This window comes from Musa acuminata, chromosome BXJ3-9 (assembly GCF_036884655.1).
Source record: "Musa acuminata AAA Group cultivar baxijiao chromosome BXJ3-9, Cavendish_Baxijiao_AAA, whole genome shotgun sequence".
In the NCBI taxonomy this organism is placed as follows: Eukaryota; Viridiplantae; Streptophyta; class Magnoliopsida; order Zingiberales; family Musaceae; genus Musa; species Musa acuminata.
Genome location: NC_088357.1, coordinates 46545852 through 46613266, shown reverse-complemented (window position 1 = coordinate 46613266; position 67415 = coordinate 46545852). Strand labels below are relative to the sequence as shown.

Genomic DNA, 67415 nt, shown 5'->3' with positions numbered 1-67415 from the left:
TACCCTCAAGTTTTATGGCGGTGTAACACGGGTATTGCTTTCTCCCACATTAGGAACCCTTGTGAGCAATGTCACTTTAGACGTGAGTTCCACCACGACTTCATGCATATATTACATAGAGTATTTGGTGTCTTTCGTCAGTTGATTGACTAGGGACTCAACCTTATCGATATGAGCTTTAGCTTCTTTTTATGAGCATTTTATCCTAAGAAGCCTTCGTTAGCCTTAGAAGAGTTACTCCAAATTCGCTTCAAGAACATCAAGGTGGGTTTCCACTGCTATGAGTCTCTCCTTATGGCTTCCTTTTCCAGTTGATGCTCCAAATTGTGTCTCCTCCGCTCGTAGAGAATAGCCAACTTCTCGCTCATCTTGTTTGCTATTGCGCTCCTCCTGAGTGATTCAAATAATATGAGAGTGAGTTTGCACTTGCAGCCCACCTATGGTTGCTTGGGGCAATGGTTCGGCTTGCCCTATTTTGCTTGATTTGTCATGATATGTATCCATGATAAGATTGTAAAACTTCTTTACTGTTTGCTCGAATTACTTGCCCGATCTGATACCACAATATTATAGACTTAGCTAAAATTACCTAAGTCGTAAAGCACCCTTTCGACCAGGTCATGGACTTAGCTGGAGTTGTGAAACACCCTTGCGTCAACTTTTCGGACTTAGTTGGGATTGCTTAAGTCATGAATTGCCCTTATGTTTTACAACCACAAAGGGTCAGCCAATTTGCAACCTTGCTCAGATCTTGGAAAACTTGTAAAAAGAGCAAGTTGATTAGTTCAAAAATGAGCAATAGATAACCCTCGATGTATTGCGAAGATGATAACTTTACAAGAAATTCAAAGACTAAGACTAAGAGAGATTGAGAATAGATCTATAATCTTAATTTTTTATGATTCATCCCTAGGAGCTCATATCCTAAGAAAGTCTATTCTATTAAGGTCATCTCCTAGAAAATTCTACTATAATTGAGTTTTTTTTATTATAATCATAATCAAAATTTAATCATATCTATAATATATTTTACTTAATTAAATAAAATCATATAATCAATTATATAAAATCACATAATCAATTATATGACACTTTGGGACAAATCTAATCTAGGTCACACATTAGAGAATATCATCATCAATAATTTTAAGTTTTACATGTTGTTCTAGTTTACAAGTCACACATAACATAATGGAGAGCATTAAAAATATAAATCAATAGATCATATTTCATTAGGGGCTTTGCATTTTAGATACAATGATAACCATCAATTAATTTTAGTTTGTCAAGATTTTTTCCTTAAGGTTGGATGGAAGTACATGGAGTAGGAGAGATTTAATTGGACTTGTAGGTGATTGAAGTTAGATAAGGTAGTGTAAAGTTTCTTTTTTAAGAATTTAATTATTAAATTAACTAGGTAATAACTATTTTTCTAATAGAAAATTATAAATGGACAGTTGACATCTATTGGACTAACAATTAGGCTTTATCATCATAATAGTTAAGAAAAAATAATCATTTTAACTAGCTATTAGAGATTTAGCACAAAATGAGAGTTCCTAAATTTCTTAAACCAATTCCAAATTAATGTGATAAGCATGTGCATCCAACACTCCAATATCAAATATTAATTAAAGTGATTGGGCAATTGTGTTTCGGAAAAAAATACTAATGTTTTTGGAAAAATAGTAAAAAAAATTATTTTTCATTAAAATTTAGAAAATAAAAAATGATAACTTAAAAGAAAATTTACTAGGTGGCCATAGAACAACAATTTGAAATCCCCTTGATATAAGTCAATTGGATGGGATCAATTTTGACTTACTTTGATCGAAGAAGAGAACCACGTTGAAGTATCATTTTATTTTTGATCCATCCCACCTCACAAAAAAAAAGAAAAAGGAAAAGAACCTAGTAATTTTATTTAAAATATATTTTCTAGTTTTATAGACATAACCGAGGTATTAGATTCATGGTTTTCACTTTTTTCAGGAAGAACCTAATTTAACATTTGCTTTTATATAGAGGAAAAAATCAAAATTTTAATATTACCCATCTTTTATTTTTCCTCTAGTCCAACCAATTATGTCAAACCAAATTTATAATATAAAATAAAATTATAATATAAATATAAATTTAAAAAAATGAGACATATATCAATATTATTAATAATCAGTCAAAGCTAACAAAGTGCTAATGAGGAATAATCCACTTTTGATCTGAGGAATGACCCCAAAACTATGAATTGACTGCTCTAATTGGGCCTTGCAAAGGTGGATCAAAAAAATATATATTATTGTCAATATCAATATCATTTACATTATCATTATTTTATCAATATTAATAATAATATCAATATATATATATCATTATCATTATCGTGATTGATAGAAGAAATATTTTTTGCTAATAGTGATTCAACATGGTTGTGGCAATACAATTAGTAGTGAGGGCCAAAACCTTAGTTAATAACTATGTCATGTGGATAAAGATCCAAAACAACAATTGAGGAGTATTTTGAATCTCCTATTGAATATTTTTCCTTATTAATCCATTATAAGAAACTACCTTAGGCAAGATAATTATTATCAATTATGTTTTTACTAAATTTACTCTATCCTCGTTCAAACTTCAGCGTTGAAGAAATCAAATAAAAAACAGATCATCTCAACCCTCATCATCCCATCAGTCATTTCACATCTTTTACATATGTAAACCCAAACAATATCGAGCATCGATATTTTTTCTATTTCGAGGATGCACTATCCGAGGCATCAGATTGTGGCACTATCGACAGTACCGCCTAAGAAATGCACTGGAGTACCGATGTCCACCATGCACCTGAATATACATACGGTAATGTTCATCTATTATCAAAAACGAGTCATTTATGGATATTAGCGGGAGGTCCGTGCAGATCCACTATAGTGTCTTTTTCGCTCCACAAGGATCAAGATCAAATGAATGTTTATTCTTTTTTTGTCGTAGAAAGATATATCTCTGACCTATCAATGACTAATGGTCGAATAAGACATAAATTGTTGGATACTTCCGGTAAAAAAGATAAGAAAATTATTGACTATTCAATAAGACCTGATCAAACGATGTCTAATGGTCATTTGAATTTCATATATCCTTCTATTATCCAAGGGAATTCTTATTTCTTGGCGAAAAAGTGAAGAAATAGATTCATCATCCCATTACAATACAATCAAGAATGAGAGAAAGAACTAGGAGAAGCTGTAGGTATTATGGATATTAGCGGGAGGTCCGTGCAGATCCGGTATAATGTCTTTTTCGCTCCACAAGGATCAAGATCAAATGAATGTTTATTCTTTTTCTGTCGAAGAAAGATATATCTCTGACCTATCAATGACTAATGGTCGAATAAGACAAATTGTTGGATACTTCTGGTAAAAAAGATAAGAAAATTATTGACTATTCAATAAGACCTGATCAAACAATGTCTAATGGTCATTTGAATTTCATATATCCTTCTATTATCTAAGGGAGTTCTTATTTCTTGGTGAAAAAATGAAGAAATAGATTCATCATCCCATTACAATACAATCAAGAACGAGAGAAAGAACTAATACCCTGTTTTGGTATTTCGATCGAAATACCAAAACAGGGTATTTTACGTAGAAATAGTATTCTTGCTTATTTTGATGATCCACGATACAGAAGAAGCAATTCAGGAATTACTAAATATGGAACCGTAGAGGTCAATTCAATCATAAAAAAAGAGGATTTGATTGAGTATCGAGGACCAAAAGAATTTAGTCTGAAATACCAAACGAAAGTAGATCGGTTTTTTTTCATTCTCGAAGAAGTGCATATCTTACCTGGATCTTCGTTGATAATGGTCCGGAACAATAGTATCATTGGAGTAGATACACAACTCGCTTTAAATACAAGAAGTCGAGTAGGCGGATTAGTTCGAGTGGAGAGAAAAAAAAAATATTGAACTAAAAATATTTTCTGGAGATATTTATTTTCCTGGAGAGGCAGATAAGATATCCAGGCATAGCGGCATTTTGATACCACCGGAAACAGAAAAAAAAATTTCTAAGGAATCAAAAAAATGGAAAAATTGGATCTATGTCCAACGGATCACACCTACCAAGAAAAAGTAGTTTGTTTTGGTTCGACCCATAGTCATATATGAAATAGCTGATGGCATAAATTTAGCAACACTTTTTCCTCAAGATCTCCTGCGGAAAAAGGATAATGTCCAACTTAGAGTTGTCAATTATATCCTTCATGGAAATGGCAAGTCAATTCGAGGAATTTCTCACACAAGTATTCAATTAGTTCGGACTTGCTTAGTATTGAATTGGGATCAAGAGCAAAAAGGTTCTCCGGAAGAGGTTCACGCTTCCTTTATTGAGGTAAGAACAAATGATCTGATTCGAGATTTCATAAGAATTGAGTTAGTCAAGTCTACTATTTCGTATACCGGAAAAAGATATGATAGGGCAAGTTCAGGATTGATTTCCGATAATGGATTAGATCGCACAAATATCAATCCTTTTTTTTACAAGGCCAGGATTCAATCACTTACCCAACATCAAGGTACTACACTTACCCAACATCAAGTGTATATCTAATGTCCTTTTCGGGAGCTAGGGGAAATGCATCTCAGATACACCAATTAGTAGGTATGAGAGGATTAATGTCGAATCCCCAAGGACAAATGATTGATTTACCCATTCAAAGCAATTTACGTGAAGGATTTTCTTTGACAGAATATATAATTTCCTGTTATGGAGCCCGCAAAGGAGTTGTAGATACTGCTATACGAACATCAGATGCTGGATACCTCACACATAGACTTGTTGAAGTAGTTCAACATATTATTGTACGTAGAACAGATTGTGGCACTATCCGAGGTATTTCCGTGAGTCCTCGAAATGACACCATTATCATTGTCAATATCATTAGTATGACTATTATTATTATCATTACTATTACTATTGCTAATACCATTATAATTATTATTACTACTATTACAAAATCATTATCACCACCATTATCACTTTAATTATCAAAGTAACACACCAACTAATAACATTACCATTATCAATATTATTACCATTCATCAATTTTCATTCATGAAGTAAACGCCATCAAACTCAACAAAAAAATATCAAAAAATTAGTTATGCTTGATTGAGCCTCAACTTTATAACTCAGGACTTTGCTGATGTTGAAAATATTTTTAGAAAAAACTTAGAATTTAGAGTAACTATTATCATGAATGGAACATGCTCCTGAGCATTAAAGATAGTGTCCTATACAACCCTAGTGTATTCATATAAAGATCAACACACTTCCTACTCCTTAAATTCCTTCTTTTCATAAGTTTTTATTTTTTTAATTTTGTCTTTCTACTTGGTTCTTTGAAAGAGATTGAGTCAAGTCATTTTCTCATGAGAGATAATATTGACTGAATCTTGGATTTAGTATCTCGATCAATGCAAACTAAATTTCACCTAAACACATCAAATCAATATAACTTTGATCCTCACACGCAATTTATAGATTTACCTTAACACATCAAATCGATATAACTTTCAATATTTTGAAAGTGGTTGCAAAAGTTGACTCCATCAACATTCCTCATTTCTTCCCTTTTGTTTTTTCCTCTTTCGGTCTCTATGACTAAAAATAATTTCTCTACTAGATGTATCTTTATTTTTTTTCACAATTTTTTATTATGTTTATAGTGAGTTAGCTTCATGTTCATCTGGTGTTACATGATAAAATATATTTTTTTTCATAAATATCCTTTAAAATGAATTAAAATTATCTTGTAATCCTCCCGACATAGATCTATGAAAGAAATATTTCATTTATTACTGTTAACAACTAGTTCTGTGATTTTCCCAAATTGTGGATTATCTATTACCTCTTTGAAGCCCTTCAAACCTAGATTTTTTTTTAATTTTATAATATTAATAAAGCCTTCATCTTAATTTCCCGCATCTAATAATCCCTTCCATTAAACCTATAGAAATAAAGAAACACTAAAACATTCAAGAAAATTCATTAATTTCTAGAAATCTTAGTAGTTGTATCACTTTCCTTCATGGATGGTTTATCAGAATCAAATTTACTTTTGGCCAATCTTTTAAGTTAATTGAGAGGGATAGATGACTTCCATAAAAGATCACAAAGATTAATACTAAAAATATATATCAAAAAGATCAATACAAGATTAATATGGTTCGATAACTCTCTATTTATATCTATGGATAAATCTAAATTCTTTATCATATGAGATTATTTACGAGACTATTTGAGTTATCTTCACAATATACAAATCTTCTTGTATATTTTTTTCATATAAATTTTAAAAAATTATTTTTTTCCCTTATTTTTCTTAGAAACCATAGAGGATAACTTCTCTAAATACTTAGGTGATAATCATGAGTATAAGTATTTCTCACATATTGCTCTCTCTTCATCAAAACATAACTCTTTCTTTTCTTTGTTTTTTAAAAAACTTAAATTTTTTTTATCAATTCTAAGAAGATTCCACAGAAAAAACTAATACAAAAGATCTAATATAATATGCACTAATAAATCTAAAATTTTGTTCATCTAGAATGCATAAATTACAAAGTGCTAGATTATATATATAAGGTAACATCTTAATAAAATTTAATAGGTTTTCTAATTATACTAAAACTATAAAATCCAAATTCTCTTAATATCCTCCAATACTTCGCATTATTATCATCAATTCTATTTGCTTCGACTTTGAATCCCATAATTAGTCGATTAATGAGGTGTTAGGATACTCTACCTTATCTCTTAATTGCTTTCGATTCCCCTTTGTCAAGTCATATCAAACTAGTGGTGGGTTGGGTGGCAAGAGCACTTGGATACTTTATTCCTTGTCATGAAAAGCAAACTACAGCTGCAAAGATCAATTGGCAAGTCCATGTAAGAATGAAGACATTTTTGACAAGGAAGTCTTTGGTGCTATAATGATTCATTATTATCACAGAATTTATTCCTCTGAATTATTCAAAGTGCATGCTTATAATTGGTAAAGAGAAGGACTAGCAACCATCAATTTGCTTTAACATGATGGCCTGTTTTTTATGCTGCAAATATTTTTTATCTTTATTCTTCTATACATCATGCAAGTTAATCTTTAGAAGTAGAAATATTATCTGAGATGCGTAATATCTTAGTTTAGTTTAAATATTTTTGATCAATAATTTATATTCATTAAGTTAAATAATCTGATTATGATAAATGACTTGAGGTCCAAGTATTCAAATAGAAAAGAATTATCCATAGAGGTATATCATAATGTTAAATGAGATATCAAACCCTTTGAGAGATGGTAAGATCATAAGTTTAATCCTATATCAAAATAAGAAATAATCAGTATTATTATATTCACCAAGTCCTTTTAAACCTTGCAATAGTATTGTATTTGATGAATGAAGTTTGTGTAGGGAGTCTGTTTTGGATGTTGAAATTATTAGGCAGCTTATGAAGGATTCACTTTCTAATCCATCATTATCTGTTATATCATCATGTTAACAAAATCTTGATTACATTATTAGGATCAACAGTATGAGCTGTAATTGACTTTATTGGTCGAATGACCAAATTATTTGACCAACAATTTGTGTTTTTTTTTTTTGGGTTAATTGAGAGGGTAATTGGGTCCAAATAATTGACATAGTAACTGTGGTTTAATATGCATAATCATTGAGATTTGAACTTATAATTTAATTTTTTATATCTTATTTTTCTTTTAGATACTATTTTTGTTAACATTGTTCCCATCCAATAACTACTATAAATACAAAAAAAAACAGGTTTTTACTCATCACATTGACATTTTAAAATCTATAAGATGGACTATTTTTGTTCACTAAGAGCCAATTAATCGGGCCTAATTCAATTGATTTTTATTATTTCTGATCTAAGTGTAAACCTATAATTATGTTTGCGAATGAGAAAAATAAAAAATGAGAGACTTAAGAAAAGTATGATTGTTCTATATTTTTCTTTGGCTTGGATAAATAGGGAAACACCGTTATAAAAGTTACTTTAATTCTTTGATATCGTAAAATCGATTATAATATTTTTATTTATTTATTTTTATTTTTTAAAAATTATTTAGCTAGTCAATCAGGTTTAAAAATAGAACCCTTAAGGTAATTATTCATGTCAATTATCAAGTTAAAAAAAATCATAATTAAATTCATTATTCTATCCCACTTGCGTTGACTTTACTTAAGCATTACGAACAAATAATTACGAATGTTGCACGTTATCGAGTCTCATGAACATTCGAAATTAAGTTACGAATAAACAATTACTAACGTTGCACGTTATCGAGTCTCATAAACATTCGAAAAGACGAGGACCACTAAGATACTTGTATGAAGTTAGAACCGTTGTATTTTAAGATCTAATAAAATCGACTAACCAATTGATCTTATAGAAGTTAAGAACTAGAGATTTGATTCTTCTAATTGTTTATTTGAGAGCTTGCCATAAAATCAGAGATTTTTTTCCTGAAAGGAAATTGAAAAGCTGCTGTTGATACGCTGAGCGGATATAAACAGTGCTCATAGCATCGGCACTAATGAAAGATGCAAAATTTTCAATATGTCAATGATCAATTTGCCATCTGCCTCAAATATGAACATTCAGAAAACCATATTAGATAGATAGCATCAAACCATGATGACTGCTAACACTACCAAGTCATCTCTACCAAGAAAACTATACCACTAGAATTTGAACCATCACAATAAGCTCTGTCATGGAGTTTTCTTTTCTTTGCCAAGACACCAACTACACTGTTCCACACTGGGAGATTGTAGCTTCAAAACAATTATGATTCCCATCACATCAAACTCCAAGGTGATGGTAACCTCAATTATGAATCCGATCGCATCAAACTCCAAGATGATTGTAACCTCATTCTTTCTGTAAGTTCATGACACTTATATCCATTTAAATATTTCCACAGAAATAAATCTTTGTTTACTAGGCTAGGCTAGAGGACACATCGAGTTATAAATTCTATCTCCGTACAACGTGTTCTTAATGCGGTAAAGTTAATATTTAGTACAAGTACGAAACTAATAAATAAAAACCAAGTAGCTAATGATGGAGTTACCATTATACATTTTCATGTTTGCATTCCTTTAAAAAAAATATCCATTTTATTTAAAAGAAAACATAGAAATCTTGAAAGTGAAATAAAAAAACACAGATTTTAAATATAATTATACTTACTTCAGAAATAAAAAAAACTTTGTCATTCATGTCATCCTAGTTTACTTCTTTATTTTCTTTTTTTCGATAATACTATGTGACTCTTATTTGATCGTTATCGAGTTTTCATCATAAAATTACAGGTTAATTATAGATTATTTTATGCAATTAGTTATCTTTAGTATTTCGATCCTTATACTTTCAAAAGTTATATTAGGATCTCTATATTTATAAAAATAAAATATTTAACTTCATTTCTTCTTAGACTCTATTGACGGATTAAATGTTTCTTCTCACAACATCGACTCTATTGACGAAAATATTATTGAGTTTACCACTGAGTACATACCGAGTTTGTCTCAGTCGACGATACAAAGAAAAATAAGATTAAATATTTTTTTTATAAAAAAATAATATAATTTTTAAAAATATAAAGATTTACATAAGATAATCATATTTTACAGTGTGCTCGAGGACTCCTATCGTAAACTGCACAAACAATAGCAGAAAAGAATGGAATGCAGCGAAGGTTTTGGGAGATGATCGTGACAGGCGAAGCCCAGCGTGAGAATATACAATTTGTCCCCAAGAAACATCATCTACAAAGAGTCAAACACCTTTTTCTTCGCTCGTCTCCAACCACATATGTTTACTGACTTGTCGATTACATAGAAAAAGAAGAAGACGATGAACAATAAGAATCTGAGTTCATTCATAATCTTTAGCTAAGGAAAACATTCAATCATGCCACTAACCAAGCTATGATCGCAAGGATATCCCTCCAACTCTGAGAAATATATATATATATATATATATATATATATATATCACCTCTATTGTTTTGTTGTATTTCACATCCATTAGTTAATAAGACTGATGGGGACAAACAGTATCCTATAGTAGGAATGCTGCAATAAATATCATCATGTCTTTTACTATTTAATACTGTTGTACACACCCATGAATGGATATTCGTTGACTATCTGATATCACTTAGTATTTTTTGTACCTTTTGATATTGTCAATAAATACCATTTGATAAATTTCTCTATATTATTTTGATAGACATTATTTGATGATGATGAGGACAAAATAATATATATGATACTAAGAATCATAGACTAAATAGTGAAATATTATGGACTAAAAGCTTCAAGTAGAAGGGGGGCTTATTTGCAAGATGCTCAAAGGCCAAGAGGTGTCAATTTATTTTAGCCTAGAGAAGAGGAGGAGGTCGTTAGTCCAACACAGCTATTAAGACGCACTTGCGGGAGGAGGAAGAGGAGGAAGAAGAAGATGATCACGGCGGGGGATTTCTACAATGTGATGACGGCGGTGGTGCCGTTGTACGTAGCCATGATCCTGGCTTACGGCTCCGTGAAGTGGTGGAAGGTCTTCACGCCGACCCAGTGCTCCGGCATCAACCGCTTCGTGGCTCTCTTCGCCGTGCCGCTCCTCTCTTTCCACTTCATCTCTGGGAATGACCCCTACACCATGAACCTCCGGTTCATCGCCGCCGACACCCTGCAGAAGCTGATCGTGCTGGCCGGGCTCGCTGCCTGGGGCGTCCTCAGCCGCCGCGGCCGCCTCGACTGGACCATCACCACCTTCGCCCTCGGGACCCTCCCCAACACCCTGGTGATGGGCATCCCCCTCCTTCGGGGCATGTATGGAGAGGTCTCCCACAGTCTCATGGTCCAGATCGTCGTCCTCCAGTGCATCATCTGGTACACTCTCATGCTCTTCCTCTTCGAGTACCGCGCCGCCAAGCTCCTCATCGCCGAGCAGTTCCCTGATACCGCCGGCGCCATCGCCTCCATCAGTGTCGACTCCGACGTCGTCTCGCTCGACGGCCGCGACGCGCTCGAGACGGAGGCGCACGTCATGGAGGACGGCAAGCTGCACATCACCGTGAGGCGGTCGAACGCGTCGCGGTCGGACGTCTACCCCAGGCGCTCGATGGGCTTCTCGGCGGCCACACCCCGGCCGTCCAACCTCACCAACGCGGAGATCTACTCGCTGCAGTCGTCGCGCAACCCCACGCCCAGAGGTTCCAGCTTCAACCACAACGACTTCTACTCCATGGTGGCCGGCAGGGGCTCCAATTTCGGGGCGGCCGACGTCTACGGGGTCCGAGCAGGGGCGGCGGCGGCGGCGACGACACCGAGACCGTCCAACTACGAGGAGGAGTACGGTGCCGGAAATCCTGCGGGTGCCAAGCCTAGGATCCAAAACCAATTTCCAGTTACTACGACCGCAGCATCTCCCAACTACCCGGCTCCGAATCCAGCTGTGTTCGTTCAGGCGGCGTCAAGGACGAGCGGGCCTAAAAGAGCCAATGGACAACCCCATCTGTTGAAGACGGAGGACGGAGGGGGGAAGGACCTCCACATGTTCTTGTGGAGCTCAAGCGCATCTCCAGTCTCCGACGTGTTCGGCAACAGCAAGGAGTACGGTGTGCCGTCGACAGATCCTACCGGTATAAAAGATGTCAGGGTGGCAGTTTCTCCCGGCAAAGGTAAAGTAGTTATTTTCAGTTGGTTCGATGGAAAGGGTCAATTCGATGGAGCCGATTTGGTTTACAGTGGATGGCCGGAGGGAGAACAGGGATGAGTATGTAGGGCGAGAGGATTTCAGCTTTGGCAACAGGGCAGCCATGGACAAAGATGGCACAGCTCAGCACGAGGGAGATGAGAAGGTAAAGGAGGTCAAGAAAGGAGGGCTACGAGAAGTGACAGCGATGCCGCCGACCAGCGTCATGACCAGGCTGATACTGATCATGGTTTGGCGGAAGCTGATCCGCAATCCCAACACCTACTCCAGCTTGATCGGCATCATCTGGGCTCTCGTCTGCTTCAGGTAATCGAACAGGAACAGTGTCACCCTTACATCAATAGTAAAGATTCGTATTACAATTCTCCAACTCATGCTACCTCGCTTCTGCTGGCACTGCAGATGGAATGTTCAGATGCCTGCGATCGTGTTGCAGTCCATCTCCATACTGTCGGATGCTGGCCTTGGAATGGCCATGTTCAGCCTTGGTCCGTATTCATGTGTATCTTGTCTCACGTGCCCTATTTCTTTGATTTTACTGATCGGGATTTGGATTGATGTCGGAGTGGGGTTTCAGGTCTGTTCATGGCGTTGCAGCCAAGGGTCATAGCATGTGGGAACAAGGCAGCAGCTTTCGCCATGGCGGTGAGGTTCCTAACAGGCCCGGCTGTCATGGCTGTGGCTTCCCTAGCCATCGGCCTACGTGGTGTTCTCTTGCGCGTCGCCATTGTACAGGTACTTTTATTATGACCCCTCCTCCATCTCACCCGACACCACTTTAATGCATGACTTTTCCTTCTTTCCTTCTCTTTGTCATGGACAGGCAGCGCTGCCTCAAGGCATCGTTCCCTTTGTGTTTGCCAAGGAGTACAATGTGCATCCTGATATCCTTAGCACAGCGTGAGTACATCTCAGCCGGCATTCTTTTTCTGTTGCCTTGCTTCCTTGTTTTCCTTCAGGTAAATTTCATGCTCGCTTGCCGCAGAGTGATATTTGGAATGCTAATCGCCCTGCCCATCACACTGGTGTATTACATCCTACTGGGCATATGATGTCAAGAGCATGACACAAGCGACAGGAGGGAGGAAGTCATGACCGCATCACCGCACCGGCAGACAAGCTGCAGCGGACAAAATGGACACAAGTAAAAGAGAAAGCAACCAGAAACCGCAGAAAGGGAAGTAGAATTTTGTTGTAAAACCTGTGTGCCATTCAATCCCGAACTTGTGGTTGCTCTTTTCCTCTTTGCTATGCTTTTGTTGGTTGTGAATGTAGTAGCAGTACATCATCGTGACCAGTAGCGCAGAATTAGACAGAATGGATGGTTCAGTTGCTCTTGCGAGTGAAAAGTGTTGTGGGGCATGCGGATGAGATGTTTGATTCTTTCCCGTCCATAAGGCCCCCTCCCTCGTTCGGGGTTTGACACCGACCCCTTTGGCATATTCATCGACAGACTGAACCACCCGACGCAGCCATCTACTGCTGCTGCTGTCATTTCTCGATCGTCCGCGATGTTGCCCGGTTCTTCAGGCGCTGAACACTCCAAAGCTTTCTTCTTGCTACAACTATTTTAGTAGCACTAGCAAGATTTCTTTGTTCATTTTTTCATTTATAGCACATGCAATCACAATTCGAATCTAACAGTAGTAATTTGCAAGGAATCAATATCCAGTCACTCCCCCTTGGAGTTTGCTCTCTGACAGAGACAGCATGAGCAACAAAAGAACACAAGAAATTTGCTCCACTTCAACGAAGACCTCCTCTCTTTCCTGCATTTTCTGATGGAGTAGTACCTTCTAATTCAGTGCGAGCGGAAGATCTCGATGTCCTCTTCTGTTTTCGTGTGTGGTAGGATCGACTTCATCCATCCCCATATAGACGAACAACCCTTCTCTGATGGAGAGAAAATTTTTGCCCATCCTGAAAAGTGATGAAAAGAACCTCCTTGACCCGTAAAGATAAGATCGTCTGTCCCTCTTTCAAAATATATGATTAAACAGAAACTTTTTGGGCGACTGATGTCGATGGTGAAGCCAACAAGGAAGAGGGAGAGTTGACATGGGAGTACAAAGAAGTATGGTGTCATCATGTTAATTGCTATGTCGCTAGCAAGGACAGTATTATTGGAGGGACCATATTGCTGGTGAGGGGGAGTTTGTAATGAGGGGGATATGAAGCTTATCTCTCTGAAACCAGTAAACTGCGAGATTCCTTCGCTCTCCATCAATGAGAAGGTGGGATGCAGAAGAGTTGATGTTGTGGTGGCTGTAGCGAGGACAACGTCGCCGGCAAGGAGATAGTGATGAGATTGGCAGCCCCGACCATGAATCCTGTACTAACTCAGAGATGGGCATTATGTGGTCACCAAGAAAATGTTTGGACATTAGTACACAAATCGAGAATAAAATCAAATCAAATATGAAAGAAATACGACAACACATCTAGCAAAAAACGCCACAAGGATGAGAAGTGCACAAATAGCATGATGTTCTAAATATTTGTCATTTGATTCTATGAGGATCATAATGGAAAACGATATATGATTATTTTCGTATGTCACTGCAAATTAGTGCCTACCGCATACTGACATTTTGAAGCCAATACGGGAAAAGGGTAGCAAGATTGGATATGCATTTCCAAGATTCTGACTTTGGTGATAAAGAATCATCATCAATTATTCTGCTTTTATTTGACAAAAAAAAGATGTAGCTAAATCTAGCAACCAAAGAAACATAGAAAGCTAAATAGTCTCAACAGGGAATTGACATTTGGTGATCAGTTTTCTTTAAGAAAGGATAGGTGGCTGCACGTTGGTGGTGACGTGTTACCACCGTCAGCCATACCTTCTTCACATTTCCTACTATTAGGATTAAACACTATTTACCATCTCTTTATAGTGGGCTAAAAAACAACATAAAAAATAACATATTATTAATCATGAAATTTTTAGGAGAAGATATTCAGTGATAAAATTTTAGAAAAGTATAGGTTTTAATCACTAAAACATCTTTGATATAAATATATGAATATATCAACCTTTAGGGATAGTTATTATAATCGAGTCGATAAACAAGGTGTTCAATCGAATAAGTGGGGGAGAATGTCAAGGATAATACTATAAATAGGTTGTTCGATAGAATGCTCGTATAAAACTGTATCTTTCAATTTTGTTCATGCTTTGCACAACATATATTGAGCTTGTAATAGACTTTGTAACTCTATTTTAGTTGGCTTTTGTGACTATTGTAGGCTTGTTAACATAGGTTGTGTAAGAGGTAAAATTTTCTAAAAAAGATCATATAGATAGCTATTTTCGGGGTTTCTTTAGCTTCATAGAGTAATATAGAATATTAGCTAATACAATATCAAAGAGCTACCCGAATGGTATATGGTTGGATAAACTTTTGAGATAATGTCTAGGATTGATTCATTGTCTTGTTCCATAATAATATTATGTGAGCACTTATGGGGACTTTTGATCGAGATGAATTACCTTGGACATTTTGTCGTGCAACTGTACAGAGTTTGTAAAGTTTATATTTATAATTGTTATTGTCTATGAAGTATTTGTTGAAATAAGATATTTCGAAAAGACTGGACGAACTCACAACGATATCTTATGACTGAGGTAAAACCAACTAAGTCTATAATAATATATTTAATAAAAAATATTTTAAAATATATTAGATAATTTAAATTTATGTATAATAAAAATTTTAAATATTTAAAAATAATAAAAATGATAATATCAACTAGGTTGAATGATAATACCAACATTGGTGGTATTACATGAAAGCTGGATCAATTTTAATTTCTTTCACGTATCAATTCTAATTTCATGGATGAAAATATCTTCTTGAAGAAATATAAAAAAGTTTATTTGAAAAATATTTAAATTTTTTTTGTTATGTTACAAAACTAAATCAGTTTTATATAGTCCAACATTTCAAGGAAGTTATCAAAAGACCAATGAGGCCAATGGGTTCATTTTGATTTTTGAATACATTGATCCAATAATTAAATCGGACATGTAATGGTCTGATTCGTAATTTTTTTTTGTTTGACTATTCGATTCAATCTGGTTTTGATAATTATGCTTTGATGGCATATTTTAGTACAAATTCATAGCTAACAGATTACTTATTTTTTATGATGATGATAACTTAAAGAGTTGATGCGTCCAGTATGATTTCAGCTTAATCTTGATAGGGTAAAATTATATATATATATATATATATATATATATATGTGTGTGTGTGTGTTCATCTAAATTTAATTTTAGCATATATATATCCCCAAAAAATAAAAAAAAATTATACAAAAAGACTGTAGTTAATCATGGTTGATTGGTTGTTAACATCAAGACGCTGACACTTCAAATGACATTAATATGGATAAAGATAGTACAAATATTATCACAAATTAATAGTTCTTTTGTATTTATCCATTTATATTGAAGTTTTCGATGAAGTAATATAAAAGGATATTTTAAGGTATTTTATATTATAATATTTTAAACTCAATGATCATCACATCTATAGGTGGTTAACCTGAGTTAGTGGATTTACGAGTAAAGGAGTGAGATATATGTGACATATTTTTAGATATTCGAAGTGATATAATTAATAACATGTCAAAGCTTCAATAAAAATTAAGAAGCCAAAGCAGCAAAATAAAAGACAGAAAATGCCACGGGCTACGAACTTGCAAAGGTCGAAGACGAGCTTGCACTGCTTGTTTGATGATGGCGCTGCGAAACTGCAACCAGGATAGGAAGAAGCACTTTTGTCGAGGCCGCGGCCGACCGGACATCAGCTGGTGGCCGACATCGACATCGCTCGCCACCTCGACGAGCTTAGGCCGGTTATAATAATACAACTGACTGTGATCTGCTCCATGCCAACCCCACCACCGTTGCTGCCGCCATCGTCCTCCCCCCCTCCGTTCCGCGCGTGGGTGCCGCTTTCTATGGCCGCCATGGCCGTGCAGTCTCTGTCGCTTTGGATTTCTCTTTTGGACTAGATTGTGTCCCGTAGAGAGAGAGAGAGAGAGAGGATAACGAGATCCATTCCCATGCTATAATCTATCCATCCAGCTTGAGAGGTATGGAGGTAGGGTTAATTGTAGGTTGTCTTTTGTAATGAGTTATTTTTAATATTTTTAAAAATTATATTAAAATCTTTATATTTACGAAAGTTAAATATCGAGATTTTTATAAGGATTAAAAAGATAATTTTATAAAATTAAAAATAAAAAAAAATTATTGGAACAACGAGGTTAAATATTTACGTATAAGGATTTTAATATAATTTTTGAAAGTATAAGAACTGATAAATTAAAGATAACTATTTATTTTTTATTTTTTAAATTACCTCTTGTTTTTTTGATACACATAATTTTTGAAATATAATATAACATCTTATAGAAAAAATTTCCTAGGAAATCATGTAATTGTTAGGATAACTTATTTGCATCCATATCACTATTTTCTCTAAAGAAATCTACGTATTGCTTAAAAAAGATTACAACTATTGCCCCTATAAATTTTAACCTACTTTTCGATCACATGTAACATTTTAAACTCCTCAAACAAAATAAAAAATGTTAAAATAATTTTAAACTCCTTAAATGCATGCGTCCATCTCATTTTGAAACTCGGATGTATTTTTCAGGATGGAAAAGAAACTCATCATTAACTTTACCAGACGAGTTTATATGAATAAATATTATTTTTATGATGTAAATTTAAGATGATACAAAGAGGCATTTCAATATGATTAATATTATGTACTAATTGATCAGGATTAACATATATAATATTAGACATCAATTTAGCTTAAAGACTCAAATAATTATATAATAGTGGAATTTAATATATATGATCTTATTATTTTAATTTCTAAAATAATAATTTAATTAAAAATAAAAATTATTTATTCATTAAATAAAGAGAAATATATAGGGGATGTCAATTATACCCATAGGTATCGAAGCCACTCATAATAGAACACTCTCCACTTCATGCTCATACTTATAGTAATCCATTAATATGTGAATTAAGATGTTAGGTCTAAACATTAGATGGGCAAGCTTTCGTTATTCAATCGATTATGATTCAATTAAAGTGATTATTTAAATCGATTCAATTAGATTATGATTCAATTAAAGTGGTTATTTAAATCGATTCAATTAGATTGGGTGAATCATTTGATTCAATTGAATCATTCAATAGTAATAACTTCTTCTCGTAATCTCATGTATTGCACGTATCCAATCCCTAATTGCTAGATAGTTATTTAATTTTATTTTTATCGATACTCCTTTCTCTATAAAATATTTCATGAAAATAAATATATTTAGCTTGACAATTTCTAATTCAAACCTTAACCTTAACTAACTCGATCCAAAATCTAGAATTATAGATATGATAACTTATCATATATTCGATCCCTAACTTTTCTATCTGATGCTGATATATTAAATAATATCCATACAATTCGTAATTATGTGAAGATCTGAGAGGTTTTTCTGTTATTTTAATAGTGTAAATAACATCACCGACAACCTTAAGGAACGGCTTTGATCAGTCTTCTTAGAATCGGTCCCATTCGCAGGCGCGGGAAGTTAGCCGTCGCATGGGTTCTCTTCTTTGCTCGTCTGGCCTCCGCGATGGATCTGTTTGAGGGCTCTCGCTGATCCCTCCTCCCGAGCTTCCTTTACTCTCCCTCCGCTCCCTCTCCATGGACCTGGTCCTGGGCCGGACCCTTGCCTCGCCTCGCCGGTGGAGGCGGGCTATGGCCCATCGCCGATCTCCGTTGTTGTTCAGGCGCCCATCGAGCCGGGAAAGTCCGAGATGTGCTTGCGGTTATTATCCGCCGCCTGCACGGCCGGAGGCATCGCCGCTTACGGCCTCACCCACATGGCCGTCACCCGTTAGACCTTGTGAAGTGTAACATGAAGGTGAGAACCGGAAGCCTTTGTTGTGCGCTTAGATCTTGGTGCTTGCATTTGGCAATTACTACTTTCCAGTCCATTCGGTTCCTCGGCGGTTCTTGCGGATTACTAAGATCTTCCACCACCACTTATTTCTTCTTCTTTTCTTTTTCTTTTATTCTTTTTTGTGGAATGAGAACGTTCAATGTCGTGATATAATCTTGTACAATTTAATTCAAGATTTTGTTTTTTTAAATGCTATCGTATTGATGGTTTCGGATTTCGGCAATCTGAGCTTCTCTAGGATGGTTGATCCATGCCATCGGATTTTTATTTATCGACTTGGTTGCTGCATGCCTTGGATTTGGGCAACATCGGTTTATTGTCTCTATCATAGTTCTTGTGATTTATTCTGGTGCAAATGTCTCTGTTTCTGTGAGATCATAACAGTTTTCATGTGTTAGCAGCAAATGTACAGTTTTTGTTCAAAATGATTCGGTAGGGCTGGATTAAGGTCTCGACTCTTCTATTTGGGGAATACGTTCTTGAAATGAATTAGTTCTGTTGACTAGGGTTGATGTTGATCTCAATTTTTATTCATTGTATCATTTTGACCGTAAGTCTTTGCTGGAGTTTTTTTTAGATCGACCCAGCTAAGTACCAGAGCATCTCTTCAGGATTTGGGGTCGTGCTTAAAGAACAAGGGGCCAGGGGTTTCTTCAGGGGATGGGCACCTACTCTGCTTTGGTACAGTGCGCTAGCGGCGTGCAAGATTGGGTTTTCTCAGTTTTTCAAGAGGTACTATTCAGATATAGCTGGCCCAGAGTATGCCACCAAGTATCAGATGTTGATCTACCTTGCGAGTTTTACTTCCGCTGAAGTGATTGCTGATGTTTCTCTCTGACCCTTCGAGGCAGTGAAGGTGCGGGTCCAGACAGCCTGGATTTGCAAGGGGATTGCGTGATGGATTACCTTAGCTTGTAAAATCTGAAGGTGTTTTGGGGTATGATTTCTTTCTTTGTCATTTTACCTTTCTCACTCTGTTTTATTCTTTTGTAATTACTTTATTTATCCTCGAAATTATTTATTGCAGATTATACAAAGGTATAGTTCCGCTTTGGGGGCAGGGTTTACTTGTAAGCTAAAATTATCCTCTTTTTTTCTCTCTGTTTATATTAAGTGGTCAGTGTTATCTTTGTTTTCTCACTTAATAATTGTGGTGTGTAAGAAGTTATCTGTCTTGACATTGTATGTGTTGGTAAACCGCTGAATGCTTGATTTATCAAGAGGTTCATCATTGTATGTTGAATTAAAAAAGCAATTGATTGCTAGTTTCAAACGTCGATAAATCTTGATTGATCAAGATTTTGCATAATAATTGCATTTTACGAGTTGTGCTATATGTTTTCTTTATAAATGCTTGGATAAATAAATGTGCAGATGCAAGCACATCTATCTGTAGTACAGATGGCTTATGTTGTCCTTTATCTTGACAATTTTCTGTACTGAACTAGTAACGTAAGACTTTTATATTGCTTTAGCAGAACCCATACTTGTGATTTGGGTGTGTGATACTTCTTTCTCTATGCTTCAATTTTCCTGTCACTGCAATCTTCTTGTTTAGTTACTGATCCGGTAATCATTTATAATTCAGTAGTCATTGAACCTAAAGGCAAATGCAAAAGATTATATATTGCTACAATGTCTTTCATTATTCAGTTGTGTTTAGCTATGGATGTCTGGCAGCTTTTCTATGCTGTGTAGTGTGCATTGAATATTTATTTAACTACATTGACTTAGCTATGTATTCCATAATCAATCCAATTGTGTTTGGCATATGGTTGCCTAGCATCTTTTCCGTTCACATCATTATGCATTTTTTCCAACATCAGTGTGCTCATCCCCAAGGATTTGGAAGCTTGTATGACTTGTTGGCCTCTTTATGGTTAAGCGAAGGAATCTTGCTATGTAGCAATCTTCTGAAAGCCAGATTGACTACTATAACAACAATAAGCAAACTTCCTTGTCATGTTTCTTGTATAACTCTCTCATGGGAAACAAGACTTATGAGAGTAAATGTATAATAGATCATTCATTTTGTGAGGCCTCTAGTGAAAGACTAATACAAAGGTGCATTCTTAATCATGCGGTAAGCAAACTTGTCGATCGGAAGATGCTGAAAGTGATGGCATAGGAGGATAAGTTTTCTATGAGAACAAATTGGGAGTTTGATTTTCAAAATGAACCTTTCAGCCTTCCAATTCATGTGTAAATTCTATAATAACCCTTGGTTTTGTACATATTTATGTCCCTATTTAAATTTAATATCATTACCTTCAGGATATTTATGTCCTATTTTGCTGTGTACATTTACTAGTGCATTGTTGTTAGTTGCTTCTCGAATTATAGTTATTCCCAGTTAATTGATGATCTGGATAATGATAAGGTGGTTTTGTGCATATGAGCCTTTGTGGTTTTAAATGCTTAGTTTTGTCTGCCATGTAACCCAAGTCTTATAGATTAGATTCTATGTCAAATTGATATGTAACCCAAGTCTTATAGATTAGATTCTATGTCAAACTGATATGAGTTTGCTTGATGCAGATAATTTGATGAAATTTGCCTCGTTTCAAATTGTTTTTGTCATGATATACAAATATGCATTTCCAAGATCCAAGGAAAAAATGAACATCAATCTTTCGAGGGAGAACATCTTTGGTACAGCTGCTTGAATGCAATACCTCTATAAGGGGCATCAATGTATTCATGTACCGATATAGGTCAACCTCATGAATTCCAAAACTTAGTGGTACATGTATTGCCTTTTAAGATTATGAAGCATCGTACCTTTCTAATCTAAATTCATTCTTGCACAATAATTACTTCTTTCTATGCATTTCATATTCAATATTTCAGTCTCAAGACATCTTCTAACCCAAACTAATTCCCCTAATCTTTTTCCCAACTATGAAATCAATAATAATTTATCTATCTGCATAATTTATAGAAGCAAATCAATAATAAAAGAAATCAAGGAAAAAACATCAGCAGCAACTATTGGAGGACCCGCTTCCATCCACGGCAAACCCCGTGACGGCGCTCGTACGTGATGCAGTATCGTCACCTCCAGCCAAAGCCACCACCCCTTCTACTATTTCTGATCCTCCTCCACCGCCTCCCACCGCTGCCGGTGGCTCCATGAACCCTCGGCCGTAGAGTCTCAGGAAGTTTAGCGACTCCACCTTCGGCTCCCACACCTCCATGTTGCCTTCCAACATCCCCACCACCACCGCCATGCTCGGCCGCAGCCAGGGCTCCTCGTGCAGGCAACACAGTGCCAACTTCACCACCCGCGCCACCTCCTCCTCCCTCACCCGCCACTCTAGCCTCTGGTCCGCCAGTTGCAGGTACCGCCCCTCCTCGTGCCCCTCCAGTGCCACCAGGGGAAAGTAACCGCCCCCTGCCGCCGCCGCCGACGACCATCCTGACCCACTCCCCTCCTCCTCTTCCTCACACTCCTCGCTCCCCCCCGACCGGTTCTTTCTCCCATGCACGATCTCCAGCAAAACCATCCCGAAGCTGTACACGTCCGTCCGGTCCGAGATGGCAGCGTTGGTCAGCCACTCCGGCGCCAGGTAGCCCCGCGTCCCCCGCATCGTTGTGAACAGCCCCGACTGTTCCGGTGACAGCAGCTTCGCCAAACCGAAGTCGGAGATCTTCACCTGCCCCCCGTCGTGCAGAAGGATGTTCTCCGGCTTCACATCGCAGTGGATGATCTTGTGGTCGCAGCCGGCGTGCAGGTATGCCAGGCCCCGGGCCGCGCCCCTCGCGATGTCCACCCGCTCTTGCCACTCCAGCGCTGGGCCGACACCGAACAGGGAGCGGTCCAGGGAGCCCCGGTTCATGTACTCGTACACCAGTAGGCGCCGGTTCCCCTGCGCGCAGAACCCGCGAAGGCGCACCAGGTTGACGTGCCGAATGTTCCCGATGATGGCGATCTCCGTGCAGAACTCCTTCCGCCCCTGCAGCCCCGCGCTCTCGATCCTCTTCACCGCCACCGTCGTCCTGTCCGGGAGCTCCCCCTTGTACACCGCCCCAAACCCCCCGGAGCCTATCTTGTTCCTGAAGTAGTTTGTCGCCGCCTCCAGCTCCTTGAAGGTGAACCTGGTCGGGAGGCCCGGTATCAAAGTGTCGCTTCCGCCATCGTTCTCATCGGTCGATTCGTCATCATCGGTGTCCAACGACTGCGTCTTGGACGACTTGTGGCGTCCTAAGTTTATCTCCTTCGTTGCCAGCCTTTTTGATGGCCTTCTCATCCTTAGGCGTCTCGGGTCGTTGCTCCTCTTCCACCATATGATCCCCGCCGAGACTACGACGAAAATAAGCAAGAATGCCGCTACAGTGGGCAACAAGATCGCGATCAAGTGGGTCTTCGACGTGCCGCCCGAAGTCGGTGGCGACGATCCTGAAACCAGCGTCTTGATGTAGCCGATGGAGCTCGAAGTCTCGCCGGCATTTCTTTTGAAGAGAGAACCAAGTGTGTTACGCATGAGATAACAGGACTTGGAAGAATTCCTATAGAAGAATCCGAGACATGTGCAGTTCCCTGTGCAGAGGTTTTGGCACGCTGAGATATCGTTGCCGGAGGTCGCTGGACTCGCGAATTTGTTGGCGAAGTAGTCAATTCCGCTCCCAAGCTGTATATAAGTGGTGGCCAAATCCGAATCGCCGCCGCAGGAGGCTGAAGACGAGGAAGAGGATGAGGGAGGTAGAGATCCGTTGGCCGGTGAGCAATTGCCAGATTCCAACTGCACGAAGCGAGCCGGGCAGTTGCAGGTGGAGCCGTTGGCTCCTGCGGTGCAAACGCCGAGCGACAGGCAGGGGAACGGGAGATCGCAGTTGCTGGTCGGCGCGGTGAATTCGTCGTCGAGGATCGACGAGGCGTTGGCGGCCGAGTAGCTGAAAACGTGGAACCGCCCCGTGGGGTCCAACTTCACAATCCGGAAATCCGACGTCGGCAGGAACGCCTGCAACACGACCTTCCCCTCGGTGGAGTATAGGTTGAGGCCGGTGACGTTGGTGGCCATGTAGGCGACTCCTGAATTGGAATTCTTGAACGAGCGCACGTCCTTCGACAGGCTCCAGTACTGCTGGGCGCCGCCCTTCCAGGTCATGATGGCATCGCCGGTGGTCAGGACGAGGGAGTAATCGCCGCTAGCAAAGTCATTATCAGAGACCGAGGCGATGAGGGAGGAGCCGGCGGGGAGGACTTGGCTGGAGAGGAGGGTGTCGGTGGGGTGATCGAAGGACTGCCAGAGGGTGGCGTTGGCGGCATCGAGGAGGAGGAAATTGCCGGAGTCGAGGAGGCGGAGGGCGCGCACGGGGGAGGGGAGGCGGGGAGTGGACCACAGGACGGAACCGTTGGGGTGCGAGACGACAAGGCCGCGTGTAGAGAGCGTAACGGTGCCGTCTCTGGGAGCGGGCGCGTCGCGGTTGGCCGACCACACGACTTTTCTGGTGGCCGAGTGGGTAAGCGAAAGGTAGAAGCGCGACTGCTGGCCGCCGGGGTTGGCGATGGCGGCGACGAAGTTGGCGTTGGGCGAGGCGAGGAACACGCCGCTGTTGTCGACGAAGTTGAGGTAGGAGGCGGTGAAGTTGGGGTAGAGGAACTCGGTGGCGACGGGGCCAGCGAGGGAGTCGCGGGTGAGGAGGAAGAGGAAGAGGAGGAGGAGGAGGAAGAGCGAAGAGGAGGTTGGCATTGGCGTTGTGGATGCAGTGTGAAGCCTCCCTCCATTAGGTGGAGAAGGAGAAGATGAGGGTGGTTTGGTGCTGACTTGGGTTGGCGTTGACTCGTCGGAGGTCGTGAGAAGTGCGGCGGTGGGAAGTACGTACCGGCCCGAGTTTATGTGGGTTTGTGACATCGGGACCGGTCTTTTCAGTTTCATTGTTTATTGACTTCACATCAATTTAAGGTTTCAAATTTTGTGACACAAAAAGAGAACTATTATATATATAACACTATATGTGTGAAAAAAAATCATATGATTAATCTTTTTTATTTTCTAGAAAATATTATAAAATTCTCTATTTTTGAGATATTTGAAAAATAATATATTTTTTTAAAACAAATTAAAGGTTAATAGATAAATAAAATATAAAATATCAATTTAACGGTGATGTTTCAAATTCACTAATCAAAAGTTGAGCTTCTAAATCTCATCCAACATCCGATATATTTTATTTATATGAAGCTCAAAAATCATAATAGGCTTTTAGTATACAACATAAAGAAATAGATACATTGTAATATACAATGCAAGATTGCTATATAACAAAACTATTTATTTTACTATGTTAATTAATATAAAAGAAAATTAAGAAAAGAAATAGTCTGATACGCAGTAAGAGTGATATTTTAGGAGATTAACACTATTACGAGTAAGAAGTTTTGAGTCCTGCCGTAAGTACAATCCGCGAGCAGCAGCTCGGAACCCCTTAACCTCAAGGAGAGATGGCGTATCTCTCCGTGGCCACCGGCAACAGAGTTCATGAGCTCGGAGCACGAGCGGTCGGGCATCACAGTCGTCGTAGACGCCGGCGACGGGCCATGGTGGCCGGGTGTGTACCCTCCATGGCGGAGACCAGCCATTCTTCCAAATGGTGAACCGTGGAATCCCAGCTGGGGTGGTGCATCAGTTGCAGGGTAAATGGAGGAGAAGCACGCAACAATCTGCAGAAGATGATGAAGGAGAAGAAAGCTTGGAAGGAGTTGGTGTTCCACTACATGCCACCGCCATGCATCCCTGTTGATTACAAGTTAATCTCTCTCTCTCTCTCTCTCTCTCTCTCTCTCTCGCGCTCCCTCTTGACTTTTAGGGAAGGCAACAAACACGCATAGCATTCATGTATTTTACTTCACTTTAAATTCGTCTAGAATATCTATTTTCTAAACATATGAACTCATCACAAATTCTAAAAAAAGCTAAACTTCAAGCTTTTGCCATCTCTTCTTCAAGGAGTCCACACGGCTTGGTTCAATCCAAAGGGCACAATATCATCTACATGGATTCTTAAGGCGAGGGGGTCGGTATCTGGTCGGGTCGGAGTGCCGTCAGTCCGATCAACCCAAGGTAGAATAGTATGAGGCGGGCTCTTCTATGCTAGATTTATGCACATAAGTCAAAGTTGAGAGGGGGATTCCCAACTCGACTCGTCCGAAACTTAATTCAGTATGAGATGGAGTTGAGGGTATTTTTAGCATTCCAGGTTCGATCTCCTGGAGCTGACTAGGGGGTCACCTTTATACTTATAGTGGAGGGTCGATTGTATGTGATTCATTAATGATCATCGATGCTTCGGGCTATTGGCTCGTACACTCCGCACTATGCGGATCGACTTACATGGTTCCATACCATGTGGTGTCGTTTTGGGCATTCTCGGGTGGTTCCATGCGATATCATCTCGTACAGTCCCGAGTGACGTAGGCATGGCCCATCGTCTCGCAGGGATCCGAGGTACCTCATTGGCACACATGCACCATATTGGCTCCAAGGTTCTATGCTGGCTCTAACGAGGTTCTATATTGGCACCATCTCGAGGACGAAACTAGAAGATACCCTACCGTTAGGAATGACAAAAAAATAAGAAATTCATTTCTTTGAGATATCTGAAATTGTACTTCTATCAATCTATGATAAAAGAAAATCCTGAATACCAAAAAATTTTAACGCGCTCCCATTTATATAAGCAGGCTATAAAGATGAATCTTAGGTATAAACGAGGTTTATATAACCAAGAAAAAGAAAGTTGCTAAGGGAATTGCCCTATGGGAGAACTAAAAGAACACTGTGCATAAGCCATTGTTTTAGAATACGAACCCCGTGTTACACGCAGGGGATATATTCTTTATTTGGCTCTTTGGCATCTCTAGAGAACAGGCCAAGCATCCACATTGGAGTTGCGTGTAACGTATCACAAGCCGCATGGTTTCTCGATAGCTTCTTTTGACCATTGATATAAAATATGATCACATTTGTTTGCTTGACCGATTCTTTTTGACTATTTAACACCTTCTTTTATCTTGTTTTGACCAGGCGAAACACATCTTCCCTGGCTTTGAAACTTGAATATTTCCATCTCCAGATCTGATTTTATGTATTAGTATTATAAAATTTAACCATTCTTTGTCTTGAAATTATTCTTTTTTCACATTAATTATGATTGGTTGAGTAAGACTGCATATATTAATTATTCCAATTCCAAGACTGGTATACTGAGTTTATTGAATACAGTATATGTGAATATTTATGATGGCCAGCCATCGTGTGAAGGTTGGCATGAAGTTATCGTAGGACTCGTAGTCCAGTGGTGTGGTTGCATGCTAAAGTTGCTGCAGCCGTGGAGAAGTTTCATGTCATCCATCAAGAATAGTTGAGGCCCTGATTCTTGGTGCTTAAAATAGAGGATTATGTGATCGCACTAAGTTGTCTACCCTCAAACAATTCGAGCTGTTCTGTTGTGTAATCTTCAGAGATCTGTTGCACCTACTTGTTGAATGGTCTGCAAGAATGACCTCTGATCTTAATGATAATATATTTTTAGCATGAGTTCTATCATTCCATCCAGCTTGTACTACAGATTTAATCGATATTTCCATTCACTTCATTAAATGTGATGGTTTTTCTTTCCATTAAGGACGCAAGGGGAGGTCTGATGGCTGCTGGATGTACTAACTGTGAAGTTGAAGATGCTAAGTAGGTTGAAGCAGAGCTTGCTAAGAATGAAATGACGAAGATGTTTATGTGTTTGATATGATGCTCACTATTTATACACGTTAGGGAAGAGTATTTTCTTCAATAAAACTGTGATATTTCTTTATATAGTTGAAAAAATCTTAGCTGCTGATTGAAAGCAAACACACACGAAACATGTGTGCCAATGCATTGGAGGTCATTCATTGCAATCAGAAGTCATGGCCCGAGATGTTGAAGGCTTTGGAGATGGCATTATAAGGTTTAGTTCTAATGTGAGTGAGTGTTCTTAATTTTGTCTATTTTCCTGGGCAATTTAATCTCTTGTCATGTATTATTGCCGAACACGGTAACAGATTCCAGCTTTCTTGTGTACGAAGAGTTGAAGCTTCCTAATTTTTGGATACTAATTAATAATATTATCAGTCAATCAATCTAATATATATATTTCGTATGGTATCCAAGCAGAAAAAAGGAGATAGAAGATGTCCCTTACTCCCGTGTGGACATCGATATGCAATTATGTGTTGTCATCACCCTTATCTTTTACGTAAAAAAGGAGTCAAATGGAGATTATTAAAGATAATTAAAAATTATCTCAAAAGAATATTATATAAAATATATCGTTTCTTCACTTCATTACCAAGTATAAAATCTTACTTTTAATATATTCGAGTAGTCACTTTTTTTGCTATTGATGACTGTATTTGTCTATCTCAGATTACTAATTTGGATGTTAGAGGGATCGATTCGAGAATCTTTTTCTGATCTTGGTTTTCATATAGGTGACACCTCAAATAACTTTCTTGAGAGTTCGACATTTTCATATTCGAAGCATCTCGAACAACTATCTCGAGAGCTTAGTATTTTCACCTCCATCTCGGATAACCCTATGCATATAGGTCCAAATCACATCAAGTTAACCCAATCATCAAACATATCTTCTCGTAATACTAACCCTTCTATTAAACTCTTATAAATAGACTCATAGAATATAGATATTATCTTGTTTTTAAGAAAAGACATTTTACTTACCAAATTTTAATTGAATCTATCTAAGTCAAGATTCGAGTTTTCTTGTATGCAAATGATTGTACTTATCTTCGTTTTTAATCGATATTTATATGTCGACTCTATTTGAGCTAGTTTACATTTTTCGTATATAATTCCCTTTAAATTATCATTAGTATAACCTAACTTAATAGTTTACATGTCTTCATTTTTTGATTTGGAAATATAACCAACAAACCATGAGATAAATTTATTATTAGAGGAGCTGGGTCGAGAAACCCATGCTCAACCTCGATCTTCATGTAGGTTATCATCAAATCTCATGAGAACTCATATTAACCTCGGGAGACCTCTAGTAGCATCTCATCGTTTATGTGCACATATATTTAAACCACATCGGGCTAACCAATACATCATCTATTATTCCTCTAACAACTATTTCAAGTCTTTTCATTATTAACAATACATTACTATTCATAACCTTTTAAAAAACTAATAAAATAATTTTTTTAATATCTATAACCTCACTAATTCTGATTTTATCTTTTTTTTCCTTCCCCACAACCCTGCATATGCACTCTATCGTACCGAATGTAGCATTATATACCAAGTAAAATAAAATGTCTTGTCTTGTGGGAAATTTTAAGAGAGGATAGCACATAATTACCTCAATGGACTCTTGTCCATGTAAACAATAAGGGAAAGTAACCCGTCACCGCATTCAAACTTACGTCTACATGAGCGAACAAAAGTGACATGCCTTGTCCCCTTACATTGATTCGGCTATCTTACGTTGAGCTTATATTCGAGCAAATATTTTTTGTAACATTAGTTATATATATATATATATATATATATATATATATATATATATACATACATATATATATATATACATACATATATACATATATACATACATACATACATACATACATGTATATACATATATATATATATATCATGATTATTTTTATTTTTTTAAGGCAGTCTCCATGAAAGTATTTGGTACGACCAACTTTCTCCTTTAAAAATATAATAATGAGTTATTTAGCTCCACAAGCATTTGCATTTCCCAAATAGGTATTATTGTTTAACTCTTCTTTGTAAACCTTGTGATTGAGGTGCATAATCCCCACACATCTATTGTGATTGATGTGAATATTCTTTGGCCACTCAGGACTCATCAAACAAAGCAATCAAATAACGAATTCTAGTTGTTCACAACCTAAGCTTGATGTGACAAAAGGAAAATGATAAAGGGTTGTATTGATGTGATTCACTTGTCATTAAGTGAGTACATACAAGAAAAAAAAAAGGACACAAAATCCTCATATTTTGATATTAAATTTCATAACTAATAAAATGAGAAAAGAATTATTTTATTCACATACATAATATACAATAAGTTGAAGATCAATCGGCCATTATTGACCTCATCATTTTTAATATAACCATCTGAGATTTATAGTTAATTTTTGCAACTAATTTGTATTTACCTTATCATGAATTTTTGTGGGATTAGTTAAAATTTTCTTTAGGAAATTTTAGAGTTATCATTGTTAATTTGAGATTCATGTGTCATGTTATACTTGCCCATATATGTGAGATAAAAATGTTTTATTTGTCTCTTGCTTTCGGCTTTTCATTCCAATACCTTTTCTATTACTTTCTTGATAGCTATTGATCCTTGTCGGGATGACACCAATTCATGTGGCCTCAGATGACGTGGGAGGGGAACGGCTATCATCTCGAATTCCTGGTGGCACATCCGATGTGGCGTCACGTCTTCCTCCTGAGGTTCTGCGCTTGCATTGATGTGGTTGAGGGTCGTGTCCATATGACGAAATCCATAATATGCTCCATCACATACAACATAATAATCATTGTTAGTTATTGTCTACTCAAAACTGATGTAACTAGAATATCGAAGGAAACTCGTTAGGAACTCACCTGGCCTCGATCTTTATGCAGATCGTCCATCCAACGAACGCGCAAGCCCCTCATTCAACAATGTTGGACTTCTATGCATATGAATCCGAACCAAGTCAAGTGAATATACACATCACTACTACGTCCAGTAGAATGTTATTACTATTATTATTGTTATTTAGATATAACTTATGTAGCGGGGCTTAGATGAAAAGAGTTGTATGTTTCAAGCAATCTAAGTCCTCCTTAGTGTTTCTTCTCCACCTCACTCACATTCCCGTTGATGAGTTTGTGCTGAGATATAAGATGTGCCGTGGAGATCATTGTCTACTATTACTTGCAATATAGCTGGTGCACGATGACTTTTTTTTGCCACAAGAATCATGAACGTTGATCTACGTAAGTAAAAGCTAACACTTATATGCAATCAGCTAAAAGCTAAGTACCAAAAGGTCAAGAACAGGATCCTCATTTCACTCTAAAATCTAAATCACTAATAACATCAACCGATTACAATATCACTAATACTTAGTTAGCTACATTTAGTATCTCAATTACTATATTTTAGAAAGTTATATTAGTATCACTATAATTATCAAAGTGAAATATTTAACTTTATTTCTTCTCACGTAATCGATTCTACTGAAGATAAATACATGCAGAAATAACACTAAAAATATGGATAAAAAGATAATTCAACTATTTTTATCGTTCAAAAATATTAATTTCACATAACGATAATTTCTACGAAAGCTTTGATATCCTTCCTCCGGCTCATTCTCCCCTCCGACTTTATTATCTTCCCGGAAAATCTACCGAACGGTGGTGTCGGTGGCGATCCTCATCTCCTACATAATTCTATTTCTCCTACTTTATTATTCTCTCATTCAACTTTGCTATCCTTCCGGATGGCCTACCTAATGACAACGATTCTCATCTCTTGCATTGTCTTATTTCTCCTACTTCGCTATCCTATCTAACGTCTTCGACTTCACATAATATCGATAACTCTCTACTATCAAAAGGGAGGATAGTAAAGTTTTTACATCAATAAGAATCACCGAAAAATAAAATATATATTTTTTATTTTCATAATTATATAGAGATATCATAATTTATAATCACCACCCTACAAGACGTCGCATCACCGTCCGACGGTCGCAGGAAGGAAGACAACTCGTGCACGTCACCGTCCTGCGAGTCCACTCAGCTTGTGGGTCATCCTCCCAGTTACGAACTCGGAGTACAAATCAAACCGTCCAAAGCGCCCTTGTCGTGTCGCAAAACCGACGGTGTAGATCGCACCATGATGCGGCTTTCAATTGGGTGGGAGCGTCATCAAGCTTCGCTCCCGGCTCCGCATCACGCCACGTCGCGCGAGTCCATCACTGTTTTAATGCGATTCCCCCTCGGCCTTCAACATCTCCGCGCAACATTGCGTCCTGACACCTGGCCGGCCTCCATCGCGAGATCGCCTGCGGAGGTTTCCTTGCCTTCCAAGTATCAAGACATAACAGGTCCGTCGTCCTCTCTCTCTCTCTCTCTCTCTCTCTCTTTCACTCTGTTTCTTGCGCATCTGCACAAATATGTTGCGCGCACTCCCTAGGATAATTATAAGAATCTTGTGTGTATTGTCAATTTCGGCAAGGACGATATTTGAAGATGCCAATTTGTGTAAAATATTGTGGCAGGAGGTGTTAGTACTGTTGGTTTGTCTGTGTTTTGTGGGAATTTTTGGGTTTTGGTTGTGATTGTTGGAGACTTGTATGGAGTCTGATCTTGATTATTTTGTTGGTGTGATTGGTTTTTGAGGAAATATTGAAGTAGGTGAGGAGGGATGAATTCCAAGAGTTTGGGAGTAGGAAGAGAGGATGGACAGGCGCAGCCGCCACCGCCGCCGACGCTGCTGTCGCGGCAGGGTTCGATTTACTCGCTGACGTTCGACGAGTTCCAGAGCACGCGCGGGGGGCTTGGCAAGGACTTCGGGTCGATGAACATGGACGAGTTCCTTAAGAACATATGGACCGCGGAGGAGAGCTACGCCATGGTCGCCGCCCTCGGCGACGGCAGCGGTGGCTTTGGTGCCGGGGCCGGCCTCCAGCGGCAGGCCTCGCTCACCTTGCCCAGAACCCTTAGCCAGAAGACTGTCGACCAGGTCTGGCGGGGCCTCGTCGAACCCTCCTCCTCCGGCCAAGGACTGGCCGCCAGCTGCGGCGGCACGGACTTCCCGCGGCAACCCACCCTCGGGGAGATTACCCTTGAGGAGTTCTTGGTGCGGGCCGGAGTGGTGCGGGAGGATATGGCTCCGTCGCCGAGACCACCGACGCCGATTGGCAATAAAAGTAACAACACCAATATCTACTATGGAGATTTGCCGGCCGTGAACACTTCGGCTGGGCTGGAACTCAAGTTCAATCAGGCACCGGGTCGAAGCAATGGAAATATGGCAAACGTTCCAATTGCTCACTGTTCAGCTGCTAATTTGGGGGTGACATCCACTGTTGCGAGACCTTTTGCGCCTCCAGTTCCCCTGGGAGATAGCATGGGCTTGGTGAGCCCGCAGGGCATGAGAGGCGGAGAACTTGGCGGCTTTGGCCACGTCGGGATGAACAACAGATTGATGACGGGGATGGTTGGTCTGAGCACAGCTGGAGTCATGGGAGCGTCAGGGTCGCCAAAAAACCATCTGTCTTCAGATGAAATTGTTAAAGGCAACGGGGATCTATCTTCTTTATCACCTGTTCCATATGTGTTTAATGGTGGGCCGAGGGAAAGGAAGCGTAATAGGAGTCTGGATAAAGTTGTGGAAAGGAGGCAGAGGAGGATGATCAAGAACAGGGAGTCAGCTGCTAGATCACGTGCCCGGAAGCAGGTGATCTGTTTTACTATGCTCTCTAGAAATTGTTTAAATTCATAGCCTATGCTATTTAGCGTAGTTGCATATAGTTTTCCTTGTTTTTCTGTGTTTCTCATACATATCGTAGAATAGTATCATTTACATAGAATTATTTTGTTTAGTTAGATGACTTCTTCTCCGTGTGAATTTCATGAGACTCTGTTGTTTGGCAATTCATTGATCTCAGTTTTCGTAACTTGATCCATCTTTTGCTGCGCTTCGTCTATCTTTCTACCTAGGTTTTTTTGTTAATTTCAAAGAATTGAGGATTCTGAACCAACCATGAAATGCTAGTGATAGTGAGGTTTTATCTTAGCACACTTCATATTATTAGTTTCTGTTCTTTGTCAATATTGACAACATTCTTCTAAAAGATGGATGACTTGCATGATCCTCGTGCAGCGACAAACTATGATGAGTTATTATTTGTTGGAAGGCATTTCATCTAAATTTATCTTAATGCATCAAATTCCTTGGAGAGGTATGTTTTGATCAACGTGCTTACAAAACAGCTTTTAGAGAAAAATAAACAAAACTTCTCTTTTCCTTTCGTTGTAACACATTCACTTCTCCACAATGCTGTGCTCGATAGTCATGCACAATGGTTATGTCAAATACTTCAATTAAATTTGCCAACTTGAGAGTCACATTTTTCCCTTATTTTTTCAAATAATACTACCGGAAGAGATCAGTAGGTTAACTAGATTTAATTTGTCAATAGTTCTAAGATGTTGAGACTTAAGAATATGTTGTTCAAAATATGGATTTTGGAAATAACACGACAAAAGAAGTAAAAGATTGACCCACAATTGTGAATATGTTGTTGTTATTGTAAACATAACTGAGGCTATAGAACAATAAAGCTGTTAGAACCTCTGGCACACAGGACAGTAGAACTTTCAGGATCATACATTTGCCATGCTTCTTATCTATCATTATTTTTTCATTTAAATAGAGAAAAGGGAGTTCTGGTGGTTGTTGCCCTTAAATAGATATTATGTAGATAATAATTTGCTTTATTCATGACTTTTCCTGTGTACATTCTACTTATGTACATTTTATTTGAGTTAGGCTTATACTGTGGAGTTGGAAGCTGAAGTGGCAAAACTCAAAGAGCTAAACCAAGAATTGCAGAAAAAACAGGTATTTCTTCTTAATGGTACTTCAACATGTCTGATTCATGATAACCAAAATTCATTGTTCATTTTTTCATCAAAATATTTTTATAAAAATAGGGGTCCCAGCATTTTCTTCTTGCCTATCATCACAATTTTCATGTAGGTTTTGTAAAATTGCCAATAATAGCATTGCCCTTGTCTTTGCACTTGAATGTTTATAAGACCAAATTTACAGATTCTATGCAACCATTTGTGGTAGGGATATTAAAAGGTAGAGATCAAATTAAGACTGATAGTTTCAAGGTTTTCTTTGGTATCCTGATTTGATATTTGTGGCTTAGAAACACCAAATTCCAAATGTTACTGGATGTTGTCATCAATTCTATGGTATGTTCCATAATAAGATAAATGATGAATAAATGTCACGATTAAAACCTTCACCTTGACGTTTTCGTCATAACGATTGATTTTTATGAACGTTTCTTCTGTGTTGGCTTTGCTGCCCCATATCAATGTATGTTCTGTTTCAGCATCACAACATGTACTTTTCTTAAAGGATCAATATGAAGACTATGTTTACAATTTTGAGAGCAAAATGAAAGATTGAACTTCTGATGACACTCTTTGATGCTTGCAGGTGGAAATGATGGAGATGAAGAAGAATCAGGTAATTCTTTCACTTTATAATGATTATTTATGTAGGTTTCTTTTCAACATTTAGCCATTTCTGTTCACTGTTTACAATTTTTCTGATATATTTTTTGTTTTGAATGTATAGTTGATTAACTTGATAACTTTGGCAGTTTCTAGTTGCATTGCATTCTTTTCTTGACAACTAGTTGTGCAGTTTTTATGTTATATTATTGATGGAACATTTTCTTCTCTATAAATTGGATAAGCTTTCCGTACAAGTTACTAGACTGAAGGTAATATCTTTCAGATATGCTTCTCTTCGCTGTACTAACTTATTTTATTCTCTGATTTTATATGCCGTTGAAAACATAAATAAGATGACTTGTGTTTTCAAACAACAAAGAAAATTTTATGAGGAGGAATAGTCCACACATGAGTTGATGGAACATCAAACACCCATATGTCCTTGATCCTTTTCTACTGCATATCTATTTGGAAATATCCGAAGTATTGACAGATAAATCATTTATTTTGTTGTCCTTACTGTCTCTAAAATGTTTAAGTTCTTATAACTTGAAACCCAAAACAGAGAATGAACAGAGTGTATGAGGTCAAGGAATCAATTTTTTTATCCTGGTTGATTCTGTATGAGTCAAGCAAGGATCTGCACACCCTTTCATGGATTGACTTGATACCTGCGATATTGTTGAACTAGTAAATGCTGCTTGCTGTTTTTAATTAGAAAAGGGCTTCTCTCTCTCTCTCTCTCTCTCTCTCTCTCTCTCTCTCACTCACTCAGTGAATCTATTTTATTGTTATCTCCTATTCTAACCTCCCTTCTCTCCCCTGGTCACATTTATTATTCAATATCACTTATAACCACTAGATTTCTAGATAATGTCATTGTTTATCATGTCTTAGTGTACGTGATGCTTGCATTGTTGAGATTATGTTTGACAGTATGGGTAGTTTCACGAAACATTCTTCTCCAATGTTTGTTTGACAGGTAAACAGGAAAGGCAGAGATAGTTTTCTGGATCTCTAGGACAATTTATTTTTTTTTCAGATTTTTTCTCTGAAAAATGAAAATAAAGCTCTCCTAAATCTTCTTATGACTTTCCAACAACACTGAGAAAAGAGGCTAACTTCAGTTTTTTCTGCATTCCAAATTTAAGAAAAGAAAATTCAAAAGATTTCATTTCCCTTTCCGACAAACCAGAGAAGTTTAATTAATTTTTTAATGAGAAGATTTATCATTGAAAAATTCTTCTTCACAATTTCCCTTGCAACCATTTAGCCCTTATCTCAAAGTTATAGTTTTGATTTTAGTTTTGTTTGAAATAGTTGGCAAAAGCTAGATTTTTGTTCAAAAACGTCATTTATAGCTATGATTTAAGCCAGAATCTAAGTTTCTCTGCTCTATATGACTATGAAGTATTTCATGGGTGACAAAATTCATCAAGAAGAGGAATGCCAATCTGTAATGCAAAAGAGTTAAATCTGACATAATCAACATGTTTACCAGAAATAGATTTTTGAATGAAGTAAACTATTTTGGGAGCTCTTCGAGAATATTTTGAGAGTTCTGTAATGGCATTAGTTGGCAGCATAAATCTTCAGTGGCCTGGCACCCAGCATAAACCTTATCACCAGTGATTCGTCTTAACCATTTTTTAAATTTGTGGAAATGGTATCTGACCATTTTCTACTACTAAAAGGAAAATTGATTGGTTTGACATTTTTCACCCTACTTTTGCTTAATGTGATTGACGATTTTCATGCAACTGTAAGGCACTGACTGTAACTTATTTTGCGGCAAGAATTACAAAGATGATTTGGTGACTTCATATTAGAACTTTTGTTCTTAAGTCTGTTCCTGTATTGATGTGTGGAATCATCATTAAAGAAACATGTATCTTTTTGTTGCTCGATCCAAAATTGCAAAATTCATTGTGTTATATGAATCATGATAGATGTGGTACTCCCTTCATTTTTGTGGTAGAGGTTAACAATTTATCCTTGATATGTTTTTCTTGTTTTATTGGTAAGTGTACAATTTTACAACAACGGTGATAATTAACAAATATGATAATTGCAGCAAATTGAGAACATAATAGCTATGGCATCTTGTTTCATGGTGATGGTTGAAGTTTTGCCTTCCTTCCACATGACTTGCCTCTTCTCCTTTATTTCCGTTTACTTCTTCTTTCCTTTTTGTCTTTGTAAGCTTGAAATCACATAGAGTTGAGTTAAATCGACCAACTCTAGTTAAGTTGGATTGACCTATTTAATTTTGCCGAATTTCTGATTATAAGGTGAGAAATTAGCCAAAAACATGCTAGACAAGGTCAGCACCATAAAGAGATCCTTTTTTGCTGCTTGCAGGATTTATAGGCGAGCTATTTTAAAGCTTAATTTTTTATATTTTTGCATAATATCTATATTCTTATTGTTTTTAATGAACATAGAAATTTCATGCTCTAATCTTGGCTTTGTGGCAATTTAGTGCGTTCTGTTTTTATAGAAGTTATTGTTATGGAAGTCACAAGGTTCTTCACATCATTAAGTTGACACACAGAATTATAGGTTACATTTCTATTACGTTTAAGTTTTCTGATCTATCGAACAGAATTTTCATAGGTTGATGCTTTTTTTATTCTAAGTTAAATTTAAGTTTATGATAGTACTTCAAAATTTGCTCAGTAGTGCGACTTAAAGCCTATACTTGAATGACTATGGCACAAAGTAGTACATTTTGTTGCTTATCCGATTCAATAATAACTTCTTTGCATTCATGACAAGAAAATGTTATACTGTAAACATGTGATTTTTTTATGTTGCTTCTCAAAGCAGTTGTTCCAATGTCTGCCACCATATAGTTTTCTTCTATTTCACCAGGATATGGAGTAATAAGGTGACACACTAAATAATAGTCTCATAGGAAGCAACATTTAATATCCTCCATAGTTTGACAGGCAGTGATAATGGATACCTTCTAAGATACAATGATAACTCAGAAATCCACATGTATCTGTAACTTGGAAAGAGCATCTCAGAAAAAGCTATTTGTTGCTTTTTTTTTTAAAGCCCTTTATCTTTGCATACATATATTTCTATTCTGAATTCTTCTCAAATATATATTTTCACATTCGATAGCTATGGAAAATGAATGTACTTACGAAGGTTAAAGTCGGAACTATCAGGTCCTCCAGGTGATCAAGCGGCAGCATGGACAAAAGAAACAACGGTTGAGGAGGACACGAACAGGTCCATGGTAAAGCGGGACTTGATGACAATAGGTGAATCAAACTATAAAAACCCATGGTGTGAAACTATTTGAGATCGACTAAATGGATTTTTTTTATCATTGAACTATGTGTATGTGTAAAATGATAGTTGTTGAACCAGAATATCTTATATTTTAGCTCATAGAACAGTTGTGTATATAGCAGGAAATTGCACCTCTTGCTGTAGAATCCAGATCTTGTATAATTAATTTCTCATCCATCTTATTTTGCTTGTTTGCTCTCAAAGGGCCATTTTCCCCCCCCTCATGCTATGAGCATTCCCCCCCAGTGTGATATGCATTGTAAAGAGCCATCTCTTGAATTCACATATTGCCTTTAGATTTTGGTGGTGAGTCATTATACATGTTTGTGCCTGGAATTCAAAATGTATTCAACATGTCCTAACTAAAACACAAAAAAATCATTAATTGCAAAGGGATATATGGCACTTTCGCTATAGTTGAATATAATGTTAGAGATTCCTTAAACCGCATACTCTCTTCAAATTGATCGTATCATCCCATAAATCTTTTCTAATAATCACTAAGGATAAAAGATGGATTAGATTGTGCAAAATCAACTTAGCCTTCCAATCAGACTTCAATATCAAATGGATACTAGATTCGATAACCATACATGTCCGGAAAGAATAAGCTTAGGAACAGTGGATACGAAGTAATCAAGAATACGTAATGAGGAAGCTAATTAAGTATATTCAAATATTTATTTATTTTTGATAGTATGTGATAAAAATAAGATTTGAATTTACCGATCAAAAACTCTATATTAAAATAAAAAAAATTAAACAGTAAATATGTTAATATTTGATCGTGTCCGGATTCGGGTACGACAACTGTTAGTTACTTGCTTTAAGACGATCTTATTATCTGGCCTCGTCCTTTTTCCCTGGCTAAGTGGTACCAATCTCTACCCGTCAGTCCGTCTCCCCCTACTGCGCCGGTAGGCAATTCATCGCCATCGCATTTAATTCCACCCCCTTCCCCTCCTCCTCTCCCTCCCAATAACAATTCTACACGCAAACGCAAGCAAAGCATCCCATCCCATCCCTCTGCCACCTCTTACCTGCGTCTCTGGATCGGTCGGTCGTTCGATCGGGGAGGAATTCGGTAAGTGCGGAAGGAAGAAGAGATGGAGAGCTCGTTGCAATCCGCAGGCCTTTTGGAGCAGATGAAGATCCATCTCTCCACCGACGCCGGCAAGGAGGTCACCAAGAAGATCGGCCTCGTCTACCAGCTCAACATCGCTCCAAAGGTCCCTATGTTTTATTTTCTGACGTCGATGCTCCCTTTTGCCGGAAACCGTAACGCTAACCCTAAATTTTGTTTCCTGCTCGTTGGGGCCTGCAGAAGATTGGGGTGGATGAGGAGATCTTTGTCGTCGACCTCAAGCAAGGAAAGGTCACCAAAGGTCTCGTCTTTTGCCCCTTCCCCTTCAATTTCCTTGCCTCCTTGTTTGGTTAATAGAGATCGTAGAATTGATGTATTTGTTTTTGTGATTTGTCTATGCTAGGCCCGTATGATGGAAAACCAGATGCGACCTTCTCGTTCACCGATAAGGATTTCCTCTCTATTGCTACAGGAAAGATGAATCCGCAGATCGCATTCATTAGGTGATTACAATTAGTTGTTCCTTTATAATTTCTTTCCTTTCTCATCTGGAAAAAAGAAAGACATTTGCTTGATTATTGATATTTCTTGGTGTGTTTCTTTTGTTGGTTGCAGGGGAGCTATGAAGATCAAGGGTAGTATAAGTGCAGCGCAGAAGTTCACTCCAGATATCTTCCCGAAACCTTCGAAGCTTTAATTTGGAAGCTTATTCGTCCTTTTCTCTTTATGGACAATAAAATAACGTCGCTTTTTGATTTATGGCCCTGTTATGGAAGGATCAGACATGGAACCAAGTAATGTTATATGAGTAGGTTGAACATGGATAGGTTTTGCATATTCTTATGATCCATTAAAAGTTTATTATATCCATTGATTATTTCTTCATAATGTCCTCTAGCAACTTATTTTGCAGCTCAAATTGAATCTTTAGGTTTCTTGTTTTATTTAATCAGTTACATGATTGTGTTGGAGTGTTAAGACTTACAATAAATTCTATTCCTGTTTGGTCATAAGATCTTCCTTACTTTATATTGTGAGTTTTATTACTTTTCACAACTACAAGTTCTTGCCATGTAGAGGAAACTAAAAAAAGATGAACAAAGGCAACAACATCACAACTATTGCAATCAAACAATGTAAAGATTATATTAAAATTATTAGCCTTGTTGCAATGGGAACTAGGTTGTAATAAAAAAAATATGGAAAGTAAATAGCACTTCTAAGGTTCACTAAAATAATTCATAATAAAGCTTAATGATTTTACTGCTAAATCTGATACTAATTAATGCTTATCCTACCTAGACTGTTAACATTGTTATTATTCTAAGCGTGAAAGATTCGGTAATTGGACTATCTATGGAGAAAATATGAATTTAATTAAGATATCCATTAGATTAGAAAAACACATTGTTGAAAGAATATTCCCATAAAATATCTAACAGTCCAGATCTTTTTTTTAATGATATATGGGAAATCTAACGAATTTGCAGCCATGATAGAGTGGATTAGTAATGCTATGGATATCTATATATCACATTCTGGTAATATGTTATGTTTAAGTTGTATGATCTTTCATTTATATCTTTCAAAGTTGTCCCACTACATTGAAGAAGGCTTTTATCCTTCCAGTATCAGTCAAGCAAATTAAATATGATCATTTTAGTGTTGTCAGTAAGTTATCCATTTTTTCCTCACTTGAGATCTTGTATAAACATGCCAGTTGTCAATCATTACTTTATGATGACTGAAATTCAGAACTTGGCCATGAAATATGCACTGCACTCATCTTAAGTGAAAAAACTATCCAACTCAGAAGCATCTAGGTTCACTGTCTTGTAGCTTCATTGCTACATCTTTGTTGAAAGTTATATATAAAAAGTTGCCAACTAATAGCTTATAGAATGGAGTATATGTTTTATGGGTTTTATGGATTTGAAAGTTATATGCAAAAAGTTGCCTAGTAATAGCTTTGTAGAATGGATTATACATTTTATGGATTTTAAAGAAAATAATGCTTATACATTTCATCCTTTCTTCAATGATTAACTTTGGGGGATCTTTATGGAGGTCATTTTAAGGTAGTTCTGCATCGATTGTATGTGTTTTCTGAAGATCAATACTTACAATAGCAGTTACACATTAACGCCAATCACCTGCATGAGGCCTGTCTTGTGCTAGGCTTCATAGCATTCACCTAAAATTTGAGAATTCATTAGTTGATCTCATTGATGTATGCATCATGCCCGTTGCCATGATGAGATGGACATCTATGATCAACTATCAATTTGCAATAGTTAATACAAGATCTATTTGGATAACATCAATAAGTTTCAGAAATTTATTTAGATTTTTCTTGGCTGGCATCTAAATCAAATGTCAGGTTCTTGTTCATTTTTCTTAGTTGTTTGTTCATCTTGTTCTTATTGTCTCACATGTAACACAAAACCAAAGTATTTGAAAAATGAATAAAACTTTTTGCATCATGATTGAAAAAATAACAAATAGTGCTTCCAGATAAGACCAAGTGCATCCTGAGAAACCTGTTTCTGATCATGATGTTTTAGGTTGACACCTATGTTGATATTTACTTCAGGGTTAGTATTTCAGGGCAACATCTTATTTGAGGATGAAACTTGTCACTTGAATTCCCAGTTTACTTATCAGGAAAGAAGTATCATCACAAAATGCTGACTGTCACATGTGAATATTTGAATTCAGTATGAATTATGCGAAATTGCACTAGTTAATTGCATGAACTTGTATACTATATATGAGATTTGACTGAATGTTGAACTTAAAGTAAGGATGCTCAAACATATGTTAATGAAAGTTAGGAGCATATTTGACTGATGTACAATATGCGACTCAATGCTACTGGTACCGGAAATACTAAGACTCATGTATTTTTGTAGGGGAATCCACTTTATGAATTAAATTCTATGATGACTGATATTCAAATATCAATCAAATTCATAGTCACATAAATATGTAATAAGACACAGAACTATATTTTAAATATAGGATAGTGTTCTAGAAGTCTTAAAAACTTGATCTTTTTGATGGCATGGTTAATGTTTTTGTTGATTACTTGATGCTTGTTGCTAGATTAGAGTGTGCCTGTTTTGGGAGTAATCGACTTCTTTAAACTTACTTTTCCAAGAAAAGAATCATAGGACTCGCAAAACTCCTGCATCTTCCAGGTTTAATTGGTTGAAGTGTTTGAGTTAGGGACAGAGATGAGTTAGTTTAATCATCTGTGTTATCGATGGCAGTATCATTGGGTATGAGTGAGGCATGTGTGATATGAAATAAGAATATTGTGGTATGCCGAAGAAAATAATTTATGGGTTGAACTGTGACTCAGATGGAGGGATAGTTTCTTTAATCTTGACTAACCAATGATCTGTGTCTCCAATGACAGAGGACTAGAACACTGGATGATGGAATGAGATTGAAATTATAATCACATCATTTGACACTCATAACAGTGGTTGTCAATTATGGTTGATTGTGGTCATGCAGATCCAGCTAGTGGTTTTAATATCAAGATGTCTATAACAATGGAGTCGAAAGGTTTCTTGAGCTACCAAGGGCTTGTTCTTTTAGAATACTGTTGGTTGTGCATGATAAGTGACATCACATGCCATCAGCTACCTTCCTATCATATGTTAGCTAAAAGTATCTTATATATCTTTTGACATATAATGGACTTTATAGTGATAATGAAGTTCATCTTCCATAAGCCACTTTATTATTTGCATTTTATTTCTTTTGCTGTTTCAGCACAAATTTTTCATGAGTATCATCAAAACACTACTGAAATTTCAATTGGTGTGTCATCTTGTTTGTGCAGGAATATTAAGAAAAGGACTGTGTTATATATATCCTCTTTGTTTGTTTTTGCTTGATCCTTTTATAGAACATGGACAATGGAATTTAAATTTAACTTATTTGCATACTTTGGTCAATATGTCATGCTGCTTCAGATCTTTTTAGTGGAACCATTCTCACTCGGATTAAATCCTGTGTGCCCCATTTCAGTGTTGACTTGAATTGCCATTTCTGTTATTAAATTGCAAGTCTTTTACCTATAATATGATTTATGTTTTACAAATAATTAGGCATAGAATTGTGACAAAGCTTCAATCAGGAATTCGTAATATAATGTGACTCGATGTCTGTAAATTAAACTGCATCGTCGAGGTTTTCTTTCTTTCTTTAGCATATGTTTGCCATTGGCATCTATCTGTAATACGAGTCAACACTTTTTATCGGATTCTATGGATTGCTTGCATCAGTTTCAAAACCCGTCTTATTAGCTCCTTGTATTGAACATTTCTGCTTGGCTTCAATTCTTCTTGTTGCTACTACCCTTTCAATTCTCAAGTTAAGGCCACTAACATGCATGACATGAAGTCAATGAGAGAACAATAGGAGAACCATTACCCCTAATTTTGTTACGAAAAAAGAAATCTCACTTTAGTATCGCATATAAATAAATGTTAACGATCATATTTCATAATTTAATGGAATTGATGAAAGAATTGGACAATTTGACTGACGTGAACTGATCTGATTCCTACCTTTCTATCATCATATTACACATCATCATGTATAATCTATACACGCATCCACCGACGGGACTAATGTTCAAATGTCCGCTTAAGAAGAAATCGGTTATACGGGTCGGATCCTGTTAAAGGGCTGGTGGCATACTGAAACGGGTCGGGGTTCGGTCGTCCCCTTGACCCGTTAGGTCAAATAGGGGCCAAGATATTTTAGACGCCATTCCTCCTCCACTGTCCGCTTCTTCGGCCCCTTCCGCCGCCAGTACCGCTATTGCCACTACTGTGCCGCGTGCCGACCATTATTCCGCCCCCTCCCGTCTTCGTCGACTGGCGCCCGAAGTCGCCCTCAGCTCCCTCCCCCTTTACCGATGCCCTCCTCCTTGCCGTTCTCCGTCATCAACTTTGCCTCGATCGCCGGGGATGGCTTCAGGGAGACGCATCGGGTTGACCCGTCAACCCGATGGGTCAGGTCCGCTGACGGATCGGATCAAATTCCGAGCTATTGCGCTGCTGTACCTGTACTCCGCATGGCCAGAAACCATACGCACCTTACGTTGGAACAGGACAAAGACCGATCATAACGCCTGGCCTCTCCTTTGCCTCGCTTCATCTCAATATGGAAGTATACTTTTGTTTTATTCGTGAAATGCCTCTCCCGATTTCGATGTCATTTCTGATCCATATACTCTAAAAGATATTATGAGATGGTGGATTCGTAACACCTCGAACAAATCGCGAATTCAGTGTGCGAATAAAAGGAGGAGCTTGTAAGCCATAAGAAAAGGATAAAATATTCATGGCCCAGAGGCAGAGAGAGACTTGGAATAGAGAGAGTTCTGAGGCGTCCGCTGATCTCAAAGATGACTTCTCCTCCCCTTCTCTCCCTTCTTGTGCAATCCAGCAACCACATTTTGCTCCCAGATCTCCTGACGGAGGAGTTAAAAGTGGAAACAAAAACTTCCTGTGAGTTTTCCTTCTTTCTGTTCTTCTCAATTTATATTTAATATTGTTAGTGCTGTATGTTCTTAATAATGTCGAATTAGTCGCGGATGAAATATTAATCATTGCGGAATATATTCTGACGAACTTCATTGGATTCCTATTTCTTCTTTTTTTTTAACTTTAGATTTATCCTCCTAAATGTTTCTTTGAATTAAGGCGTTCATTGTTTGCATGTTAAGTTACTTCTTAGTTTTCAATCCTCCTAATTGATTTTAAGAAGTCAAATTTGAGTCGAAAAGTTTCTCACTTTTAGGTGCTTCAAGAACTGCAACATCACTGCCGTTACAGATTGTCAAAAGCTAAAGATTCACTTCTTTTCCTTTTCGTTTTCTTTCTCGAGGGAACATTCTGTGTCTAAATTAATCTCGCTTGGCGACAGTATAGTATATACACATAATTTGAACTTCTGTTTGACAATGGTTTTGATTTATATACCTCAAGAGTGGATACACCTTATTCCTTACTCTTTTAAACACATAATTCTACTAGAACTTTTTGAAGGTTTATTTCCTAATAAAATGAATACTGTATTTATCTAGTTGAGTACATTTTTCTTCTCATTTAGTAGACCTTGTACTATGCCTCCTTTGTTTAAAAATGCCATCAAGGGGAACCACAAAGGCCAATATAAGTTACATCATGTTAATTAATTGTCATATCATTAAATATTAATAGACACATCAGATCCATGAGCTTAACTTGATATATGGAATGAAGATCTTAGGTGAAGTATCCGTCCTTGTCCAATTACTACTGATTCATAAGTCCACAACTTAACATGTCCTATGTTGTTGCAATAGGTTATGAGAAGGATGTAATGATATCATATTACATATACGAGTGGACATTTGGAGAAGTTCATGAAGAGAGGCCTCTTAGGAAAGCAAATGAATCTTGCTTGCTACGTTTAAGTGAAGGACTACAGACTCGCTTCCATGTTCAATTGAAAGACTACAATCTACAATCTTAAGTAATTTATCAAAATAAAGACAAAGCTATGATAGTTAATATTCACACATTCCTGATCTATCTACATTTACTGTGTCATCTTTCATGTGTCGGGGAAATGTAAAATATTGCCCACTTTTATACAATTCTATCTATATCCATGTACCACTGATATATCATCAATTCTCTTTCATTAGCAATGATTCATTTCTGTTGGCTTTTAGACACACATGATGCATGTGCCTGTGAAATTTGAGTGGATTGTGATTCTGCTTTCTCTTTGAACTATTTTATTCAAATTACAAACGATCTTATATGGTTTGGTGGCTATCACATAATTATCTATTGTATCAATTTCAATCACCAAATATCATAAATTCTTGCTTCTAGTTGATGCTAAGTAACTTCAAATTTCCTTTGTATGGTCATCATAGAAAATATGCATGGCAAATTTACAATCCTAATGTAAATTTTCTTATTAACTTTTCTGGTCTCAGTCATTTGCTCCTTAGCCTTGGTCTATTTTCTTACAGAGGAATTGGTCAAAATAACTCAGACTGTCCTCAAATGGAGGAAGCAATGGACACCAAAAAAAACTCTTATCTTGCCAATTCCTTCTCATCACCAGATGGTTCTTCTGCTCCCGATTCTAAAGAGGATAATGGTAATCGACAACATGGAGCATTAGACAAGAATGGCAAAATTCCATTTCTTACTAATGATCTGAACACTTCAACTCTAGACCAAAGAGGATATGTTGTATCGGAGAATAAACCAGTAATTAAACTTGAGGGTGTAAAGGTCGATTTACCCAATGTTCATAGAATTTTGGCACCTTATTCTTCCAATGAATCAAATGAGCTTGGGACACCACAAAATGGCATATCAGAGAATTTAAAGAAATATGATGCAAGCCGAGTACTTGTTGATACTACAGCACCTTTTGAATCTGTTAAAGAGGCTGCAACAAAGTTTGGAGGGATTGCTGATTGGAAAGCACAGAAGACCTTGATCACAGAGGTAAATTTCATTTTGATCTAGCAATTGATTTTTTTCTTTTATCTTTGATATTAATTTTTTCTTGACTCATAGCAAAGTATTTCTTTCAGTCATGATAATATTGTTCTCTCATAATAGGATCCACTTGAAGTAGATCTGTGGCTTAACTTGAATTCTGAAGTCCTTTACTCAGTTTTACTAATTTTAATTACTTGTTATGCTTTATTGACATCATTATGTATTTTAATGCTCTGTAGGAATGTTACTTTAACTTTATAGAATATTTGCTCTGCTTCTGTGATCTAGAAATGAGCGGCTATGTAATTTTAGGACTTGTTATATCTTTTATAATGTTAAAAAGGATATCATTAGCAACAGTAAAATTACTGGATATGTATTATGTAAATATGGACGAGTCTTCTTATTCCAATGATAATCCTGTAGTGGTGATTTTGCAATAGTTTCTGAAAGAAGAATAATTGATGTGTTCTCCCTCTGGTATCATATATTAGCATAAACTCCTTTACTGGAGGTTCTAAATTGTTTCATTTGGTTATACACAGAGGCGCAAGCAAGTCCAATTTGAACTTAAGAAGGCACAAGAAGAAATTCCGAAGTACAAAGAACAGCATGAAGCTGCTGAAGCTGTTAAAGGACAAGTGTTGAAGGAGCTAGACTATACAAAGAGACTGGTAGAGGAGCTTAAACTGAGCCTGGAGAAAGCAGAAACGCAGGAAGCACAAGCAAAGCAGGACTCCGAACTTGCTGATCTAAGATTGAAAGAAATGGAGAAAGGAATTACTAATAATTCAAGTGTTGTAGCCAAGACACGACTAGAGGTCGCCAAAGAAAGGCATGCAAGTGCAGTTGCTGAGTTGATATCAGTAAAGCAAGAGCTGGAGTCAATGCAAAGAAGGTATGTTTTATTAGTTCATGAAAAGGACATTGCAATAAGGACAGCTAAAGAATCTGTTTCTGCATCAAAGAAGTTAGAGAAGACTGTTGAGGACCTAACACTCGAGCTCATCACAACCAAGGAATTGCTTGAATCTGCTCATTCCGCACATCTTGAAGCCGAAGAACAAAGAATTGGTGCAGCCTTGGCATTGGAGCAGGATAAATTGAACTGGGAAAAGGAAATGAAACAAGCTGAAAGTGAATTACAACAGCTTAATGAGCAACTCCTTGCAACGAATGATCTCAAGTCAAAACTAGATAGAGCTTCTTCATTACTGGTTAGTCTAAAAGTTGAACTAGCTTTATACATGGAGTCAAAACTAAATCTGGAGGTCAATAGCACACGAGAACTGAATCCGATAGTTCAGACAGGAGACATCAATGAGACAGAAACAAATGTTCAAGCTGCATTGGCGACAACCACAAAGGAACTCGAGGAAGTAAGGTTCAACATTGAGAACGCTAATGATGAAGTCAACTGTTTAAGAGTTGCAGTTTCTTCACTAAAGTCTGAGCTGGAAAGAGAGAAAGCATCTCTGACCACGATGAGACAGAGGGAAGACGTGGCATCTGCATCAGTCTCATCTCTTGAAGCTGAGCTCACTAGGATAAACACTGAACTAGAACTAATTTTGATCAGAGAGAAGGAAGCCAGAGAAAAATTGGTGGAGCTGCCAAAGGCACTGCAGCAAGCAGCTGAGGAAGCAGACCAAGCTAAATTAATAGCTGACTTGGCACGTGAAGATCTGAGGAAGGCAAAGGAAGAAGCAGAATATGCCAAAGCTGGAGCTAGCACACTGGAGACAAGATTAAGTGCTGCTCTTAAGGAGATCGAGGCAGCTAAAGCATCAGAGAAATTGGCCATCTCAGCAGTCAAAGCATTGGAAGAAAGTGAACAAGCAAGCATGGAGTGTGAGGACTCATCAAATGGAGTAACTCTACCAATTGAAGAATACTACAGACTGAGCAAGAAAGCCAACGAAGCCGAGGAGATTGCTAACAAAAAGGTAATTTCTGCCATCGAGCAAATGAAAGCAGCCAAAGAATCTGAGTCAAGGAGTTTAATACAACTGGAGGAAGCAAATAAGAGGATCAAGGAGAAGAAGAAAGCACAAAGAGCTGCAGTAGACAAGGCTAAAAAGGCAAGGGAGGGCAAGCTGGGTGTGGAGCAGGAGTTGCGAACATGGAGAGCTGATCATGAACAGCAGAGAAAATTGGGTGGCATCCGTCGAAGCTTCTCTGATTCTTCGAACCTTGTTGCCCTTGGAGACACTGAAAGCATTGCCAGTGAAGCAGGTAGTCAAACAAGAAGTCCGAGGGTGCATATGGCACGATCAAACACAACAAATGCCATGCCTGACTCAGAACGGAGGCCACGATCATTCTTTCCCCGGATAGTCACGTTCCTAGCGAGAAAGAAGGTTCAGTCATTGAAGTAGACAGAAGCACATACATCTTGCAATGCACTTGCAATTCTGCATTGTGTTGCATGTAGGACCTGCTAAATATGCTGCAACTAGTTTCATGACGGCGATAGAACCCATGGAATTCGGTGTCAGGTATTATGCTGATTCATATTGTCTGTTCCAAGTAATCTGTTTACTTGTTAAATTAGACATTTTGTGACTAAATTACAGTCTTGAAGTTGAGAAGTGACTAAATTACAGTGTTAAATTAGGCAAATACGGGCGGGGACGATATATTTCTTATAGGATCGGAGGTTTAAATCTAGAAGGTGAAGGAGCAAGTCGTGGGGGTATGGGCGAGTGCGATCGCCTTGTAACACCACGCGAGTGACTGACGAGGGTAAGCGCATGAGTGGGCACCTATGAAATCTGGACACGCTGGATTCAGTGGCATCTCCGTGTCACGTGTCAGACACGGATTCGTCATCGAAGCGGTCGGACACGTAACGCAGCCGAATCATTTTTCTTTTTTTTTATTTTTAATTAAGTCGGATACGGGTTAGCGGTCCGACTCTTCGACACCGCGAGCGGTGCGGAGGCGTCTGGAATCCTTCTTCCTCCGGATTCCGGGAGGATCGGCGTTAAGTACCGCAGCACCGGACCGAACGCTTCTTCCTCACCGTGCTGTCGAGCACTCGCCCCGAGCTCCCCTCTCTTCCGTCGGGCGCTGCCATCATGGTGTCGGACCCTCCGCTCCGAGCCCACCTCTGCCGCGACCGCGCTGCCGAACCCTCCGCCCCAAGCCCCTCTCTGCCGCGACCGCGCTGTCGTCGCGCGCTCTCGGGCCCGCGGCGACTTAACCGGCGTCCGGCGAACCATCTTCGTCAGAGACGTCCGGCGTCCGACGACGATAGATTAATTAAGTTTATTTTGAAAAAACTTAATTTGATTATTAACATATTATTAACCTTTTTTTTATTTTTTTTAATCTGGTTTTTTTACTCTTGATTTAAGTGTTAACATAACATTAACCTATTTTATTTTTTTTATCTGGTTTTTTTACCGCTGATTAAATTGTTACATATTATTAACCTATTTTAGCATATTATTATTATGTTTCAGATTTTACATAGTTATTTTTGGCTAATAGATTAGTTGGATCGTGAATCTTTAAATTTAGATGGATATTTATATTTATATTATTTTAATTATTTAAACTTGTGTGATGATATTTATTTGTTTATATTACTGAGTTTATAAATTTTAAATGTATAGATACTATAAAACTTATGTTATATATATATATATATATATATATATATATATGCGAATCTATCTTAATTTTCTTACAAAATGATACAATGATACATTGTGGTATACGTATCATGTCGTGTCTCATGTATATACATCTAACATATCCAAGAGTGACAAAAGAGGGTGATGGTAGCATGCTGGAGAGCGATAGGCAAGGGTCAAGACTACGGATGAGGGCATAATAATATTGACGAATAAGGGATGAAGACGATCATAGCAGGGCAAAGGTGACGGACGATCGACGAAGCGAATGCTAAGAGTATCTCATCTTTTAGAAAAAAATAAGAAATGCTCTATGGAAATAAAACAAAAGAATGGCACTTAAAAAAAAGATTTAGGGCTTTTCTAAATGGCCCTTGAGAAAATATTTGTAAATTAGATGTAAATCGTGACTTGTACAGATGAAAAGTATGGCCCTCGAGAAAATAACAGTATTTATATTTATGAGTGTAAATAACAGTATTTATATTTATATTTATCACCAAAAATGTACAAAACTTTAGAATGTAGGTAAGCCAAAAACCAAATTCCAACCATCAACTGTTCTTACTATCAATCAGACGAGAAGAGTTCCATATGTCCAGAAAACAAACAGGTCTAAAGGAAGCTGGTCATTCACTGTTCATCAGCTGATCTTTTATCCCTTCTTCAACATCCAGACTTTCGTAGATACTGAACTCAGCAAGTCGCCTTATGCTTCAAAGTAGTGCAGAGGCAACAGCTATCACAATCATACAACTCATTTTAAAAGTAGACATTAAACAATTTCAAAAGCAAGAAACTTATTGATCACAGTAATGGCAAATGCAACATGGCTCAAGGTTTTAAAGACCTTCATTCAGTATACCATCAGCCATTCGAAAGACTTACTCCTCAGATCATGCTCAACTAATAGCTTCAAAATTATCTAAGAAAATTTGTCATCAAGAACCAGTGTCAAATTTCTCAACACCACAAGATAAGAAGAAATTGTTGAATGTACATTATACATGTATTACAGCAATCTCATATCCTAATAAAACAGTTTAATACCTTTACGGAAGTCTTCACAGTGCCTCAAATATGGAACCACCGATCCTATGTCAACCTTCTTATTAGCATTACAATCATAAGATGGAGGAAAGTGGAAGCAGGGCTCCATGGTGATGGAATGGAGGCAAAGATTCTTGTTATCAGGTCTTGTAAGAATCCACGGGCTTAGACCACCAAGACCTTGTGCCACATATCCAAAGGTTGAATATGGGCTAGTCATCAATGAATCACTCAAGCTCAACAGATACATCTCTGCAAGGGCCTTCATATTGTGACTGAGCTTCTCTGTGTGTTGTTTCTCTTCATGGCTCGGTTGATAGATGCCAATCACCTCTTTCGTCGTTGTTGCATGCTCATAGTACATGTCTCTTAGCTTCTCAAAGTACCCACTGTTCAAACTGGTAACAAGAACTGCTTTTGGCTTCACACCGATGATGGTTGGAAGAGCAGGATCTTTCGGATCAACATCAGGCAATAACTTTTCACTCAGTGCGCAACCCATGATAGAGCTAAAGTGGCTATCAAGATCCACCTTTGCAAATGTTCTGATCTGCATTCCTAAACTTTCTTTTGCATTAGCAAGATAAGCTTCATAATACCTCGTTACGTAGCCCCAGACTGAGTTGGACGGATGAAAAAGATATCTTCCCAAATGATGGAAGACAGTCGTTCTCTCTGGGAATAGCAGACTCAGTTCCTTCTTGAACTCAGGAATGAGAAACAAAGCAGGCACAAAGTATTGATTTGATCTTAGCAATAGCCAAGGGAACTTTTGAAGTAGGAGCTGACTCTCTTGGCAGTAGAACATCTTATCGAAGTCATCATTAGAATGAACCAGGTGGAGATAGAGATAAGCTGGTAGTGGAAATGAAGCATTTGCAGGGTTCATGTCATTGCTAAGCACCTTCTTTTTAAGCATATCTCCATAACGATATGGATCTTTCTCGAACCTCCAGACCCATTTAAGGTTATTGATAGGGAAATCGGAAGGGAGAACCCATGTGGTGTTAGGGAATGGCTCACAGAATAGGCCCTTCATGTCTTCAGGAAGGTCGAGCAGTAAGACCTTGTTATTAAGGAGAGCATAGAGGAATGCTGAGGAAATACTTAAGATCCTGTTTCCCAGGCCATCAGACGCCATCCATACCACATAGTTGCACTCCATTGGCCCTGTGCTGCGATTGGACTTCAACTGTTCAACAGCTTTCTTGTAGAGCTCGGTGTCAGGGCCACACTTTTTGTGGCGAGCTTCATACCTTCGGAGCTTCTCCACAAGGTAAGCTGAAGAAGTGTGGTTCGAAACCTTCCAGTATAATGCAGACTGGTAGCGGCTCAGGCAGGAAGCTTCATCAAATACCGGGGAAAGCAGACCTCCAAGTAACTTATCTTTTGGATGTTCAATGGTGGAAGAACTAGCAAAACAACTACTGTTGGAGACTGAATATTGAGCGCAGAATACCAAAAAAGAAAGTATTCATATTAGTTAACCAGACAGAAAATAAGTTAAATCTTTAAGAAAAAGCATAATATGAGCCCACTCAATCTGAATGAGGCAGGCTGCAACAAAAGAGTTTTTTTCAAATTAGGAGAATCTTTAAGTTTGTCTCTTAATATCATGAGATATTACACTACATGTACCAAGTAAGAAATTCCATTATTGGTCTGGATTTGTTAGTATAAAAAAGATTCCTTTTGGGCCCTTCAATAATTCTATGGAGCATATCATCATTTTTTCTAATTATTTTCTTTTTATCTTCTAAAATGGTGGTAATCATTCGACCAATTTGCTATGGTTAAACATAAAGAAAAATCACATCTGTATACAAAACTGACTCAAATATGTACATGTTACATATTTGATGCATGTTGATGTCCATCGTAAATATCCATTTCAACAATATACAGACAGAATTTAGTAACTAATTGATATCTATGGATATGTTTTCTTTCCATACAATTGAGCACATTGAAATTCATGATGTCGATGCTGACATTTATGCGTTGATAGGGAAATGAGAAAGTAATTAGGAGGCAGATAACTAAAGATAGATGTGTTGATAGTTGCATCAATTATAGTTTGTTTTCCATTTAAGACACTCTGCTTAGTGCAGGATGCTTGGCAATTAGTTGGCCTTAAGAGTATATAAAGCAATGTACAACAAGAAGGATTTATGAAAGTAATAACACTTCAGTAGGGTCATGATCATGACACTGAAGATTGCTAATCAGGTGAAGGATGATTCGAAAAAGTCAGATCCTCTATACTCTTATTAAGGAAATGTACCACAAAAGAAAAAGTCAGTTAAGTGTATCCATGATTATCACTGCTCCCCAAATCTCCAAGGAGAATTTGGCTTCTTTGGGTGAAAGCTCAAGGGATGAAGAACTACGGACTTAATGTCATACTCCATTATGTAACATGCTTAAGGTTTGAGGACACCATCATCTCATTTAACAACCTAGAAGGATTATGGACATAAGATTCCCTGCGATGATGCCTTAGCAATCATAATCATTATGTAAAGTTTCTCTATCCATCATATTGAAAATTTAGCTGACATCTTTCACTACAATGCACTTAAGTGTGTACAACTAAGTTTGTCTTGATGTTAGCCAAGTAGCTCGCAATTGGTTGACTTCTTTGAGACACCATCAGAGAAGGAAATATTTGATAACTAAGGCGAACAAAAGAAAGTTAAATCCATTTAGATGGTTAGCTAAGAACCCTGAATTACTAATTTTGTAATATCTTCTAATGGCACAATGGTTCTCCGATTGAAATGAAATTCACGAGCAAATTAAGCTCAATGCAAAATGCTTTCATCCACTACAAGGGATGCATCATGGATGTCTGAGAAGACCTACTTGCAATTCAGTAATGTTGTATACCGACCCTCTAGCAGAGAGAGTCCATGGAACTAGAGCTGTCAATGACCTATCTCGACCCACTCCTGGTCCTGTGAGGACAAGAATGTGGATCACAAATATGACTCACATGACCAAAAGGATGGAAACCTTAGCCATTTTGTGCTTGACCAAATGGCTAACATGTTAAGGATGAAAACCTTGGCCATTGAACCCCCATTGTAAGACTAGTGGGCAAAATTAAGAGAATTTTTTACACTGGGGAGGCACAAAGTAATCAAGTAAAAGGACCACAAGATTCTAAAATATTGACTTCATCAGTTAATTACATTGTCCCTGAGAGAAAGACAAACAGAACATTTATGTATATGCTTGATCGATGCATTTTATCCAAATGAATGCTGTTTATCCTTGGTGCAGCTCTAGGCCATTCTATGCTATGTTTGTTGCACACATGATTGGAATACAAAGCACATATGAACAACTCCAACGACCAAAAAGGCCTCATTCATCACCAAAAATGATCTAGATTTCACAATCTGACAACAAATTATCTCCTCTACTCATAGTCTTACACTGTTAAGAGCACCACCACCTCCATTATCGATTATGTGAGTTATGCTGAGAAGAAAACTCTCAGCAAATTCTTCTTGTCATGAAGTAATCGATTGTTCTAACACTAGTTTGCCCATTAGTCTAAGTTGACCAGTTCTTGTCCTATCAAATTGTATTATAACATTTAGTATTTTATTTTTTTTAGTATTTTTGTCCTGACAAGATCGCCTCCTCCTCCCTCCCTGACTTCATGCCTTAGAAATCGTGCTTAAAGAGTATAGTTTAACCGATGATGCGTTTTAACGGGAGAACCGAGCACATGCACGCGCCGTAGAATAGAATTCTGTCGTCCCTTTCATCATCGATCTCAAGCATAGATTAAGCCCAAATCCTGCTTTCTCTTCCCCAATTTGGCTACGAATCGCAGCGTGTTATCTACCCGCTTCTAACTTACCCCGCCGTCGGCCCGCCCACCCCGGACCAGCTGTGGGGCCCGGTCCAGGGGAGCTCGTCTACTAGTGGGTGTGGCAGTCGGTCTACGGCGGAAGCAAACAATTTGGGTCCAACTATTGCTTGTCGACCTTCGGAGTGCCTCTCGTTCCCAAATCACCAACCCCACCTTCCATTCTTGTCTTCTCCTCGGAGACGAAGGCCTCCGGCCAGCATCCTACTGACTATTCGTCCAAATCATGAACTTACTGCAAGTCTTTCAGACTCGGAGAATCAATTTAGTCTTCCATTCACAGCTCAACGAATCCTAATCTTATCCATCTTTCCTGGTTTCGTTTCTCCACCAAGAAAGAATGAAACGGACATGGGATGGATATTCCACAGAGAAAAGCCCAGAAAGCAGCAGGAAAAATGAAACAAGAAATATAAGGATGATATAATATATCATCGGTAAAAGGAATGTGGAGGGGAAAGAAAGTAACCTCCTTGTGATGCTGCTGGGCGATGCAAGAGAAGCAGATCGAGTGAGTGACGGCGATGGGCCACTGAGGGTAGAGTGAGGAGCAGGACGAGCGTGCACAAGGCAAGCACGACAAGTGGCCTCACGACGCCCAACCCAGCGACCAAATGGGCTCCGCCACTCCCCTCGTCCTTCGTCTCCCGTCGCCCGGCGAGCGGCGGCGTCTGCTGCTGCTGCTGCATTCCCATCTGCTTCATCTCCATCACCGCGTCTCCCGCTTCAGCATCGGAGAAATAAAACCTCAGCATCCCACGTTGAATATATTAATCTCACGCCCATGGAAGGCAATCTCGGGGGTCTGCCGCCCTCCGCGACACTGCATTCAATGTCCCTTTCCTTCAATAATTCTTTCTCCTGGGAGTAGAAGAACAGTTCTCGGGGGTGATGGTGAAGTCGGTGCCAATGTCTCTTGTTTAAGAATACGATTGGCATCGCCTCGAAACTCTTACCGTCCCGACTTCTACGTCTTCCATTTGCCTCGTTCATCCTCCCAAGTCAGAAATCGATGGCCGGAAGAAGACAAGCGACGCTTTGCTGCCATAAAAGGTGGGCGGATCTCAAACTCGGGTGTCGGCGGGTAGGCGTATATGTATCGAAACCCGGTTCGGTTCGGTCCGGTCCAATACAAGCTTAAAATGTGAGTTGCGGGGCAATTAAACCGACCCAATCTGTGATCCGATGCGTATGTGATCGAAGTTGAAGTTTGATTGGCGAGCCAAATAAGGATCTGATCCAACGATGTGCTGCACTGAGTAAACAATTCGTTTATGGATAAGGGTCGATGCATGTTACATAACTAGCCATGTGGCATGTTGCGCATGGGTCCAATCAATATTAATAGATGGAAAAAAGAATTAGTCAATTCACTATCAATTTTGAGTTTGAGGAGATGATTTTTATGGCATAAAGTCATAAGTTCGATATTGTTATTAGTGATAAGAGGAAAATAATAAAACCAATAAGGATCAAAAGGATATTGTTCATGAAACATAATGTTCATCTAGAGATCTTAACCTTTTTCTTTTTGTCTGTGTCAAAATATAGTTAACAGGAGATGTCTTTGTCTAGATAACGATGTTGGTTGCTTCGCATAAATGAATGTATCTAAGGAAGACATTTTGATTTTGATAGTAGCATATCAATGTAATTCAAATATATATGCATTGCACACGAGAGAGATACAATGGTTTGGTTAAGAAGTGATTTTGATTTTTTTTTTTTCTGTTTAGGATGGATGTATCACAGGCAATAAATGATTTGGCTAAATCAACCTCATCGAGCACTATATCATGCACAAAGAGAAACCCTTTAGTCTAGTCGATCGTATTTCAAATAATTTTTTGTCCTAAGCAAAAATATCATGCATTGAAAGGTTTTTTCGTTTAGGTCATCGCATTTAACATGCTCAATATTTTTTACCTTAGATAGATGCATCGCACATAAGGGGATGCTTTAACCTGGTTAGCGCTTGCATGGGTCGAGTCGCATGCATCGAGATTGTAACTTAGCCTAAGGCTCGGGTTTGATCCAAGGCGTGAGCTTAGGTAAGGGGTTTTAGCGTCAAGCCACAATTGAGCAATGTCGAGTCAAATGCAACTCTGGAGCTCGAGCTTGGGTGGCACTTAGGTTCGAGTTGAGCTTAGTTGATATAGCCTAGGATCGAGTGGGCTTGGGCACTTCGATCAAACGCAATTTACCATCCTGATCTAGTTAGTTAATTAATTTCATTTGACTCGAGTTAATCGGCCATGTTTTTTCATGCTCGACCTAAACTAGTTGGGTTCGAGATTCAATATTTATTTGTTTTTCTCACATGTTAAGATCATACATTACATCCGCGGTAGAAACCTACATTTTCCTCTATGGATTTGATAGGAAATCAACTACATTTCTTAAGATATTTGCATCGATTGAGATTTCTTTATTGAACCTTAGAGTATCTATGATGATATGATTTCTGCTACGTTTGATCCTATGCCATTTAAGGATGTGATGGCAAAGAAGGGTGTGACTGACTTGAGGATGCGATCGACTCGAATCCCACCCAAAAACTCTCTTTTTTTTCTTTTTATTCTTTCATATCTAAAACTAGAATTACCCTAAACTGAACTAAGCGGATCCCAAAAAAAAGTAATGTATCTGAAAAGAACGACTCATTACCATCCTTAATAAGTGGCACTAGCAAATGAATTTGGCCACATGAAAGGAGAGAGAGTTTAGTTGTCCTTAGTATCAATCATTATTTGAGTTCCAGTTTTGTTAAAAACTTGATGTTGGAAGATAAATGAATTCGATAACAGATCTTGCAAAAATATTTGGGATGCACTCAACACTGCCACTCCAATTGTAATCATCAATAATTTTCTCTCTTGACATAAATTAATAATATATTTTAACTTCTTTGTTTGTGTAGTATGGTTAAGGAAATGATTAAAATTGATTTTGTTAATCACATGGATAAGTTAGTTAAAATTTTTATCAATTAATTAAATTATTGATTAATTTATTTCCTAACGAGTTATGTGATTTTTAGAAAGTAAATAGTTTATATTCTATTTTTGTGTATGAATCATAAGAAATAAATATTATATTTTTATATTTTTATATAAAAGTAAAATAAAAATATATTTAAAATATAAATTAAATTATTATTTATCCTTCGTCTTCTCCTATATAAAATAGGTTTTTCCTCTCTCATTTTTTACTAAACTTGATAGTGAAAGGATCAAGGAGAGAATTGCTCGAAGCGAGGGCGGTAGGATTATCTATTTTTTTTCTAATCAGTTTTGATTTATATTTTGAAATATTTGATATTAGGATTATTATAATTTTATGATGCATAATAATATCTTAATTTTAATTTTTTATGATTAATAAATAATAATAATTAATTGATGATGTTAAAATGATTATTTGATTTATAATGATCTCTTAAGATTAAATGAATCTAAGATTGATTTAATTATTAAAATTCTTATTTTTGGATTAAAATAGTTCTAATTTATTTAATTAAATATATCTATGTTTTAAGAATTATATATGAATTTATATAATTTAATTAGTTTTTAATTTAAGATCATAAATTTAAATTCTTTAATTTATCAATTTAAGTTACTTTTTGATAATTTAAAATATTAAAATATAATTTGATATGAAGAATCTTACTCGAGTTTGACTTGAGTCAGGTTGATATACTACACAGGGTTGATCCAACCCTTATAGTCATATACGACTTAGTTTATGTAGCTAGGTACAATTCAGCCCATGTGACTAAGTACAATCCAACCATGTGATTAGGCATGGTCTAACTCATTTAGCCAAGTATACCTCAATCAATATGATCAGACACAACCCCAACTTATGTGTTTAGGCACAACCCAATCTGTAAGCCAAGCATAGCCCATTTTAGTAATCAAGCTCAGCCCAACTTATGAGTGAAGCTCAATTCGATCTGTAAAGTTAGGCCCACCCAATTACATAATTGACGTTAGACACATCATTGCTCATCTATCCATCTTGTTGTACCTCAACCCAACTTATTACTTGGGATAAACATGTACGACACACATGACTCATCTAAGACTCACCTCCTTTTATATGTTTGAGCTTATTAATTGATTGAATCAAACACGTTTGATCAGTTCAAGCTTGTTAAGGGTGATTCCAAACTAACTTGACTAGTTTAAACCTATTTGACCCAATTAAATTCGATCAAATCTAAATTAGAGTTGTCCTATAACGATTTGAGGTTAGTTCATTAAGTTTTAATTTAATTAAGTTTGGTTTAAATGAATTATGGCACTTGGGTTTTGGTTGAGGACTTTTGAGAGATTGATATCTCATGTATTTATGATTTGATGAACTTCAAAGTTTTATCCGCATGTGTCATTTAAAAATAATTATCGATTTTTTACATTTTTAAGTTTATGATATTAATATGTTTGTTATCATATAATATATATAATTATGCTAGTGGTCCACGTTAGAAGTGTAAACTTTGAAAGGAGTTACGAGTCTATCATAGTGTGGAGCCACCAATGGACATAGTCTAGTAGATCATATATTAAGCATGGTCCCTCGTAATATTTTATCATATTATTTCTTGAATAGATAAATATAAATAAATGATCATAGTTGTTTATGTATTCCTACCAAGGGCATGTAGGGTGATTTCATTCAGAGATTAGCGAACCGTCAGACATGATGGTTAGATGATTCTTTCATCAATTGTTGGGTAGGTAAGAGATGTCACTCCATCCATTATTGGAGATACGATATGAGTTCTCTTCATCCGTAGTTGGGAAAGTGCACCATCGGGTGTGATATATACCTTTATTATCTGACTATTATATATATGTTGCATGCGATTGATGCATGATTTTATTTATCATGCATTAATTTTATAATCAATTGATATATTATCATTTCATATTAAATTATTGATATATATATATATTTCATAAATATTAAAAATTATGTTTATGATTTTTGAAAGATTATGGTTGTTAATATGTTTTTATTTTATATTTATTTTTAAAATAATCTACTACTTGTAATAGATTTAAGGTTTGGATGGGAGAAAACTTTTCATCAGCCATTCCAAGAAGATGTGATTTTTTTTCTTATTAATATAAGATTTGCTATTATAAAGATAGGGATTTGAATTTAAACATGCAAAAAAAAAGTCTTCTGAATAATAAAATAATAATTTATTATTTTTTATAAATATGATATCGGAGCAATGATTCGAAGGATATGTTAAAATATATGATCATAGGATTAAAATATTAGATGGCCGAATTAATTTTTGAGATTTGGATTTTAGGAATTACACAATAATGCAACTAAAGCACGATTTTAAGATATTACAATCATTTTATTGAGCTAAATATGTTTTATTTTTTGATAAAAAATAATTAATTAAAGATATTATTCAAAAATAATCTCATTAAATGATTTGAACTAAGATTATTGATTAAAAGGCGGAGGGCGTCCTTTTGTGAGGACAGAAAGAGGTAAAAAGTACTGTTTTGTTCTTTTCTCATTAGATCTACAAACAGCATGGACGGACCACTCTCATAAAGAGATGGGTCCAAATCATTGCCCCGTTTAATTCGATTTGAACACCACCACTAGACTTAATAGTTTGAGATGTAATGTATAACATCTCTCTTCTCCACCTATTCCTCAGGATATTGGCATCTTTCGATCCAGTCCTCAATCTTTGCCTCCACATGACACCAAAATCGAGACAAACATTTGGAAATACACATATTTTGATGTGGATTCTTCGGCTACATGAACTTCATGGATACAAAGATCGCAAATAAATCCTCACAGTAAGCGAAAGGGCAGCCACAAGAAATAGTAATTTGTACTAAACCTCACGGAAACACTACTTCGGCTAACATTTCTTATTTTCCTTGTGTTTTCAGCAATGAACAAAAATACGTAACAAATATAATCTACAGTATCAATTACTTTGGTCTCTCGCTGCCACCCCCGTCCTTCAATCGAACAGCTTAAGACCCCAGCGGAAATCTAAATCTTCGCAGTGCTTCACGTGCGGCACCACCGTCCCTTTGTCGATGTTCCTCCCTGCCTTGCAGTCGTACGCCGACGCGAAATGGAAGCAGGGCTCCATCGACAGCGCCCGGCGGCAGGGTGGGTTCTGGTTGTCCGGCCTCAGCACCATCCACGGCCTCAGTCCGCCTAGACCTTGCGCCACGTAGCCGAACGTGGAGAACGCAGTGGTCACCAGCACGTCGCTGAAGCTCAGCAGATACATCTCCGCGAGAGCCTTCGTGTTGTGATTCTGGTTCTCCGTGCGCTGCAGCTCCTCGTGGCTTGGCTGGTACACGCCGATCGCATCTCCGGTGGTCGACGAATGCTCGTAGTACATGTTCCTGAGCTTCTCGAAGTACCCCGTCTGCAGACTGGTCACGAGCACAGCTTTCGGCTTCACTCCGCTTGTCGTCAGGTTCGCAGGAACTTCCACCTCGATGTCCGGCAGTATCTTCTCTTTCAGCGTGCAATTGACGACTTGATCCAGCATGAGCTCCAACTTAACCGGCGCGTTCGGGAAGTTCCTGACTTGGATGCCGACCCTTTCCTTCGCATTGGCTAGATAAGCTTCGTAGTACCTTGTGACGTAGCCCCAGACCGAGTTAGCAGGATGGACAAGGTATCTGCCCAAATGGTGGAAGACGGTCTCTTTCTCCGGGAAGAGCTTCTGTAGTTCGTCGTTGTACTGCGACATGAGGAACAAAGAGGGCGCGAAGTACTGGTTTGATCGCAGGAACAGCCATGGGAAGCTTTGAAACAGCGGCTGAGCATCTTCACAGTAGAACATCTTATCGGAGTCATCGGCATCGTGCATCAGGTGGAGATAGAGATAAGCCGGCAGCGAAGCAAGCGTGGTGTTCATGCCATTGCTGAGCACCTTGTTCTTCAGCAGGTTTCCGTAACTCTGAGGAGATCCGCGATAGAAGTCGTGGGTCTCCAACTTCTTGATGGGGAAATCCCAAGGTAAAGCCCACGAAGTCCCAGGAAATGGCTCGCAGAACATGTCATGGAGGTCATCAGGAACACTGAGCAACAACACCCTGTTGTTGAGGATCGCGTAGAGGAATGTGGAGATCAGGCTCATCAATCTGTTGCCTAATCCACCGGATTGCAGCCACACCACGTAGTTGCACTCCAAAGGCCCTGTGCTGCGATTGGATCTGAGCTGCTCGATGCTCTTGTTATAGAGATCGGTGTGCGGGCCACATCTTTTGTGGAGGGCTTCGTAGCTTCGCAGCTTCTGCAAGAGGAACGGCGATGGCGTGTGGTTCGATGATTTCCAGAACAGTGCGGACTGGTAGCGGCTCAGGCAAGAGGGTTCATCGAATGCAGGGCTCAGTAGACCTCCAAGGAGCTTGTCCTTGGCTGGCTCAATCGGAGATGCCGATGAGCAGTTCTGGGGACCTGAGATTTGAGAACACGGACGACAATGTTTTAGCATACACACAACCTGAATGAGATGTAGTAATGGGATGTTGCAGAGAGACATGAAGTGGTTATGAAAGAAATGTAGACTACAACACCATTCTTACCAAAAACATATTAGATATGTGCAGAAGACATTGATGCCCAACTCTCATTCCAACACAGGCTAATCTACAACAAGAAATCTGATAGCAAATGAAGTAATAGATTGTCATTTCTGTCTGGCAGGATTGTTGGCTCTTGAAACCTTATGTTCTCCTTTAGAATCTCTTGAAATCCATTTGATTTGTTATGTTCTTCGTCTTCTTCTTTCTTTTTTCATTCTGCATCATTTGTTCCCTTTTAAATTTGATTTACTTCCTCTTTCAGAATCTTACTAGATAAAACCAATTTAGAGACATCATACATATTAATTGTGAAATCTGATAATTATTTCCTAACTAAGACAGACTGCATTCTAATTAAATCAGCATCATAATTAACATACATTGAGTCAAACATCAGTCCAAGTTGATAGATTGTGGACTAGATTCGGATATATATCATTCGACTCTCTTGTACTCTTTAGGTCCATCTTTTTAATCTCTCTTCATATATGAATATTTTCTAACAAATCTGAATTACCACAAGAATAAGAAAAAAAAATGATATCGACTAGATTGCACCATTCATCGAAGCTTCTTCTATTGTTATGCTGGTCATATGCAGGTAGTAGTTTAGGGAAAAGCCGATAACCCATTGCTACCAACTCTATTCTCATTTGCTCTATACCTTCTGGCCCAGCCCTCCATAGAGACCACAGGAGATTCATGAATAACACATTCATTTAGGAGATGGTGTTGATGAAATGTGAGAAAATGGGCATTAATTTGTTCTCCGAGTAAGAAATAGTCAAGGGGAATCATATGAACAGAAAAGATCAGAGACAAGAATAATAAGCAAGTGAATGAAAAAATAAAAATAAAATTGCTACCTTTAATAATTATTATATATTTGTAACAATTGATACCAATTATTATCCCTTCCCTATAAGTGTTCTTATATTGGAAGTTACTTTGCGGTGCCGATGTTATGGGCCACTTTCGAGCAACCTCCTATGAACATTACATCTGGGTGTTCAAATCATTAAACATTATAATAGGTAAATTGTGGGCTTCCTAATTGGTCAGCTGTGCTAAAGTTTTCTACGGGATATTTGATTTAAGTTCAAACATGAGCCATCAATGTAGTTCTGCCACAAGACTTTCAGATTTGCTACAAATCTATACACAAATATTCTTAGATTAAGGTCAGGCACAATAACCCTGTATTCAACCAGAAGGTTGGAATTTATTTCTGATTAGATGTAGCTTCGATTTTTATCTATCTAGCTTTTGAGCAAAGATGCAGCAGAGACATTATAAATCATATGTTTCATTTTGAAGTAGAGACCGTATGAGGAAGCTAGTGAACAAGAGGTCTGAGATCTTAGAGGACAGGAGGAATGCTGAAAGAGATCCTCTTATTTAGTGAAACTTATAGATGATGATGATGATGAAGAAGCAGATGAAATTTATAACAGAGGTTTCCCCCAATCAATCAATGGTCAAAATCTAAAAGATCCTACTTTTGGTGCAATTGGATGCCAACAAAGAACAGAGGTCAACTAAGTAGCAGAAAGTGATCTAAGCCTCCGGGTTTCGATCGAAAGCAAGAAGGATATGAATGAAGTGGAAGAGAAGTCACCTTCTTCTGGGGCGGAGTAACTACGAGTGAGTAGATCAAGCGGCAGATTCCGAGTAGCTCCAGAGAGGAAGATGAGCAGCAGGACGATCGTTAGGGCAGCCACCACCAGAAGTGGCCGTCCCGCCGCAGCGCCGAGGAGTTTATCCCTCATAGCTCAGCACTCCTCCTCGTCCTCCTCCGGTGGCTCGGCGCTACCCTGCAGCTGCTGCTTTGCCGCTTCCTTCAGATCCGCTTCATCTCCGACACCGCTCGCTTCGTCAACAGCGGGAAAGAAATTTATGGGCAGAGGAGGGGGGGGAGGCTGCTACCGAACCTCCCAAGAACAGGTCATTTGGGAATCAAAATAAGGTGGCTTTGATCAGATAGGAGTTCAAAGCGATTACGTCCCGATGCGAACCATCTTCATTACTGCATGTTGACAGTACAATGATTGTGATGTTGATTGGATTTGCGCATTGCAGCTCAAGTTTGATTCCATTTGCAAAGCTGGCTGATTTCCAAGCAATCGGAGTAGAAAAATTGTGGGATTTGACCGCATTGTTAATGAATGAACAATGTTGACCAATTCATTATTGGGAGACGTGTGAAACTATCAACCATTTGGCATGTTAATTCCATGCGTGACAAGTCGGAGAGACTTCGAGTGTGACGATGACATATAGCAACCCGTTCAAAGTTACTATACTAAGAGAGAGATTTCAATTTGGAATTGACGCCACAAGTGACTGAGTTCAATAAAAATAATTGTCATGTCTCAAACCTCATCGCCTCCTCATCAAGCATGACTGATTTCACGAGAAGAAGAAAAGTCTTTGGCAGTGGTAAGAGGCGGCAAAGTGGAAACAGGAATCGGCCGACACGGATTGAAGGGTGGCGAGGAGCGACTCGTTCTTGACCAAAACTAGCACATGGATTGGTAAACGCTTTCCAGACTTGATGTGGTGGGGTCGAGAGAGGGTTTCAGTTTTGATAGGGAATCTCCCATCATTTATCATCGAACACGTGATTGTTATGTATCAGCCAAATCATCTGTCCATCTGCGGACGAAAATTCACAATAGACAAAAAAAAACAAATCTCATTATCAATCATTATTCGAGAAAGACAATTATAAAAAAATGTCATCGTCTAAAATATTAAAAAAAATTAAATCCAATATAAAAGATTCTTTTTAAACTATTCAAATTCATCTCAAATTCTTAACTCAAATAACATAGTCTAATGCAAAATATAGTCTTATGTTGACCAAGTAAATACAGTTACAATCTAAACCAAAACAATTGTCGAAAGATATAAAGCAGTGAATGGATCATCTTCCGGTTGAACTCCTCTTCTCCTCGGCTGTCGAGGGGGAAAAAGAAAAGAGCTGTCCGGTCTCAGTGTCTAGCGAGATGGGATCATGCTATGAAGAGAAAAAAAAAGGGGGAGAAAGAAGAAAAGCATGTCACTGCATGTGATCACATGGTCAAGTGGAGTGCTATTGAATTATATAAGCACAATATGCTAACATGCTTTGTTATCTTTTACATAGATTTAGTTGAAAGAATCTCCACCATTGTGACAAAGTGACACATTTATTAAATAACTTAAGAATATGGTTCTAGATGATGTTCATCAAGATTTTTTTTATCACCCATCAAGAAAACACCACACAAAATTTAATTAGTTAATGCACTGACCTGACCAGTGAATTTGCTTGTATATATATACATACACAAGTAAAAAAATTCAGGAGTAAGCATAATGTTAGAAACTTGAATTTGAATTATATAGCAAGAATGATGGGAGGCATAAAGACACCAAGGTAGCACCTTCCTTCTTTTACTATGCAATTGTCAATCCATTTAACAGCACGGATTTGTTTATATAACATTGGAACAGATCTACTAAATTTACATCACTGTAGCTCTGGATGGCTACCTACCAAACATCGTACTGTATTTTAAGTACCCTAAAGCATCACAATTTGTTTAAATGATGCAGCGAGTGAGAATGAGAGAGAGTGATTTGAAACCAGGGAAGGCAGAAATCAGTATTAGCTGACAAGGAGGTGGCGCTTGAGTTGGTTTGCCAGTAGAAAGAAGGTCCAGAAAGTATGCTCAGTAAGCGACAGCTCTCCAGATGCATACTGCCACCAATTTTCCATACTCCAGCTTGCAAGAAGACCTGAAATGAAGAGGAGAAATCAATTGCAGTGAGCCACCCATCGTTTTCTTCTTGGAACTGCTGGCTGGCAACTCTCCTTGAAATCACATTTGTCGAGATAAGTCATCGAGAACAAGAAAGTGGCGAAGATACTGCCAAAATGGTCCCTTCCCGTGAAGAGTAGTATCCTATAAAAGTATTATGTTAGTCTTCAATGATAGAGAAATGATTCATAGGCAATGCCAGTTATTCCATTTGCATCAAAATTGATAAAAAACAGAGTACAGCAGTTGCCTAGTTGAAGTGTCTCACCAACCAAGACATAAATCAACATAATGGAAACGTCAATGTCTTGAGAATTTGTAAAATAGATCACATCCCCCAACACTTCGACATGCATGGCATCTAGGAACAGCTGAAAGCCATGTGAACAATTGCAAAGC

The 67415-nt window shown here is 37.9% G+C and overlaps 7 protein-coding genes and 2 pseudogenes across 10 annotated transcripts; 5 read left to right on the top strand and 4 right to left on the bottom strand.

Moving 5' to 3' along the window:
• The first annotated feature begins 10460 nt into the window (after nt 1-10460).
• On the top strand, nt 10461-13152 carry LOC103999169 (probable auxin efflux carrier component 1c). Its single transcript, XM_009420836.3, has 6 exons — nt 10461-11775; nt 11843-12116; nt 12213-12298; nt 12388-12545; nt 12634-12710; nt 12796-13152. The coding sequence occupies exons 1-6, from the start codon at nt 10554-10556 to the stop codon at nt 12860-12862; spliced, it is 1884 nt and encodes a 627-aa protein (XP_009419111.2). The 5' UTR covers nt 10461-10553; the 3' UTR covers nt 12863-13152.
• A 5327-nt stretch (nt 13153-18479) lies between these two features.
• On the top strand, nt 18480-20969 carry LOC135648986 (mitochondrial phosphate carrier protein 3, mitochondrial-like; annotated as a pseudogene).
• Nucleotides 20970-21536: 567 nt separating this feature from the next.
• Nucleotides 21537-24605, bottom strand: LOC135648984 (G-type lectin S-receptor-like serine/threonine-protein kinase At5g35370). The gene has a single exon (XM_065167049.1). It carries the CDS (start codon nt 24500-24502, stop codon nt 21788-21790), a length of 2715 nt encoding a protein of 904 aa, XP_065023121.1. The 5' UTR covers nt 24503-24605; the 3' UTR covers nt 21537-21787.
• A 7203-nt stretch (nt 24606-31808) lies between these two features.
• On the top strand, nt 31809-38595 carry LOC103999167 (bZIP transcription factor TRAB1). 3 transcript variants are annotated; one of them, XM_018818414.2, is made up of 5 exons: nt 31809-31953; nt 32261-33308; nt 34404-34475; nt 35088-35117; nt 38287-38595. In XM_018818414.2, exons 2-5 carry the CDS (start codon nt 32274-32276, stop codon nt 38359-38361), a joined length of 1212 nt encoding a protein of 403 aa, XP_018673959.2. In that variant the 5' UTR covers nt 31809-31953; nt 32261-32273; the 3' UTR covers nt 38362-38595. The 3 variants fall into 3 exon arrangements, with proteins under 3 accessions (XP_018673959.2, XP_009419107.2, XP_018673960.2); XM_009420832.3 differs by having other exon boundaries at nt 31813-31953; nt 32128-33308; XM_018818415.2 differs by lacking the exon at nt 31809-31953 and having other exon boundaries at nt 31965-33308; nt 38240-38595.
• Nucleotides 38596-39278: 683 nt separating this feature from the next.
• Nucleotides 39279-40385, top strand: LOC135648987 (sterol carrier protein 2-like). The gene is made up of 4 exons (XM_065167052.1): nt 39279-39642; nt 39738-39798; nt 39901-40000; nt 40113-40385. The coding sequence occupies exons 1-4, from the start codon at nt 39520-39522 to the stop codon at nt 40192-40194; spliced, it is 366 nt and encodes a 121-aa protein (XP_065023124.1). The 5' UTR covers nt 39279-39519; the 3' UTR covers nt 40195-40385.
• Nucleotides 40386-44185: 3800 nt separating this feature from the next.
• Nucleotides 44186-49632, top strand: LOC135648985 (protein WEAK CHLOROPLAST MOVEMENT UNDER BLUE LIGHT 1-like). 2 transcript variants are annotated; one of them, XM_065167050.1, is made up of 3 exons: nt 44186-45028; nt 46513-47035; nt 47578-49632. In XM_065167050.1, the coding sequence occupies exons 1-3, from the start codon at nt 44862-44864 to the stop codon at nt 49408-49410; spliced, it is 2523 nt and encodes an 840-aa protein (XP_065023122.1). In that variant the 5' UTR covers nt 44186-44861; the 3' UTR covers nt 49411-49632. The 2 variants fall into 2 exon arrangements, with proteins under 2 accessions (XP_065023122.1, XP_065023123.1); XM_065167051.1 differs by having other exon boundaries at nt 44203-45028; nt 46549-47035.
• A 2000-nt stretch (nt 49633-51632) lies between these two features.
• LOC103999163 (galactoside 2-alpha-L-fucosyltransferase) lies at nt 51633-56602 on the bottom strand. The gene is made up of 2 exons (XM_065167760.1): nt 56076-56602; nt 51633-53160 (listed from the first exon to the last, which is right to left on the bottom strand). The coding sequence occupies exons 1-2, from the start codon at nt 56359-56361 to the stop codon at nt 51704-51706; spliced, it is 1743 nt and encodes a 580-aa protein (XP_065023832.1). The 5' UTR covers nt 56362-56602; the 3' UTR covers nt 51633-51703.
• A 4851-nt stretch (nt 56603-61453) lies between these two features.
• LOC103999162 (galactoside 2-alpha-L-fucosyltransferase) lies at nt 61454-65269 on the bottom strand. Its single transcript, XM_009420827.3, has 2 exons — nt 64829-65269; nt 61454-63082 (listed from the first exon to the last, which is right to left on the bottom strand). Exons 1-2 carry the CDS (start codon nt 64977-64979, stop codon nt 61623-61625), a joined length of 1611 nt encoding a protein of 536 aa, XP_009419102.2. The 5' UTR covers nt 64980-65269; the 3' UTR covers nt 61454-61622.
• Nucleotides 65270-66622: 1353 nt separating this feature from the next.
• LOC103999421 (protein TIC 22, chloroplastic-like) overlaps nt 66623-67415 on the bottom strand; it is a 7124-nt pseudogene continuing 6331 nt past the window's right edge.

Coding starts and splice junctions, on each gene's coding strand:
- LOC103999163 (XM_065167760.1), bottom strand. CDS start 56,361: ATGCTGAGGTTTTATTTCTCCGATGCTGAAGCGGGAGACGCGGTGATG. Junction 53,161..56,075: donor CCCAGCAGCATCACAAGGAG/GTTACTTTCTTT, acceptor CTCAATATTCAG/TCTCCAACAGTAGTTGTTTT.
- LOC103999169 (XM_009420836.3), top strand. CDS start 10,554: ATGATCACGGCGGGGGATTTCTACAATGTGATGACGGCGGTGGTGCCG. Junction 11,776..11,842: donor GGCAGTTTCTCCCGGCAAAG/GTAAAGTAGTTA, acceptor TTTGGTTTACAG/TGGATGGCCGGAGGGAGAAC. Junction 12,299..12,387: donor AATGGCCATGTTCAGCCTTG/GTCCGTATTCAT, acceptor GTGGGGTTTCAG/GTCTGTTCATGGCGTTGCAG.
- LOC103999162 (XM_009420827.3), bottom strand. CDS start 64,979: ATGAGGGATAAACTCCTCGGCGCTGCGGCGGGACGGCCACTTCTGGTG. Junction 63,083..64,828: donor TTACTCCGCCCCAGAAGAAG/GTGACTTCTCTT, acceptor CTCAAATCTCAG/GTCCCCAGAACTGCTCATCG.
- LOC135648985 (XM_065167050.1), top strand. CDS start 44,862: ATGGCCCAGAGGCAGAGAGAGACTTGGAATAGAGAGAGTTCTGAGGCG. Junction 45,029..46,512: donor AGTGGAAACAAAAACTTCCT/GTGAGTTTTCCT, acceptor TTCTGGTCTCAG/TCATTTGCTCCTTAGCCTTG. Junction 47,036..47,577: donor AGAAGACCTTGATCACAGAG/GTAAATTTCATT, acceptor GGTTATACACAG/AGGCGCAAGCAAGTCCAATT.
- LOC135648987 (XM_065167052.1), top strand. CDS start 39,520: ATGGAGAGCTCGTTGCAATCCGCAGGCCTTTTGGAGCAGATGAAGATC. Junction 39,799..39,900: donor GCAAGGAAAGGTCACCAAAG/GTCTCGTCTTTT, acceptor TGTCTATGCTAG/GCCCGTATGATGGAAAACCA. Junction 40,001..40,112: donor CCGCAGATCGCATTCATTAG/GTGATTACAATT, acceptor TGTTGGTTGCAG/GGGAGCTATGAAGATCAAGG.
- LOC135648984 (XM_065167049.1), bottom strand. CDS start 24,502: ATGCCAACCTCCTCTTCGCTCTTCCTCCTCCTCCTCCTCTTCCTCTTC.
- LOC103999167 (XM_018818414.2), top strand. CDS start 32,274: ATGAATTCCAAGAGTTTGGGAGTAGGAAGAGAGGATGGACAGGCGCAG. Junction 33,309..34,403: donor GATCACGTGCCCGGAAGCAG/GTGATCTGTTTT, acceptor TATTTGAGTTAG/GCTTATACTGTGGAGTTGGA. Junction 34,476..35,087: donor AAGAATTGCAGAAAAAACAG/GTATTTCTTCTT, acceptor TGATGCTTGCAG/GTGGAAATGATGGAGATGAA.